Raw genomic sequence first — 72,089 nt, 5'->3', positions numbered from 1 at the left:
AAACTCGAGCCCCTCAATCCGAGCTGGTATTTCGAGTACGACGTTGTGGTAAGCCACCATCTTCGGATCTTTTGCATTGAATTCTCCGTTTATTTGGGATATTGCAATGTTTGAATCCCCGTGCACCTCGAGGCGTTGTATGCCCATGGAGACGGCCAACCGGAGACCAAGCAATAGGGCCTCGTATTCGGCTGCATTGTTAGAGTCTGTGTATAGTATTTAGAGCACATAACGGACTGTGTCTCCTATGGGAGATGTCAAGATGACACCAGCCCCCAGTCCGGCTAGCATTTTAGAGCCATTGAAGTGCATCACCCAGTTGGAATATGTGCCATACTCTTTAGGGAGTTCGGCCTCTGTCCATTCGGCGAAGTCAGCCAACACCTGAGATTTAATGGCTCGGCGTGGCTTGTAAGTTATTTCAAATGGTAAGAGCTCAATGGCCCATTTGACAATCTGCCTGGTGGCGTCCCGGTTGTTTATAATGTTATTAAGTGCTACTTCAGAAGCCACCGTGATCGAGCACTCTTGAATGTAGTGCTGCACCTTGCGGGATGCCATAAAGACCGCAGATGCTATCTTTTGATAATGCGGGTATCGGGATTTGCATAGTGTAAGGACCATCGATACGTAATATACTGGTTTTGGAAGTGGGAATTTATGTCCCTCTTCATCTTGTTCGACGACGAGCACCGCACTCACCACCTGGTGAGTTGCAGATATGTAGAGCAACATCGGTTCACCGATGCTTGGTGCGGCCAGGATTGGGTTACTGGCTAACAGACCTTTTATTTCTTCTAGTCCGGTTGTGGCGGCGTCCGTCCACACGAAGTGGTCGATGCGGCGGAGCAAGCGATATAATGGCAACGCCTTTTCCCCTAGTCTGGAGATAAAACGGCTCAAAGCTGCCACACACCCAGCTAGTTTTTGGACCGGCTTCAGGTCTGTTGGTGTTGCCAACTGTGATAGGGCTCGGATTTTGGCTGGGTTTGCTTTGATTCCTCTATTGGAGACAATGAACCCAAGCAGTTTTCTGGCTGGAACGCCAAAAACGCATTTTTTCGGATTGAGCCGTATGTCATATGCTCGGAGGTTGTTGAATGTAAGGCGTAAGTCATCCACCAATGATTCAACATGCTTGGTTTTGATGACTACATCATCTACATATACCTCCACAGTTTTGCCGATTTGCTTTTCCAGGCATGTTTGAATCATGCGTTGGTAGGTTGCGCCGGCGTTCTTGAGCTCGAAAGGCATAGTGTTAAAGTAGAAGGGCCCATACAGAGTGATGAATGCCATTGTGGCTTGGTCGGATTCCTTCATCTTAATTTTATGGTATCCGGTGTATGCGTCAAGGAAGCATAGGGATCATGTCCTGCAGTCGCCTCAATAATCTGGTTAATGCGGGGTAGTGGGAAGGGGTCCTTAGGGCAAGCCTTATTAAGGTCTTTGAAATCGACACACATGCGCCATGATTTATCCTTCTTCGGTACCATGACCAGGTTTGCTAGCCAGTACAGATGTTTGATCTCTCTGATAAACCCGGCTTCGAGTAGCTTGGCCAGATCCTCCCCCATAGCCTGTTGTTTGGGTTCAGAAAATCGGCCCAGAGTTTGCTTGACTGGTTTGTATCCTTTCAATATATTGAGACTATGCTCGGCCAGTCTTCGTGGGATACCTGGCATATCCGAAGGGTGCCAGACAAAAATGTCCCATTTCTCATGTCGGATCCAGCTGTCCCCAATGGAAGCTATCTTCTTGGGGTCCGTCGGGTGGACTTAAAATTTGACTATTTCGTCTGCTGGCTTGAAGGAAGTGGATTTGGGTCTCTTATCGAGGATTACATCGTCCCTATCCACTACAGAACGTAGGGTGGTTAGTTCTTTGGCCGTGAGGGCCTTGGATAAAGCCTCGAGGGCCAGAGAGGCGGTTTTGTTTTTGACGCGGAGTGCTATGGCCGGATCACTTGTGATAGTGATGACTCCATTGGGCCCGGGCATTTTGAGCTTCATATACCCGTAATGGGGTATGACTTGGAAGCGTGTGAATGCGTCACGCCCCAGCAGGGCGTGATACCCGCTGTTGAAAGGTACCACATGGAAGAGTAACTCTTTAGACCTGTAGTTTTCCGGCGTGCCGAATACCACGTCGAGTTTGATTTTTCCCGAGCATCTTGCTTCCCAACTGGGGATAATACCTCAAAAGGTTGTGTTACTATGCTCAATGTGACTCATGTCCATTTGCATTTTATTGAGCGTGTCTTCGTAGATGAGGTTTAGTCCGCTGTCGCCGTGCATTAGCACTTTAGTGAGTCGAAAGCCGTTTACGATTGGGTTTAGGACCAAAGCGGCTGATGCCCGAACTGAGCGGTATCTTGGTTCGTCATCGGCGTTGAAAGTGATCGCCGTATCATTCCAAGGATTTACTGCTGCCAGTTGGCAAACTTTGACGAGGTCACAGAGCGCCCTTTTGCACCGATTATTTGATGAAAAGGTCTTGAAGACCGTGAATATTCTGAGATCCTTGTCCTCTAAAGAGTAGTTCTCTGGGGTGTTGTTGGTGAGGATATCTTTGCTACTCTTGGCCACTTGCCGGAGTATCCAACATGCTCGGAGGCTATGCGTTGGTTCGGTGCTCGGCACCATATGAATTTGACAGGGCTTGTCGAGCCATTCCTCGAGGACAGTTCTGTGCCCGGTAAAGGGCTTGATTTTCTTGTCCACGGGACGATGATTATGTGCTCTATGAGGGTGCATCCTTTTTGCCCGTCCGGGAGGTGGCCTAAAGGCCTGTGGTTCCCAGCAGGCTATCTAGGTTTTCCAAGCGCTTTCCATTGCGCACTACTTCTGTACAATGTGTGCCAAATCTGCAAAGTGCAGTATGCAACGGCGATTGAGGGCATTAAGAATTCCCTCATCCATACAATTGTTGCAGAATACCGGTATCGCGTCGTCGCTACAACAATCTTTGATCTTGTTTTTAACAAGGAGGAATCTCGCCGAAAAGTGGTGGACTATTTCCTGAGGCTGCTGCCGCACGTACATTAAGTCGCATATGTCCGGGGGACCGGAATTGCTTGGGTAATATTGCTTGTGGTGGGTGGGTGGGTGTAAATCCAAAGCCTGACCCACTGTGAAGTTCGGATTCTAAAATGTTTCCAAAGTTACAAGCCCGGGCTTCGGTGCGTCTGGTGAGTTTTTAGGCTCAACGCCCGATCCTATGTTCGGAGGACAAGAAGTGTCCTCCCGAAGCTGGGTGTCCGGCTCTCTGAGCTCGAAAATCCGAACATACTTTGTTCTCAACGTAGGAGAAGAGTTATTGTCAGCTTGTTCCTCGACAATTGCCACCCGGTGGGTGATCGGCGGAGATCTGATTTCTCTCTGGCCGGGTTTAAGCCCAATCTGATCATAGTCGGTTGCGACCCCCAGGGCGGCGATGTGATCTAGCAGTTCTTTTAAAGCCGATACATTTGCCAGATCCATCTTGTCGGAGTATTCAGGGCCGACGCAAAGATGATTTTTGGTGACAGGTTGGGCTGCCTTTGGCTTAATGGCCGAACGAGCGCCCATGGTGAATCTGCCTGATACGTCTCCAACGTATCTATAAATTTTTATTGTTCCATGCTATTATATTACCTGTTTTGGACGTTTATGGGCTTTACTTTACACCTTTATATCATTTTTGGGACTAACCTACTAACCGGAGGCCCAGCCCGAATTGCTGTTTTTTTGCCTATTTCAGTATATCAAAGGAAAGGAATATCGAACGGAGTTCAAACGGAATGAAACCTTCAGGAGCGATCTTTTTGGAACAAACGCAATCCAGGAGACTTGGAGTGGATGTCAAGAAGCAGCCGAGGCGGCCACGAGGGTGGCCGGCACGCCTAGTAAGGGTGGGCGCGCCCCCTGCCTCGTGGGCCCCTGGTGGCTCCCCTGACCGACTTCCTTTGCCTACATATATCTACGTACCCCGAAAACATCCAGGAGCACCACGAGAAATTATTTCCACCGCCACAACCTTCTGTATCCGCGAGATCCCATCTTGGAGCCTTCGTCGATGCTCCGTCGGAGGGGGAATCGACCATGGAGGGCCTCTCCATCACCACCAAGGCCTCTCTGATGAGTTGTGAGTAGTTTACCACAGACCTTTGGGTCCATAGTTATTAGCTAGATGGCTTCTTCTCTCTCTTTGAATCTCAATACAAAGTTCTCCTTCCTCTTCTTGGAGATCTATTCGATGTAACTCTTTTTGCGGTGTGTTTGTCGAGTTCCGATGAATTGTGGGTTTATGATCAAGTTTATCTATGAGAAATATTTGAATCTCCTCTGAATTCGTTTATGTATGATTGGTTATCTTTGCAAGTCTCTTCGAATTATTAGTTTGGTTTGGCCTACTAGATTGATCTTTCTTGCCATGGGAGAAGTGCTTAGTTTTGGGTTTAATCTTGCGGTGTCCTTTCCCAGTGACAGTAGGGGAAGCAAGGCACGTATTGTATTGTTGCCATCGAGGATAAAAATATGGGGTTTATATCATATTGCATGAGTTTATCCCTTTACATCATGTCATCTTGCTTAATGCATTACTCTGTTCTTATGAACTTAATACTCTTGATGCAAGTAGGAGTCGGTCGTTGTGTGGAGTAATAGTAGTAGACGCAGGCAGGAGTCGGTCTACTTGTTGCGGACGTGATGCCTATATACATGATCATGCCTAGATAATCTCATAACTATGCACTTTTCTATCAATTGCTCGACTGTAATTTGTTCACCCACCGTAATAATTACGCTATCTTGAGAGAAGCCACTAGTAAAACCTATGGCCCCCGGGTCTATCTTCTGTCATATAGGTTTTCCATCTACTTTTATTTGCATCTTTTACTTTCCAATATATATCATAAAAACACCAAAAATATTTATCTTATCATATTATCTCTATCAGATCTCACTTTCGCAAGTTACCGTGAAGGGATTGACAACCCCTTTATCGCGTTGGTTGCGAGGTTCTTGTTTGTTTGTGTAGGTGCGTGGGACTTTTGAGGAGCCTCCTACTGGATTGATACCTTGGTTCTCAAAACTGAGGGAAATACTTATGCTACTTTGCTGCATCACCCTTTCCTCTTCAAGGGAAAAACCAACGCATGCTCAAGAGGTAGCACTGCCAAGCCGGAGGGTTTGCCCTAAAGCTAGGGCTCCTCTGGAAGTGATGCTATCCTTGATGACAAGGTGAGCCATTAGCCCTTCTGTCAACGGTACAGAGGAACTCTCACTCAAAGCACCAATGTCGGTGTCAAAACCGGCAGATCTCGGGTAGGGGGTCCCGAACTATGCGTCTAAGGATCAAAGGTAACAAGGAGGCAGGGGACACGATGTTTACCCAGGTTTGGGCCCTCTTAATGGAGGTATACCCTACTTCCTGCTTGATTGACTTTGATGAGTATAGGGGTTACAAGAGTTGATCTACCTCAAGATCGTAATGGCTAAACCCTAGATGTCTAGCCTGTATGATCGTGATGGCCTCTACAGACTAAACCCTCCGTTTTATATAGACACAAGAGGGGACTAGGGTTGTACAAAGTTGGTTTACAGAGGAAGGAAACTACACATCCAAACGCTAAGATTGTCATCCACGCAAAGGAGAGTCCCATCGGGACACGGGGGGAGGCTCTCTATCTTGTATCTTCACGACCCATCAGCCTGGCCCATGCCACATAGGCCGGCTCCCCGAGGACCCCACTATCTAGTACTCCCTCAATAAATCGCCTAACTTGCCCTGCCCCCGGTGGATGTCCTCGCCTAACTCTCCTAACTTGCCCTGTCACACAGGATTAGAAGATCCTCGCCGGTGGATATCCGCCCTGCCCTTGCGCTCTGGCCGTCTCCCCCTCCCGCCTTGGCTGCGCTGCAGTTCCCTCCGCTCCGGCCTCACCACCCCCTCGCCGCCTACCCAGTTGCCACCACCCCCGCTGGGTCCGCTGCCGCGGGGCGCCATCAGGCTGGGAGTGTCGTGGAGTCAGGTGGCTCGCACGGAGTCATCGGGCATCGCCCCCTCCTTCTTGGTTCCTTTCACGCCGACGAGCTTGCAGGTGGTCTCCCAGGTGGCGGTGGAGGAGGTCGTTGGTTGCTGCTTCATGGAGATGGGCCCTGACATCTGTGCAATGGAGGAGGAGCTCTGCCGCGCTGTGGTGGTTGATACGTCTCCAACGTATCTATAATTTTTGATTGTTCCATGCTATTATATTACCCATTTTTGATGTTTATGGGCTATACTATACACTTTTATATCATTTTTGGGACTAACCTACTAACCAGAGGCCCAACCCGAATTGCTGTTTTTTTTGCCTATTTCAGTGCTCCGCAGAAAAGGAATATCAAACGGAGTCCAAACGAAATGAAACCTTCGGGAGCAATCTTTTTGGAACAAACGCAATCCAGGAGACTTGGAGTGGACGTCAAGAAGCAGCCGAGGCGGCCACGAGGGTGCTAGGCGCACCCCGGGGGCGGGGGGGGGGGGGCACCCCTGTGTCTCGTGGGCCTCTTGTGGCTCCCCTGACCTACCTCCTTCGCCTATATATATATCTACGTACACCGAAAACATCCGGGAGCACTATGAAAAACTATTTCCACCACCGCAACCTTCTGTATCCGCGAGATCCCATCTTGGAGCCTTCACTGGCGCTCTGCCAGAGGGGGAATCAACCACGGAGGGCCTCTACATCATCACCAATGCCTCTCAGGTGAGTTGTGAGTAGTTTACCACAGACCTTCGGGTCCATAGTTATTAGCTAGATGGCTTCTTCTCACTCTTTGAATCTCAATACAAAGTTCTCCTTGATCTTCTTGGAGATCTACTCGATGTAACTCTTTTTGTGGTGTGTTTGTCGAGACCCGATGAATTGTGGGTTTATGATCAAGTTTTATCTATGAGAAATATTTGAATATCCTCTGAATTCTTTTATGTATGATTGGTTATCTTTGCAAGTCTCTTCGAATTATCAGTTTGGTTTGGCCTACTAGATTGATCTTTTTGCCATGCGAGAAGTGCTTAGCTTTGGGTTCAATCTTGCGGTGTCCTTTCCCAGTGACAGCAGGGGCAGCAAGGCACATATTGTATTGTTGCCATCAGGGATAAAAAGACAGGGTTTATATCATATTGCTTGAGTTTATCCCTCTACATCATGTCATCTTGCTTAATGCGTTACTCTGTTCTTATGAACTTAATACTCTAGATGCATGCTAGATAGCGGTTGTTGTGTGGAGTAATAGTAGTAGATGCAGGCGGGAGTCAGTCTACTTGTTGCGGACGTGATGCCTATATACATGATCACGCCTAGATATTCTCATAACTATGCACTTTTCTATCAATTGCTCGACAGTAATTTGTTAACCTACCATAATAATTATGCTATCTTGAGAGAATCCACTAGTGAAACCTATGCCCCCTGGGTCTATTCTCTATCATATAAGTTCCTAATCTACTTTATTTTGCAATCTTTACTTTTCAATCTATATCATAAAAATACCAATAATATTTATCTTATCATATTATCTCTATCAGATCTCACTTTTGCAAGTGGCTGTGAAGGGATTGACAATCCCTTTATCGCGTTGGTTGCGAGGTTCTTGTTTGTTTGTGTAGTTACGAGGGACTTGTGAGGAGCCTCCTACTGGATCGATACCTTGGTTCTGAAAAACTGAGGGAAATACTTACGCTACTTTGCTGCATCACCCTTTCCTCTTTAAGGAAAAAACCAACGCATTCTCAAGAGGTAGTAGTGGTCACCGTGGTGGGGTCTCTCCAGGCTGCGGATCTCGATGCGGTGACTGCGCCAATTGTGGACGAGTTTGAGCTCTCGCCGCTGGACATGTTGGTCCGACCCTTTTTCCCGCATGATTTCCTTGTTCTCTGTCGCTCGGTGGATTTGAGGAACAGGATGCTTCGCCAGGGCCGGGTGGGCTCGCCGCTCTTCGACCTTCTCTTCTCGCCGTGGACTCGCCAAGCTGGTGCCATGGGCATCTCCATGCCATTCCTTGTCACGCTGGCCCTCCATGGGGTGCTGACGAACTCCTGGACTAGGCGGGCGGCCGATGTTCTGCTCCGCGGGCTTGGAATTGTTGTCAAGGTTGCGGATTCCACGGCCTCGCGTCGAGACATGGATGGCTTCAGGATCTGGCTGCGCACCGATGACCCAGCTCGCATTCCATGCCGGTGGATCCTCATTGTTGAAGAGCCTAACAAGCGAAGTGAAAGTTCTCGGCGGTCTGCCTCCGACATCGATGCTCTTTGGTACCGTGTGGAGATCATTCAGGAATCGGCGCCAGTGTTTCTTGGGCCGCAGGTGGATGCGCTGCCACCACCGCCACCGCCACCGTCTGGTGGATCCGGTCGTCACGATTCTGGTGGTCCTGGGCCTGCTGGTCCGCGGGACCTGCCCCCCGACCACCACCGCCCTCGCCTGGGTCGTCGGGTGGCTCATCGGCGGCCTCGGCGCTGTCGCCGCCCCCTACGCATGCTGTTCATGAGGGTGGCCTCACCAGTCAACATGGGCAGTTGGAAAGGCATGGGGCCAGCTCTCTGGGCGTGGCTGGCTCTGCTTCAGATAGCATTTTCTAGCCTCTCATCGCTGGACACATGGAGTATTTTGACGCAGGTCCTGTGGCGGCTTTGGTGGATTCGGTGGAAAGCAGGGAGGGCCCTCTTGCCTCTCCTTATTCTGTGTGCGGATCAAGCCAAGGATGCGGCAGCCCTGTTGTAGCGGATGCATCTATGGGGCCCTCTGACCAACCAGATGCCAGGATTGGCTCGCGCGACCCTTGGACAGACGTGTCGGCAGGCGCGGGGCTCGCTTCCCCAACGGTCAGGGTGGGTGACTGGCAGTTGTCCCTACCCTCCCAGCTGGCTCATGGCGACTGTGAGATTCCCTCTGCCGCTTCGTGGGAGGATGGGTGCTTGGCCAGTTTGCTATTGGGTTGCTCGCCCGAGGTAGATGCGCCGAGGCTGGTGGAGATGGGGCCCGCCAGCCATGCAGATGGGACGGCCCCATGCATACGTGAACCGGGCCGGTTTCTCATCAGCCTATCAGAAAATGTGGATGCTCCTCCCTCCCCTGTGCTACAAGTTCAGGCCCAGCCTTCATTCCAGGACCACATTAACCAGCTTTGCTCGGGTATTCGCTAAGCAATCACCCCTCTGCTCGCCCAACCAAAAAGCAAAAATCCTCCAAAGCACCAAAGGAGACCCAGGCAAAAGAGACCACATGTCACAACACTACGACATAGTGTGAGGCTGGCCAAAAATACTCGTGGCTCGAAGGCTTCGAAGCAGCAGGCGGTCTTCATAGGGAAACTATGATTAGAAAATGAAGGGAATGTGATCTCTGACGAAGCACTCGAAGCATATGTGGAGCTGTTTGACAAGCCACTCCTGGACTGTCACGTTCAGGCCATCTTGGCCTTGTTTGGGTGGGACTCCTCGGCACTTCCGCTAGTCAATGAAGACGAGGTAGTCATGGTTGGCCATTAATGCCTCTCGCCTGTGGTCGCAGTAGGCCTTTCTCATGGCTGAACAACCTCCAAAGATCCTAGTGTGGAATGTGCGTGGGTTAAACTCCTCGGCGCGCCATAGCTCGGTATAGCAAGTAGTGGTGGCCTCAAGTGCAAGTATCGTATGCCTCCAGGAAACTAAAATGGAAGAGATCTCGGCGGAAATTGTAAGACAATGCCTTGGCAATAAATTTGATGGGTTTTATTATGCTCCAGCTATGGGAACTCGTGGTGGAATGCTGCTTGCTTGGGATAGTTTGGTGGTCTCCATGTCTAACAGGCATGTCACAACCAACACGATCACAACCCTATGCAAGCAGGAGGGTGCCCCCTTGTGGTGGCCGACTGGGGTGTATGGCCTGCAAGGTGATGTGGATAAGGTGCAATTCATTCAAGAGATCAGAGATATTCGAGACCTACACGTGGGCCCGTGGGCTATGGTCGGAGACTTTAACCTGCTTGTCAACCCAGGGGACAAAAACAACACCAACATCAATCGTAGGATGATGGCACACTTTAGGTTGCTTCTTAATAGGCTTGAGCTCAAGGAACTATATCTTAACGATCGCAGATACACTTGGTCAAATGAAAGACGAAACCTAACTATGGAAAGAATTGATCACATCTTTGTGACTAACACTTGGGAGGACATCTACCCAAAGAACCTTCTGGTTGCCATGAGTACATCCACCTCTGATCACTGTCCGCTTCTTGTTGACCTGGATTCTGACTTCCATGTGGGACGACGATTCAAGTTCGAAAGCTTCTGGCCCAGGGCCGAGGGCTTCCTGGATGTTGTTAGAGAGGCCTAGCAATCTGTTCCATCTGTTGGAAACCCGTTTATTGCACTGGACAACAAGCTGCATGCCACGACAAAAGCTCTCCAAAGCTGGAGTGATAGGTGGATCGGGAATGTGTGTCTGCAGATTTCCATTGCGATGGAAGTTATTGGGCGTCTTGAGGTTGCGACAGAGTCAAGGTCTCTTTCAGACCAGGAACATGTGTTGCACAAATTACTCAAGAGGAAATTGCTGGGTCTTTGTTCCCTAGAGAGGACCATTGCGAGGCAGCGTTCTCGATTGCTATATCTAGCGGAAGGAGATGCCAACACGGCCTTCTTCCAGAAGTAGGCTCGTGATAGGCAGTGCAAGAATTTGATAACCTCACCGCATCATAATGATGTCTTACATACCGATCAAGAGAGCATTACAAATCTGGTGGACGACTACTACACCAATATACTTGGGACGACACCTACTAGAGAGGAAACGATAAATCTTGAAAGACTCGATCTTCCCTCCTATGATCTGGCACATCTTGAGGCTCCATTCTCCGCGGACGAGGTGGAGAAGATCATCAAGGCTATGCCGTTGGACAAATCCCTGGGCCCCGATGGATTCACCGGTCGTTTCTTCGTCACGTGTTGGCAGATAATCAAGAGCGATTTCATGCAAGCCTTGGAACACTTTTACCGCAGAGACATGCGAGGTATGGCCTCCATCAACAAAGCCATGGTGTCCCTACTTCCTAAGGTGGCCTACGCGGTGGATATCAAAGACTTCCGTCCAATCAACTTAGTGAGTGGACCGATCAAGATCTTCGACAAGATTCTGGCCACAAGACTAGCAATTGAGCTACCAAGGCTCGTGGGGCTGCACCAAAGTGCATTCGTCAAAGGCCGATCGCTTCATGACAACTTTATGTTGGTTCAATGCACAGCGCGGTGACTTCATGCTCTCAAAAACCCCACCGTCATGCTTAAGCTCGACATCACTAGAGCTTTCAACTCTATTCAGTGGTTGTTCTTGATGCAAGTGCTACAAAGGCTGGGCTTTGGAGCAAGGTGGATTTCCTGGATATGTGGACTGCTATCTACCTCATCTACAAGGATCATGGTCAATGGGCTGCCTGGCAGGCCGATCTTGGCATGTCAGGGTTTTAGGCAAGGGGACCCGCTCTCGCCAATCCTCTTCATTCTATGCATGGAACCTCTTCGTGCACTTTTCCATCATGCTACGGCTGCTGGGTTGCTTGCTCCGCTTGCCAGGTCTGGTCTGCAATAACGCATCTCCATGTTTGCTGACGACGTAATGGTGTTCTTCAAGCCTAATAGCATTGAAACAACAACTTGTGGTGCGATCCTACGGCTGTTTGGTCATGCCTCGGGCCTGATCGCCAACATGGCTAAGAGTGCGGTACTACCAATACGATGTTCTCAGGAAGAAATGATGATGGTTTCAACTATGCTGGGATGCCTAGTGGCACCCTTCCCTTGCAAATACCTGGGGCTTCCTTTGACGCTTAGAAAGCAGACTGTAGCTCAGTTACAAGGTTGGTGGATCATGTTGGAGACTGCTTGCCTCTTTGGAAGGCTGCTATGCTACCTAAAAGTTGGAGGCTGTTACTCATCCAGTCAGTTCTTTGCGCGATTCCGGTGCACTCCATGCTGGCTCTGGACCTCCCCGCAAACACACTAGCTTCCCTTGCAAAGATTTGTCATGGTTTCCTGTGGTGTGGCAAGAAGGAGGCGAGGGGTGGCAACTGCTCCGTCGCATGGGACATGGTTTGTTCTCCAAAATGGGCAGGTGGACTTGGTATCCCTAACCTGCATTGGCTAAACAAAGCGTTGAGGGCAAGATGGCCATGGTTGTAGAAGGCGGACAAGAACAGGTCATGGGCGGAGTTCCACATCCCGGTGCCAACGGAATCTCTGGAATTGGTCCGGGCGGCGGCGCGCACTTCGTTGGGTAACAAAAAAGGAACCCTCTTTTGGGAAGACAGGTGGCTCAATGGGTATAGGCTACAGGAGCTTGCCCCGATAGTACGTAGACTAGTGCCTGATGGGCTAAGAAGATCAAAGCTCGTCCGGAGGCGACGATTCATCACAGCAGTTGGGCACGTGACTTGGGACCCAACATAACCATGCAAGCCTTGTAGGAATCACTATAGCTATGGCCTCTCATAACTTCTGTTCAACTCACGGAGGATGCGGAGGACGAGGTCACTTGGAACTGGGAGAAGGACGGTCAGTTTTAAGTGAGGTCAACATATGCGGCCAGGTTCATGGGGCACACAGTTGCCCCGATGACGGCTTTCACTTGGAAATCTAGAGCACCCTTGCAGTGTCGTTTCTTCGCGTGATTGTCTTTCAAGAACCAATGCTGGACGTCTGATCGGCTAGCATGATGAGGGCTACCGCATCAACAAGCCTGCCTGCTCTGTAATCAACATGAGGAAATGATTCAACACCTCCTTGTGGGATGCATTTTTTCGAAGCAAGTCTGGCATTGGATGGGAAGGACGACGGGCAGGAAAGACTTTGAGCCGGAACAAGATGAAGGTCTTGGGAGTGGTGTACTAGGCAAGAGCACACCACCACGCACTGCAAGTCCAATAGGGCCCTATGCTTACTTGCGATGTGGATGATTTGGAAACACCGCAACGACATTGTGTTTAACGGCGCGACACCTTCCCTCTTGGCGATAATTCCCAGGATTAGGGATGAAGGTAGATTATGGGCTAAAGCTGGCCTCTTGAAAGGCAATGTAAGAGGTTTTGAGGTGGATGAGGGTAGGCAATATCGAGAGGACTAGTTGATGAGTTTGGGTGGTGCCGGATAAAATTCGGCATGTAAATGTGTTGTACATAAGACCTGGGAGTCATCCCCCCTTCTTTAATGAACGATACGCACACTCGTGCGTATCCAAGAAAAAGATGTAATGACTTTTTGCGGTGTGTTTGTTGGGATCCGATGACGTGCGAGTTTATGATCAGGTTTATCCATGAATATTATTTGAGTTTTTTTTTGATCTCTTATGTGCATGATTGTTATAGCCTCGTATTTTTTCTCCGAATATTTGGTTTAGTTAGGCCAACTAGATTGATTTTTCTTGCAATGGGAAGAGGTGCTTTGTGATGGGTTTGTTCTTGTAGTGTCCTCACCCAGTGACAGAAGGGGTAGCGAGGCACGGATGTAACGTTGCTATTAAGGATAAAAAGATGGGGTCTATTACTACATGAATAGATTTTGTCTACATCATGTCATCATTATTATTGCATTACTCCTTTTCTCTATGAACTTAATACACTAGATGCATGCTGGATAGCAGTCGATGTGTGGAGTAATAGTAGTAGATGCATAATCATTTCGGTCTACTAATCTTGGACGTGATGCCTATATACACGATCATTGCCTTGGAAATCGTCATAATTATTTGTTCTTCTATCAATTGCCCAACAGTAATTTGTTTACCCACCGTATGCTATTTTCTTGAGAGAAGCCACTAGTGAAATCAATGACCCACGGGTCTAACTTTTATCATATTGTTTTCACATATATTATTCCAAAAACCCAAAAATACATTGCTGCACTTTTTTTTACTTATTTTATTTTGAGTTTTATTCATATCTATTTATCCAATCTCATACCATTTAATCTATCTTTTTACCGTGGAGGGATTGACAACCCCTCTTACGCATTGAGTTGCAAGTATTTGTTCTTCGTGTGCAGGTACCGTTTACACAGTATTGCTTGGTTCTCCTACTGGGTTGATAATCTTGGTTTCATAACCAAGGGAAATACTTGCTGTAGTTGTGTTGCATCATCCCTTCCTCTTTGGAGAAATACCAACATAGATCTAAGCCACGTCACCGCCGCGTTGCCCCTTCGGGCCATGGCTCCACGGCCCATGATCCACTTCGTTGTCGCCGCGCATCGACTCTGGTGGCATGTGCCGCACCGCCTCCCTTGGCACGGGATCGCCATTGTCTGTGCCGGTCTTTGTTACGCTGTCGGGTTCCTCGCCTACTTCGAGCATTGCTGTCATGCTCCTAACCTAGCCACTGTCGCCATCAGGCCACTGCCGCCACTCTTCTTCAGCTGCCGCCACTGCTAACCCCGTAGCCGCTGCCTCCCGTCCACCCCCTTTGTCTTCATCCAGCACCATCTCGTTGCCAGCATCGTCGTCATCTTCCCCAACCACTTCGTCTACTCCGACCATTGTTGGTGACATTGTTGGAAATATGCCCTAGAGGCAATAATAAAAGTATTATTATTATATTTCCTTGTTCATGATAATTGTCTTTTATTCATGCTATAACTGTATTATCCGAAAATCGTAATACACGTGTGAATACATAGACCACAATATGTCCCTAGTGAGCCTCTAGTTGACTAGCTCGTTGTGATCAACAGATAGTCATGGTTTCCTGGCTATGGACATTGGATGTCGTTGATAACGGGATCACATCATTAGGAGAATGATGTGATGGACAAGACCCAATCCTAAGACTAGCACAAAAGATCGTGTAGTTCATTTGCTAGAGCTTTGCCAATGTCAAGTATCTCTTCCTTCGACCATGAGAGCGTGTAACTCCTGGATACCGTAGGAGTGCTTTGGGTGTATCAAACGTCACAACATAACTGGGTGACTATAAAGGTGCACTACATGTATCTCCGAAAGTATCTATTGTTTTATGCGGATCGAGACTGGGATTTGTCACTCCGTGTGAACGGAGAGGTATCTCTGGGCCCACTCGGTAGGACATCATCATATGCGCAATGTGACCAAGGAGTTGATCACGGGATGATGTGTTACGGAACGAGTAAAGTGACTTGCCGGTAACGAGATTGAACAAGGTATTGGATACTGACGATCGAATCTCGGGCAAGTAACATACCGATAGACAAAGGGAATTGAATACGGGATTGATTAAGTCCTTGACATCGTGGTTCATCCGATGAGATCATCGTGGAGCATGTGGGAGCCATCATGGGTATCCAGATCCCGCTGTTGGTTATTGACCAGAGAACGTCTCGGTCATGTCTGCATGTCTCCCGAACCCGTAGGGTCTACACACTTAAGGTTCGATGACGCTAGGGTTATAAAGGAAGCTTGTATGTGGTTACCGAATGTTGTTCGGAGTCCCGGATGAGATCCCAGACGTCACGAGGAGTTCCGGAATGGTCCGGAGGTAAAGATTTATATATGGGAAGTCCTATTTTGGCCACCGGAAAATGTTCGGGATTTTTCGGTATTGTACCGAGAAGGTTCTAGAAGGTTCCGGAGTGGGGCCCACCTGCATGGGGGGACCCACATGAACGTGGGTAGTGGGGGCAAGGCCCCACACCCCTGGTCAAGGCGCACCAAGATCCCCCCTTAGAAGGAATAAGATCATATCCCGAAGGGATAAGATCAAGATCCCTAAAAAGGGGGGATAACAATCGGTGGGGAAGGAAATAATGAGATTTCTTTCCTCCCACCTTGGCCAACGCCCCAATGGACTTGGAGGGCAAGAAACCAGCCCCTCCACCCCTATATATAGTGGGGAGGCGCATGGGAGCTATACACGAAGTTCTGGCACAGCCCTACCTCTCTCCCTACTCCTCCTCTCCCATGGTGCTTGGCGAAGCCCTGCTGGATTGCCACGCTCCTCCACCACCACCACGCCGTTGTGCTGCTGTTGGATGGAGTCTTCCTCAACCTCTCCCTCTCTCCTTGCTGGATCAAGGCGTGGGAGACGTCACTGGGATGTACGTGTGTTGAACGCGGAGGTGCCGTCCGTTCGGCACTAGGATCATCGGTGATTTGAATCACGACGAGTACGACTCCATCAACCCCGTTCACTTGAACGCTTCCGCTTAGCGATCTACAAGGGTATGTAGATGCACTCTCTTTCTACTCGTTGCTGGTCTCTCCATAGATAGATCTTGGTGACACGTAGGAAAATTTTGAATTTCTGCTACGTTCCCCAACAGTGGCATCATGAGCTAGGTCTATTGCGTAGATTCTTTGCACGAGTAGAACACAAAGTAGTTGTGGGCGTTGATGTTGTTCAATATGCTTACCGTTACTAGTCCAATCTTGTTTCAACGGTATTGTGGGATGAAGCGGCCCGGACCGACCTTACACGTACTCTTACGTGAGACAGGTTCCACCGATTGACATGCACTTGGTGCATAAGGTGGCTAGCGGGTGCCAGTCTCTCCCACTTTCGTCGGAACGGATTCGATGAAAAGGGTCCTTATGAAGGGTAAATAGCAATTGGCATATCACGTTGTGGTCTTGCGTAGGTAAGAAACGTTCTTGCTAGAAACCCATAGCAGCCACGTAAAACATGCAACAACAATTAGAGGACGTCTAACTTGTTTTTGCAGGGTATGCTATGTGATGTGATATGGCCAAGAAGAATGTGATGAATGATATGTGATGTATGAGATTGATCATGTTCTTGTAATAGGATTCACGACTTGCATGTCGATGAGTATGACAACCGGCAGGAGCCATATGAGTTGTCTTTATTTATTGTATGACCTGCGTGTCATTGAAGAACGCCATGTAAACTACTTTACTTTATTGCTAAACGCGTTAGTCATATAAGTAGAAGTAGTCGTTGGCGTGACAACTTCATGAAGACACGATGATGGAGATCATGATGATGGAGATCATGGTGTCGTGCCGGTGACGATGATGATCATGGAGCCCCGAAGATGAAGATCAAAAGGAGCAAAATGATATTGGCCATATCATGTCACTATTTGATTGCATGTGATGTTTATCATGTTTATGTATCTTGTTTGCTTAGGACGACGGTAGTAAATAAGATGATCCCTTACAACAATTTCAAGAAGTGTTCTCCCCTAACTGTGCACCGTTGCTACAGTTCGTCGCTTCTAAGCACCACGTGATGATCGGGTGTGATGGATTCTTACGTTCACATACAACGGGTGTAAGACAGTTTTACACAGCGAAAACACTTAGGGTTAACTTGACGAGCCTAGCATGTACAGACATGGCCTCGGAACACGGAGACCGAAAGGTCGAGCATGAGTCGTATAGTAGATACGATCAACATGAAGATGTTCACCGATGATGACTAGTCCGTCTCACGTGATGATCGGACACGGCCTAGTTGACTCGGATCATGTAATCACTTAGATGACCAGAGGGATGTCTATCTGAGTGGGAGTTCATAAGATGAACTTCATTATCCTGAACATAGTCAAAAGACCTTTTGCAAATTATGTCGCAGCTCGCGCTTTAGTTCTACTGTTTTAGATATGTTCCTAGAGAAAATATAGTTGAAAGTTGATAGTAGCGATTATGCGATCAGTAGAAAGCTTATGCCCTTAATGCACCGCTCAGTGTGCTGAACCCCAACGTCGTTTGTCGATGTTGCGAACATCGGACATACACATTTTGATAACTACGTGATAGTTCAATTAAATGGTTTAAGTAGAGGCACCAAAGACGTTTTCGAAACGTCGCGGAACATATGAGATGTTTCGAGGGCTGAAATTGGAATTTCAGGCTCGTGCCCACGTCAAGAGGTATAAGACCTCCGACGATTTTCTTAGCCTGCAAACTAAGGGAGAAAAGCTCAATCGTTGAGCTTGTGCTCAGATTGTCTGAGCACAACAATCACTTGAATCGAGTGGGAGTTGATCCTCCAGATGAGATAGTGATGTTTCCCCAAAGTCATTGCCACCAAGCTGCTAGAGCTTCGTGATTAACTATAACATATCAGGGATAGATATGATGATCCTTGAAATATTCATGATGTTTGACACCGCGAAAGTAGAAATCAAGAAGGAGCATCAATTGTTGATGGTTGGTGAAACCACTAGTTTCAAGAAGGGCAAGGGAACAAAGGGATACTTCATGAAACGGCAATTCAGCTGCTGCTCTAGTGAAGAAACCCAAGGTTGAACCCAAACCCGAGACTAAGTGCTTCTGTAATAAAGGGAACAACCACTGGAGCAGAATTACCCTAGATACTTGGTAGATGAGAAGGCTGGCAAGGTCGATAGAAGTATATTGGATATACATTATGTTAATGTGTACTTTACTAGTACTCCTAGTAGCACCAGGGTATTAGATACCGGTTCGGTTGCTAAGTGTTAGTAACTCGAAATAAAAGCTACGGAATAAACGGAGACTAGCTAAAGGTGAGCTGACGATATATGTTGGAAGTGTTTCCAAGTTTGATGTAATCAAACATCGCACGCTCCCTCTACCATCAAGATTAGTATTAAACCTGAATGGTTTATTGAATCTCGATCGTAGTGATACACATTTTCATGCCAAAAGATAGTAATGATAGTACCACTTACTGGTGGCACTGCCATGTAAGTCATATTGGTTTAAAACGCATGAAGAAGCTCCATGTTGATGGATCTTTGGACTCACTCATTTTTGAAAAGTTTGAGACATGCGAACCATGTCTATTGGTGTATACGCATGAAGAAACTCCATGCAGATGGATCGTTTGGACTCACTTGATTTTGAATCACTTGAGATATGCAAATCATACCACATGGGCAAGATGACTGAAAAGCCTCGTTTTCAGTAAAATGGAACAAGATAGCAACTTGTTGGAAGCAACACATTTTGATGTGTGCAGTCCAATGAGTGCTGAGGCATGCAGTGAATATCGTTATGTTCTTACTTCACAGATGATTCGAGTAGATGTTGAGAATATTTACTTGATGAAACACAAGTCTGAATTATTGAATGGTTCAAGTAATTTCAGAGTGAAGTAGAAGATCATTGTGACAAGAGGATAAAATGTCTATGATATGATCATAGAGATGAATATCTGAGTTACGAGTTTTGGCACACAATTAAGACATTGTGGAAATTATTTCGCAATTAATACCGCCTGGAACACCATAATGTGATGGTGTGTCCGAACATCATAGTTGCACCCTATTGGATATGGTGCGTACCATGATGTCTCTTATCGAATTACCACTATCGTTCATGGGTTAGGCATTAGAGACAACCACATTCACTTTAAATAGGGCACCACGTAATTCCGATGAGATGACACCGTATGAATTATGGTTTAGAGAAACCTAAGTTGTCGTTTCTTAAAAGTTTGGGGCTGCGACGCTTATATGAAAAAGTTTCAGGTTGATAAGCTCGAACCCAAAGCGGATAAAATGCATCTTCATAGGAAACCCAAAACAGTTGGGTATACCTCCTAATTCAGATCCGAAAGCAATATGGATTGTTTCTATAATCGGGTCCTTTCTCGAGGAAAAGTTTCTCTCGAAAGAATTGAGTGGGAGGATGGTGGAGACTTGATGAGGTTATTGAACCGTCTCTTCAACTAGTGTGTGACAGGGCACAGGGAGTTGTTCCTGTGGCACCTACACCAATTGAAGTGGAAGCTTATGATATTGATCATGAAACTTCGGATCAAGTCACTCCCAAACCTCGTAGGATGACAAGGATGCGTACTACTTCAGAGTGGTACGTAATCCTGTCTTGAAGGTCATGTTGCTAGACAACAATGAACCTACGAGCTATGGAGAAGCGATGGTGGGCCCGGATTCCGATAAATGGCTTGAGGCCATAAAATCCGAGAGAGGATCCATGTATGAAAACAAAGTGTAGACTTTGGCAGAACGGCTCGATGGTCGTAAGGCTAATGAGTACAGATGGATTTCAAAAGGAAGACGGACAATGATGGTAAATGTCACACTTAAGAAAGCTCGACTTGTTGTTAAGATGTTTTCCGACAAGTTCAAGGAGTTGACTACGATGAGATTTTCTCACTCGTAGCGATGCTAAGAGTCTGTTGGAATTATATTAGCGATTACTGCATTATTTATGAAATCTTGCAGATAGGATGTCAAAACATTGTTTCCTCGACGATTTTAATGAGGAAAGGTTGTATGTGATACAACCGGAAGGTTTTGTCAATCCCGAAAGATGCTAATAAGTATGCAAAGCTCCAGCAATCCTTCTAAGGACTGGAGTGAGCATCTCGGAGTTGGAATGTATGCTTTGATGATGATCAAAAATTTTGGGTTTGTACAAAGTTTATGAGAAACTTGTATTTCCAAAGAAGTGAGTGGGAGCACTATAGAATTTCTGATGAGTATATGTTGTTGACATATTGTTGATCAGAAATGACGTAGAATTTCTGGAAAGCATATAGGGTTATTTTGAAAGTGTTTTCAATGGAAAGCCTGGATTAAGCTACTTGAACATTGAGCATCAAGATCTATAAGGATAGATCAAAATGCTTAATAATACTTTCAAATGAGCACATACCTTGACATGATCTTGAAGGTGTTCAAGATAGACCAGTCAAAGAAGGAGTTCTTGCCTGAGTTGTAAGGTACGAAGTTAAGACTTAAAGCTCGACCACGGCAGAATAGAGAGAAAGGACGAAGGTCGTCCCCTATGCTTAAGACGTAGGCTCTTCAGTATGCTATGCTGTGTACCGCACCTGAAGTGTGCCTTGCCATGAGTCAGTCAAGGGGTACAAGAGTGATCCAAGAATGGCTCACAGGACAGCGGTCAAAGTTATCCTTAGTAACTAGTGGACTAAGGAATTTTCTCGATTATGGAGGTGGTAAAAGAGTTCGTCGTAAAGGTTACGACGATGCAAGCTTGGCACCTATCCGGATAGCTCTGAGTAGAGAGACCGGATACATATAATGGAGCAATAATTTAGAATAGCTCCAAGTAGAACAGTTGTTTGGAATAGCTCCAAATAGAGCGTGGTAGCTGCATCTAGGAGATGACATAGAGATTTGTAAAGCACACACGGATCTGAAAGGTTCAGACCCGTTGACTAAAACCTCTCTCACAAGCAACATGATCAAACATAAAACTCATTGAGTGTTAATCACATAGTGATGTGAACTAGACTACTGACTCTAGTAAACTCTTGGGTATTAGTCACATGCGATGTGACCTGTGAGTGTTAATCACATGGCGATGTGAACTAGATTATTGACTCTAGTGCAAGTGGGAGACTGTTGGAAATATGCCCTAGAGGCAATAATAAAAGTATTATTATTATATTTCCTTGTTCATGATAATTGTCTTTTATTCATGCTATAACTGTATTATCCGGAAATCGTAATACACGTGTGAATACATAGACCACAATATGTCCCTAGTGAGCCTCTAGTTGACTAGCTCGTTGTGATCAACAGATAGTCATGGTTTCCTGGCTATGGACATTGGATGTCGTTGATAACGGGATCACATCATTAGGAGAATGATGTGATGGACAAGACCCAATCCTAAGACTAGCACAAAAGATCGTGTAGTTCATTTGCTAGAGCTTTGCCAATGTCAAGTATCTCTTCCTTCGACCATGAGAGCGTGTAACTCCTGGATACCGTAGGAGTGCTTTGGGTGTATCAAACGTCAACACGTAACTGGGTGACTATAAAGGTGCACTACATGTATCTCCGAAAGTATCTATTGTTTTATGCGGATCGAGACTGGGATTTGTCACTCCGTGTGAACGGAGAGGTATCTCTGGGCCCACTCGGTAGGACATCATCATATGCGCAATGTGACCAAGGAGTTGATCACGGGATGATGTGTTACGGAACGAGTAAAGTGACTTGCCGGTAACGAGATTGAACAAGGTATTGGATACCGACGATCGAATCTCGGGCAAGTAACATACCGATAGACAAAGGGAATTGAATACGGGATTGATTAAGTCCTTGACATCGTGGTTCATCCGATGAGATCATCGTGGAGCATGTGGGAGCCATCATGGGTATCCAGATCCCGCTGTTGGTTATTGACCAGAGAACGTCTCGGTCATGTCTGCATGTCTCCCGAACCCGTAGGGTCTACACACTTAAGGTTCGATGACGCTAGGGTTATAAAGGAAGCTTGTATGTGGTTACCGAATGTTGTTCGGAGTCCCGGATGAGATCCCAGACGTCACGAGGAGTTCCGGAATGGTCCGGAGGTAAAGATTTATATATGGGAAGTCCTATTTTGGCCACCGGAAAATGTTCGGGATTTTTCGGTATTGTACCGAGAAGGTTCTAGAAGGTTCTAGAGTGGGGCCCACCTGCATGGGGGGACCCACATGAACGTGGGTAGTGGGGGCAAGGCCCCACACCCCTGGTCAAGGCGCACCAAGACCCCCCCTTAGAAGGAATAAGATCATATCCCGAAGGGATAAGATCAAGATCCCTAAAAAGGGGGGATAACAATCGGTGGGGAAGGAAATAATGAGATTTCTTTCCTCCCACCTTGGCCAACGCCCCAATGGACTTGGAGGGCAAGAAACCAGCCCCTCCACCCCTATATATAGTGGGGAGGCGCATGGGAGCTATACACGAAGTTCTGGCACAGCCCTACCTCTCTTCCTACTCCTCCTCTCCCATGGTGCTTGGCGAAGCCCTGCTGGATTGCCACGCTCCTCCACCACCACCACGCCATTGTGCTGCTGTTGGATGGAGTCTTCCTCAACCTCTCCCTCTCTCCTTGCTGGATCAAGGCGTGGGAGACGTCACCGGGCTGTACGTGTGTTGAACGCGGAGGTGCCGTCCGTTCGGCACTAGGATCATCGGTGATTTGAATCACGACGAGTACGACTCCATCAACCCCGTTCACTTGAACGCTTCCGCTTAGCGATCTACAAGGGTATGTAGATACACTCTCTTTCTACTCGTTGCTGGTCTCTCCATAGATAGATCTTGGTGACACGTAGGAAAATTTTGAATTTCTGCTACGTTCCCCAACAGACATCGGCCCCATGCCGATTGGTGCCAGAACTGTCGTCGAGTCTCCTTCTCTGCTGCCCCCTCCGACTCCTCGATAAGCGTAAAACTCGTGCAGGTCCCTCGTCTCTGCATGCCCGATGTTGGCAACACCGATGTGTGCCTTCATCCACGATGTGTCCCCAGGCCTGTCAAGCCTGGTGCGGCATTTCGTCAACTTCGTCTTCGTTCGTCTACGCATGCCCGGTGCTGGCAACACCAATGTGTGCCTTCGTCGACCATGTGCCCCCAAACTTGGCAAACCCGGCGCGACACATCGTCAACAACGTCTTCTTCCCGGCGCACCACTACTCCGACACCACTGCTCCCATGACTATCTTGGCGCCTCCTTGTGCCCGCGGCTCCACGACGACTACCTCGACACCGTCTACCCCGACTCGACATCGACCATGGCATTCTTCGCACGACTACCCCAACCACGGCTACACAACCCACACTCTCAGCTACCTCGACAACGACACAAAGGGCTATCATCCGCTTGAGCAACTCGTCGGCTTACTATACAGTCAATGCATCTGCGACGCGACACCGTCCATGACACTCTCACTATGACTGCGGGGGGATGTCAGCCCGTTGGCTGCTATTCTCTCTAGTCTGAACATCCACGGCGCTCTTGTTGTTCGCAACGCTACCGCTACTACTATGATGGGATGTTAAAGATATATTTGGGTACATGTATTTGGTAGTCTAGGATTTGTAATCCATCTCCTACCTTATCTCCAGGAGAGGCTTCTTTCCCTCCAAGTGTTGTACTCAATATATTCTCGCCCTCGAGGCTCAATAATACATGCATCATATTCTGCCAATCTTCCCTCTCCCTTCTAACACATATGTGTTGGGAATCATTGCATGGAAAAACAAAAAAATTTCTATGCACACGCAATGATCTATCCATGGAGATGCATAGAAACGAGGGGGAGAGTGTGTTTACATACCCTCGTAGACTGTAAGTGGAAGCGTTTCACAACACGGTTGATGTCGTTGAACTTTCTTTGCGATCCACAGATCGAGTACCGAACATATGGCACCTCCGAGTTCTGCACACGTTCAGCTCGGTGACGTCCCTAGCCTTCTTGATCCAGCAAGGCGTCGAGGTAGTAGATGAGTTCCGTCAGCACGACAGTGTGGTGATGGTGATGGTGGAGTGATCTCCGCAGGGTTTCACCTAAGCACTACGAAAATATGACCGAGGGAGTAAATGGTGGAGGGGGGCGCCGCACACAGTTAGGCAATTGTCTGGTGTGTGCTAGGCCCCCCCACATATATAGGTGGGAGGGGGAGGGAAGAGGCCAGGAGGTGCGCTAAGTAGGACGAAACCCTACTAGGGCTCCTCCCATGCCGCGCCCCCTGCCATATATATCGGAGGGGGAAGGAAAGAGGGGGGAGGGGGACGGAAGGGGGAATCCTATTCCCTTTCTTTCCTTTCCGCCTTCCCCTTTCCTTCTCCACCTTGGCTGGCCCATATGGGGGGCGCACCAGCCCCTTGTGGCTGGTGCGTTTCCCCTCTTGGCCCATAAGGCCCATATCTTTTGCCAGGGCTGCCCGGAACCCCTTCCGGTGACCCGATATGTACCCGGTACTCTTTAGAACACTTCTGGTGTCCGAATACCATCGTCCTATATATCAATCTTTACCTCTCGACCACTTAGAGACTCCTCGTCATGTCCGTGATCTCATCCGGGACTCCGAACAACATTCAGTCACCAAATCACATAACTCATATAATACTATATCGTCATCGAACGTTAACCGTGCAGACCCTACGGGTTCGAGAACTATGTAGACATGACCGAGAATCCTCTCTTGTCAATAACCAATAGAGAACTTGGATGCTCATATTGGCTCCTACATATTCTACGAAGATCTTTATCGGTTGAACCGTTATGACAACATACGTAATTCACATTTGTCCATCGGTATGTTACTTGCCCGAGATTCGATCGTTGATATCTTCATACCTAGGTCAATCTCGTTACCGACAAGTCTCTTTACTCGTTCCATAATACATCATCTCCTGACTAACTCCTTAGTCATTTTCTTGCAAGCTTATGATGTGTATTACCGAGAGGGCCCAGAGATACCTCTCTAATACTTGGAGTGACAAATTTTAATCTTGATCTATGCCAACTCAATAGACACCTTCGGAGATACCTATAGAGCATCTTTATAATCACCAAGTTATGTTGTGATGTTTGATAGCACACAAGGCATTCCTCCGGTATCCAGGAGTTGTATAATCTCATAGTCGAAGGAATATGTATTTGACATGAAGAAAGCAATAGCAATAAAACTGAATGATCATTATGCTAAGCTAACGGATGGGTCTTATCCATCACATCATTCTCCTAATGATGTTATCTTATTATCAAATGACAACTCATGTCCATGCTTAAGAAACCTTAACCATCTTTGATCAATGAGCTAGTCTAGTAGGGGCTTACTAGGGACACTATGTTTGTTTATGTATTCACACATGTATTAAGGTTTCCGATCAATACAATTCTAGCATGAATAATAAACCTTTATCATCAATAAGGAAATATAAAATAACAACTTTATTATTGCCTCTAGGGCATATTTCCTTCAATATGTTCTTGCTTAGTGCAAGACATATGAATCCTGCATTTCAGGTTAACTGAATGTTTAGTTCAGAGCTGCAACAGGACTGTGGTAAAAAATTGATTTAAAATTGAATTGCAAGAAAAAAGTGAATAGACGTTAATCTTGTTACATATTTATCTAGAATTCCTTGAAAAATAGTAGTTTAATTTTGTTGTACTTGTTTTGTCACAAGATGAATGTTAAACTTTACTTGTGTTGCTTGTAAATCCAGCTGTAGAAATAAAAATGAATAGAAGAAGAAATAAGCAAGTTAAAAAGTGAACTAACACAAGTTGAAAAGTTGCCAAAAAAGAGAATTCATTTTGGAGAAAGCAAATGTAGAAGTACAACTAACACTTAAAGACGGAAATTGAATGACAAAAAACGACGTTACCAAGATTTGAAAAAAAAGTCTCAATTCCATCGTAAGTTGACATGTACTTGGAGACATAAATACCTTAATCATTTGCATTTCTATGTTGTAGACAAATAAATATTAGATTACCATTGCATGAACAGATCAACTAAACTAAAAAGGTGAAGTGCTATTGACATGAGCAAGAAGAATGAAACATGTTTTCCAACTTTTGTGCTTGCACATGTCTTATTTGAAAATATCGGATGTTGAAAAAAGGACAATGAGGATAGCTTGCCATGAAAAGAATCTTGAAAATGTACACAACAACTAAAATTCTGGACAAATATTTGTTTGTATTATTATCTGGATTTAATGTATCAAAACTCGATGCTCTTCTTGGATTTTCATTGGACCCGATGCACTAGGTATTACACCCAGATCGGATATGAATTCCTTCATCCAGACTCCTTCATTTGCTGCTTCCAAAGTAGCTATGTACTCCGCTTCTCACATAGATCCTGCCATGACGCTCTGCTTGGAATTGCACCAACTTACAGCTCCACCATTCAATATAAATACGTATCCGGTTTGTGACTTAGAGTCATCCAGATTAGTGTTAGAGCTAGCATCGACGTAACCATTTAGGATGAGCTTTTTGTCACCTACATAAACGAGAAACATATCCTTGGTCCTTTTCAGGTACTTTAGGTTGTTCTTGACCGCTGTCCAGTGATCCACTCCTGGATTACTTTGGTACCTCCCTGCCAGACTTATGGCAAGGCACACATCAGGTCTGGTACACAGCATAGTATACATGATAGAACCTATGGGTGAGGCATAGGAAATGACTTTCATTTCCTCTCTATCTTCTGTAGTGGTCGGGCATTGAGTCTGACTCAACTTCACACCTTGTAACATAGGCAAGAACCCTTTCTTTGACTGATCCATTTTGAACTTCTTCAAAACTTTATCAAGGTATGTGCTTTGTGAAACTCGTATTAAGTGTCTTGATCTATCTCTATAGATCTTGATGCCCAATATATAAGCAGCTTCACTGAGGTCTTTCATTGAAAAACTCTTATTCAAGTATCCTTTTATGCTATCCAGAAATTCTATATCATTTCCAATCAACAATATGTCATCTACATATAATATTAGAAATGCTACAGAGCTCCCACTCACTTTCTTGTAAATACAGGCTTCACCGAAAGTCTGTATAAAACCATATGCTTTGATCACCTCATCAAAGCATATATTCCAACTCCGAGATGCTTGCACCAGTCCATAGACGGATCGTTGGAGCTTCCACACTTTGTTAGCACCTTTACGATCGACAAAACCTTATGGTTGCATCTGTAGAATCGAAAGTATGTTTAGAGGGTGTGTGTGTGATTAGACTACTTGACCAAATAAAACTTAACCTTTTCCTAATTTTAATTCTTGGCAGATTTTAGCAACTTAGCACAAGTAAAGCAATCTCAATACAATTCAAGCAAGCATGCAAAGAGTATATGGGCAGCGGAAAGTAAAGCATGCAACTTGCAAGAAAGTAAATGGGAGGAGTTTGGAGGGAGCAAACACAATGTTGACACGGAGATTTTTGGCGTGGTTCCGATAGGTGGTGCTATCGTACATCCATGTTGATGGAGACTTCAACCCATGAAGGGTAACGGTTGCGCATGTCCATAGAGGGCTCCATCCATGAAGGGTCGATGAAGAAGCAACCTTGTCTATCCCACCATGGCCATCGCCCACGAAGGACTTGCCTCACTAGGATAGATCTTCATGAAGTAGGCGATCTCCTTGCCCTTACAAACTCCTTGGTTCAACTCCCCAATCTCGACGGAGGCTTCAAAGTGACACTTAACCAATCTAGGAGGCACCACTCTCCAAAAGGTACTAGATGGTGTGTTGCTGATGAACTCCTTGCTCTTGTGCTTCAAATGATAGTCTCCCAAACACTCAACTCTCTCTCACAGATTTGGCTATGGTGGAAAGATGATTTGAGTGGAAAGCAACTTGGGGAAGGCTAGAGATCAAGATTCTTGTGGTACGATCGGAATATCTTGGTCTCAACACATGAGTAGGTGGTTCTCTCTCAGAAAATGAATGCTGGAAGTGTAGGCACGTTCTGATGGCTCTCCTCACGAATGAAGAATGGGTGGATGGGTATATATAGCATCCACACAAAATCTAGCTGTTACACAAAGATTCCCAAACTCGGTGGGACCGAATCATAAAATTCGGTCAGACCGATTCAGATCAAAATATGAACGTTAGAGTTTTTGGTGGGACCGACTTAGTCATCTCGGTGAGACCGATATGCTAGGGTTAGGGCATAATATAATCTCGGTGTGACCGATCGCATAAACTCGGTGGGACCGATTTTAGCAATAGGCACATAGAGGGTTGGTCAGGCAAACTCGGTGGGACCGATTCGCTCATTTCGGTGGAATCAAAGTGTTACGAAAAGGAAACAGGGAGTTTGCATTGCAGACTCGGTGGGACCGATTTGCTCATTTCAGTGTGACCGAAATGTTACAAAAAGGAAAGAGGGAGTTTGCAATCCCATCTCGGTGAGACCTAGATCCCTATCGGTGAGAACGAAGTAACTAGGGTTTGTGGCAGTTGCTATATCAAATGAAACTCGGTGGTGCCGGATAGATCAAAGCGGTGGGGCCGAATTTGACTTTTAGGTTTAGTACAAATGTGGAAATGAGAAAGTGGTTGAGGGTTTTAGGCATATCACTAAGCATTTTGAGCAAGTAAGCCATTAAGCAACGCCTCATCCCCTTTTAATAGTATTGGCGTTCCTATGGACTCAATGTGATCTTGGATCACTAAAATGAAAATGTAGAGTCTTGAGCTTGTTGCCAATATGTGTTCTTAGCATTTTGAGGGGTCCACATCTCTAGTCCATGCCATGCCAATCATTGAACTTTCTAAAGTGATCATCTTGAAAGAGCATTAGTTCAATGAACTATGTGTTGTTAAGAATTACCAAAACCACCCAAAGATTACTTGCACTTTGAACATCATATACAACTCTTCTTTAAGAAATCCATTAAGGAATGCAGTTTTGACGTCCATTTGCCAGATTTCATAATCATAAAATGCGGCAATTTCTAACATGATTCGGACGGACTTAAGCATCGCTACGGGTGAGAAAGTCTCATCGTAGTCAACCCCTTGTACTTGTCGAAAACCTTTTTCGACAAGTCGAGCTTTGTAGACAGTAACATTACCATCAGCGCCAGTCTTCTGCTTGAAGATCCATTTATTCTCTATGGCTTGCCGATCATCGGGCAAGTCCACCAAAGTCCACACTTGTTCTCATACATGGATCCTATCTCAGATTTCATGGCCTCAAGCCATCTCTCGGAATCTGGGCTCATCATAGCTTCTTCATAGTTCGTAGGTTCGTCATGGTCTAGTAACATGACTTCCATGACAGGATTACCATACCACTCTGGTGCGGAACATGCTCTGTTCGACATACGAGGTCCAATAGTAACTTGATCTAAAGTTTCATGATCATCATCATTAGCTTCCTCACTAGTTGGTGTAGGCATCACAGGAACGGATTTCACTGATGTGCTACTTTCCAATTCAAGAGAAGGTACAATTACCTCATCAAGTTCTACTTTCCTCCCACTCACTTCTTTTGAGAGAAACTCTTTCTATAGAAAGGTTCCATTGTTGGCAACAAAAGATATTTCCTTCGGATTTGTGGTAGAAGGTGTACCCAATTGTTTCCTTAGGGTATCCTATGAAGATGCATTTCTCCGATTTGGGTTTGAGCTTATCAGGCTGAAGCCTTTTCACATAAGTGTCGCAACCCCAAACTTTAAGAAACGTCAGCTTAGGTTTCTTGCCAAACCATAATTCATACGGTGTCGTCTCAACAGATTTAGACGGTGCCCTATTTAATGTGAATGCAGCTGTCTCTAATGCATAACCCCAAAATGATAGTGGTAAATCGGTAAGAGACATCATAGATCACACCATATCTAATAAAGTACAGTTACGATGTTCGGACACACCATTATGCTGTGGTGTTCCAGGTGGCGTGAGTTGTGAAACTATTCCACATTGTTTTAAATGAAGGCCAATCTCGTAACTCAAATATTGGCCTCCGCGATCAGCTTGTAGAAACTTTATTTTCTTGTTACGATGATTCTCCACTTCACTCTGAAATTATTTGAACTTTTCAAATGTTTCAGACTTGTGTTTCATTAAGTAGAGATACCCATATCTGCTCAAATCATCTGTGAAGGTAAGAAAATAATGACACCCGCCGCGTGCCTCAACTCTCATCGGACCGCATACATCGGTATGTATTATTTCCAGTAAGTCATTGGCTCGCTCCATTGTTTCAAAGAACGGAGTCTTAGCCATCTTGCGCATGAGGCATGGTTCGCAAGTATCAAATGATTCATAATCAAGTGATTCCAAAAGTCCATCTGCATGGAGTTTCTTCATGCGCTTTACACCAATATGACCTAAACGATAGTGCCACAAATATGTTGCACTATCATTATCAACTTTGCATCTTTTGACATCAATATTATGAATATGTGTATCACCACAATCAAGATTCAACAGAAATAGACCACTCTTCAGGGGTGCATGACCATAAAAAATATTACTCATATAAATAGAACAACCATTATTCTCCGATTTAAATGAATAGCTGTCTCGCACTAAACAAGATCCATATATAATGTTCATGCTCAAGCTGACACCAAATAACAATTATTCAGGTCTAAAACTAACCCCGAAGGTAGATGTAGAGGTAGCATGCCAACGATGATCACATCGACCTTGGAACCATTCCCAACGCGCATCGTCACCTTGTCCTTAGCCTATCTTCGTTTAATCCATAGATCCTGTTTCAAGTTACAAATATGAGCAACCGAACCAGTATCAAATACCCAGGCGCTGCTACAAGCATTAGTAAGGTACACATCAATAACATGTATATCAAATATACCTTTGTTCACTTTGCCATCCTTCCTATCCGCCAAATACTTGGGGCAGTTCCGCTTCTAGTGACCAGTCCCTTTGCAGTAGAAGCACCCAGTTTCAGGCTTGGGTCCAACTTTGGGCTTCTTCCCGGGATTGGCAACTTGCTTGCCATTCTTCTTGAAGTTCCCTTTCTTTCCCTTGCCCTTTGTCTTGAAACTAGTGGTCTTGTTAACCATCAACACTGGATGCTCCTTCTTGATTTCTACCTCCGCAGCCTTAAGCATTGTGAAGAGCTCGAGAATTGTTTTGTTCATCCCTTGCATATTATAGTTCATCATGAAGCCTTTGTATCTTGGTGGCAGTGATTGAAGAACTCTATCAATAACACAATCAACTGGAAGATCAACTCCCAACCGAGTCAAGTGATTGTAATACCAGACATTTTGAGTATGTGTTCACTGACACAATTGTTCTCCTCCATCTTGCAGCTATAGAACTTGTTGGAGACTTCATATCTCTCAACCCGGTCATTTGCTTGAAATATTAACTTCAACTCCTAGAACATCTCATATGCTCCATGACATTCATAACGTCTTTGAAGTCCTGGTTCTAAGTTGTAAAGCATGGCACACCAAACTATCGAGTAGTCATCAGATCGAGCTTGCCAGACGTTCAAAACATCAGCATCTGCTCCTGCAGCAGGCCTTTCACCTAGCGGTGCATCAAGGACATAGTTCTTCTGTGCAGCATTGAGGATAATCCTCAAGTTATGGACCCAGTCCGTGTAGTTTCTACCATCGTCTTTCGACTTAGCTTTCTCTAGGAACGCATTAAAATTCAGGGGAACGGTAGCACGGGCCATTGATCTACAACATAGATATGCAAATATTATCAGGACTAAGTCAATGATAAAAAGTTAAATTAATCAAATTACTTAAGAACTCCCACTTAAATAGACATCCCTCAAGTCATCTAAGTGATACATGATCCAAATCAACTAACCCATATCCGGTCATCACGTGAGATGGCGTAGTCATCAATGGTGAACATCTCTATGTTGATCATATCTACTATATGATTCACGTTCGACCTTTCAGTCTCCAGTGTTCCGAGGCCAGGTTTGTACATGCTAGGTTCGTCAAGTTTAACCCGAGTATTCCGCATGTGCAAAACTGTCTTGCACCCGTTGTATGTGAACGTAGAGTCTATCACACCCGATCATCACGTGGTGTCTCAACACGACGAACTGTCGCAACAGTGCATACCCAGGGAAAAAACTTATACCTTGAAATTTAGTGAAGGGATCATCTTATAATGCTACTTCCGTACTAAGCAAAATAAGATGCATAAAAGATAAACATCACATGCAATCAAAATATCTAACATGATATGGCCATCATCTTGTGCTTTTGATCTCCATCTCCAAAGCATTGTCATATTCTCCATCATCACTGGTTTGACACCTTGATCTCCATCGTAGCGTCGTGGTCGTCTCGCCAACTATTGCTTCTACAACTATTGCTAACTCATAGCGATAAAGTAAAGTAATTACATGGCGTATGCATTTCATACAACAAAGAGACAACCATACGACGCCTGTCGGTTGCAAGATATCTTACAAAACATGATCATCTCATACAATAATGTATATTTCATCATGTCTTGACCATATCACATCACAACATAGCCTGCAAAAACAAGTTAGATGTCCTCTACTTTGTTGTGCAAGTTTTACGTGGCTGCTACGAGCTTCTAGCAAGAATCATTCTTACCTACGCATAAAACCACAACAGTGTCTTGTCAAGTTTGTTGTTTTAACCTTCTTCAAGGACCTGCCATAGTCAAATTTGATTCAACTAAAGTAGGAGAAATAGACACCCGCTATCCACCTTTATGCAAAACAAGTTGCATGTCTGTCAGTGGAACCGATCTCATGTACGTGGACATGTATGGTTGGTCCGGGCCGCTTCATCCCACAATACCGCCGAATCAAAATAAGACGTTGGGAATCGTTGCATGGAAAAACAAAAAAAATTCTACACACACGCAATGATCTATCCATGGAGATGCATAGCAACGAGGGGGAGAGTGTGCCTACATAACCTCGTAGACCATAAGCGAAGCGTTTCATAACGCGGTTGATGTCGTCAAACTTTCTTCGCGATCCACCAATCGAGTACCTAGCGTACAACACCTCTGAGTTCTGCACACGTTCAACTCGGTGATGTCCCTCGCCTTCTTGATCCAGCAAGACGTCGAGGTAGTAGATGAGTTCCGTCAGCACAACAGTGTGGTGACGGTGATGGTGAAGTGATCTCTGCAGGGCTTCGCCTAAGCACTACGAAAATATGATCGGGGGAGTAAACAGTGGAGGGGGGCGCCGCACATGGCTAGGCAATTTTCTGGTGTGTGCTAGGGGCACCCCCCACATATATATAGGTGGGATGGGAGGGGAGAGGCTACGAGGCGCACCAAGTAGGACCGAATCCTACTTGGGCTCCTCCCAAGCCGCGCGCCCCCCTGCCATATATATCAGAGGGGGAAGAAAAGAGGGTGGAGGGGGAAGGAAGGGGGAATCCTATTCCCTTTATTTCCTTCCCTCCTTCCACTTTCCTTATCCACCTTGGCCGGCCCATATGGGGGGCACACCAGCCCCTTGTGGCTGGCACGTTTCCCCTCTTGGCCCATAAGGCCCATATCTTTTGCCGGGGGTGCCCAGAACCCCTTCCGGTGACCCGATATGTACCCGGTACCCTCCGAAACACTTCCAGTGTCCGAATAACATCGTCCTATGTATCAATATTTACCTCTCGATCATTTCGAGACTCCTCATCATGTCCATGATCTCATCCGGGACTCTGAATAATATTTGGTCACCAAATCACATAACTCATATAATACTATATCATCATCGAACATTAAGCGTGTGGACCCTACGGGTTCGAGAACTATGTAGACATGAACGAGACACCTCTCCGATCAATAACCAATAGCAGAACCTGGACGCTCATATTGGCTCCTACATATTCTACGAAGATCTTTATCAGTCGAATCGTTATGACAACATAAATAATTCCCTTTGTCCATCGGTATGTTACTTGCCCGAGATTCGATTGTCGGTATCTTCATACCTATTTCAATATCGTTACCAACAAGTCTCTTTACTCGTTCCATAAGACATCATCTCTTGACTAACTCCTTAGTCGTTTGCTTGCAAGCTTATGATGTGTATTGCCGAGAGGGCCCAGAGATACCTCTCTAATACTTGGAGTGACAAATTTTAATCTTGATCTATGCCAACTCAACAGACACCTTCGGAGACACCTGTAGAGAATCTTTATAATCACCCAGTTATGTTGTGATGTTTGATAGCACACAAGGCATTCCTTCGGTATCCGGGAGTTGCATAATCTCATAGTCGAAGGAATATGTATTTGATATGAAGAAAACAATAGCAATAAAACTGAATGATCATTATTCTAAGCTAACAGATGGGTCTTTTCCATCACATCATTCTCCTAATGATGTGATCCCATTATCAAATGACAACTCACGTCCATGGTTAGGAAACCTTAACCATCTTTGATCAACGAGCTAGTATAGTAGAGGCTTAGTAGGGACACTATGTTTATTTATGTATTCACATATTATTAAGGTTTCCGATCAATACAATTCTAGCATGAATAATAAACCTTTATCATCAATAAGGAAATATAAAATAACAACTTTATTATTGCCTCTAGGGCATATTTCCTTCAATATGTTATGGCTTAGTGCAACACATGTGAAGCCTGCATTTCAGGTTAACTAGATGTTTAGTTCAGAGCCGCAACATGATTGTTGTAAAAAATGATTTAAAATAGAATTGCAAGAAAAAGTGATTAGAAATTAATACTGTTACATATTTATATAGAAATTCTTTGAAAAATAGTAGTTTAATTCGGTTGTACATGTTTTGTCACAAGATGAAAGACAAACTTTTCTTGTGTTGCTTGTAAATCTAGCTGTAGAAATAAAAATGAATAGAAGAAGAAATAAGAAAGTTGAAAAGTGAACTAACAAGCTACTTATCCAAAAAAGAGAATTTGTTTTGGAGAAAGCAAATGTAGAAGTACAACTAACACTTGAAGACGAAAATTGAATGACAAAAAACGACGGTACCAACATTTAAAAAAAGTCTCAACTCCATCATAAGTTGACATGTACTTGGAGACATAAATACCTTAATCATTTGCATTTCTATGTTGCAGACTAATAAATGTTATATTACCATTGCATGAACGAATCAACTGAACTAAAAGGGTGAAGTACTATTGAGATGAGCAAGAAGAATAAAACATGTTTTCCAACTTTGGTGCACAAGGAAGATCAACAACTTTGGTGCACAAGCACATGTCTTATTTGAAAATATCGAATGTTGAAACACGGACATTGAGGATACCTTGCCATGAAAAGAATCTTGAAAATGTACACAACAACTGAAATTCTGGATAGATATTTAATGCATCAAAACTCATGCCAAAAAAATTCGCCTCATGAACCAAAGAGTATGACTGGTGAAATTTTTTTATTGTACAAGGAAGATCAACCTATTTGTGCAAATAAGTAAGAGAATAGGTGATTCAAAGAGGCAAAAATCAGTTCTATTGTAAAGGATGAGTTTCAGAAGCTCACCAAACTAGCTCTCACTAGTTTGGAACCAACTGTAGCATCTTGAAAAGACCTTTCTACAGGGAATGGTTCAAACTTGATTTGATTACCAGTGAGTCCAATAAATTGTTGTGACCATAAAATTGTTGGGAATGCATAGCCATGAATATGACAAAAGTGTGTTGTTGAAGTTAAAAAAAGAGCTTACTGCCAAGTCAGAATCTATAATGTAAGTGAGAATCATTATGGATCACTTATCCATGAAAAGTTCTGAGAAACAATCCATCACACTTTATGCATCCATCATAGAGAGTGTCAGCGTCCTTTGGTGCTCCCATCTATTTCTTAGTTGAAAAACTCAAGGGTTATAGAATGAAAAGAATTGAATCTTTAGAAGAGTGAAATGGAAAAATTTGGAAACTGTGTAAATGCAGATAATGAGGGAATTAGATTGAAAGTAATGTAAAAAATAAGAGTAACTAAATTCAATTTTTCCCATACAGGAAACCAAAATATTGTACAACTCATTCTGGATTGATGTAAAGAAGAATTTTTTTGTGGAAGTAGAACCCCTTTTGTTGCAAAAAGAGTTGGAGATCTGTAACACCTCAACTCGGGTTCAAACAAGATCGACGTTGGTCATTGTGTCAACTTCCACCTCGTTGTAGGAGGAGCTCACGTAGCTCTCCATCAGAGCAACAACATGAGGACGCCAATGAGCTCATGCACTGGACTCCATGGCACAATGTAGAGGTTCTCGGCAACGAAAGGACGTGGATAGTCGACCCAAGGCAATGTGTGGGCAGTTGGTGGTGGCACCGACGACGAGTGGGAAGGTGGTGATGGCGTTGGCGATGAGTGGTGGCAATGACGTGCGTCAGCGACGCTTGTAGATCTAGTGTTAGCTTGGCCACTACTGCCACAATGACCAGCGACCCTAAGACGATGAATATCACCTCACCGATCGATAGTGAACCCATCACTAGTGGGAGGAAGCAAGAGCAAGGCCAGTATTGAGATTTTGATGGCCCAAGGCGGAACTAAATCCGAGACACCTTTTATATAAACATCGAAATGATAATCAGTATACGTTACCGACAAAAAATTATAGTGTATTCAAATCATATCAAATAACTACTCCCCCCGCATTATATTATGGGACGAAGAGAGTACTAGTTAAGTTAGAGTTAGGGAGGATTCCACGCCTTTCCCCCACCTTATGTTATGGCAGGGGGCTCTGGCCCCCTTCCCCTCACGACACGGTTATATTTTTCAATAATTGTTTATGTTGGAGTACGTGTATGCTATAACCAATGTTTGTACCACATAATCCTTTTTTGCAAATAGAAAACCAATTTATTTGAGGGTTAACACCCAAACGGAGTTTGACAATATCATCTGGTCTTGATCGCAGGCAGACCACCATACAGGGCATGCAACACCCATATCGAGCAAGAGAGTGACTAACAAAGTTCAACTCACATTTGATAACCTCTATTTTGTGCTCATGACCAGAGCTCGGCAGACGCTTGATTTCATTTATGTGCCGCTATCACCTATCGGTTGACACCATCTTCCTTTAGCATGCTTGCCAGCATGGAGCAGTCTGTCTCGATGATGACAGGGGCGTGACTCCACTCTAGTGCGAGAGCAATGCCTTCATAACAGGAATCAACTTTAGCTTCAAGTGCACTTGTGAAAGGATCGAGAAGAGGTGTCTAGAGGGGTGGGGGTGATTAGACCCTCAACAAATAAAGATAGCAGGTTCTAAGTTTTTCAAGTTAAGGTTGGAGATTACCAAAATTTCAAGCATTCACAATACAATTCAAGCAAGTATGCAAAGAGTATATGAGAAGCGGAAAGTAAAGAATGCAACTTGCAAGAAAGTAAATGGATGAGATTGGAGTGTGCAAACGCAATTGGAGATACGGAGATTTTGGTGCGGTTCCGATAGGTGGTGCTATCGTACATCCACGTTGGTGGAGACTTCAACCCACGAAGGGTAACGGTTGCACGAGTCCACGGAGGGCTCCATCCATGAAGGGTCCACGAAGAAGCAACCTTGTCTATCCCACCATGGCCATCACCCATGAAGGACTTGCCTCACTTGGGTAGATCTTCACGAAGTAGGTGATCTCCTTGCCCTTACAAACTCATTGGTTCAACTCCACAATCTTGACGAAGGCTCCCAAGTGACACCTAACCAATCTAGGAGACACCACTCTCCAAAAGGTAATAGATGGTGTGTTGATGATGAACTCCTTGCTCTTGTGCTTCAAATGATAGTCTCCCCAACACTCAACTTTCTCTCATAGATTTGGATATGGAGGGAAAGATGATTTGAGTGGAAAGCAACTTGGGGAAGGCTAGAGATCAAGATTCCTGTGGTTGGATTGGAATGTCTTTGTCTCAACACATGAGTAGGCGGTTCTCTCTCAGAAAATGAGTAGTGGAAGTGTAGGCACGTTTTGATGGCTCTAGCTCAAATGGAGCCGTTACACACAATCTTCCAAACTCGGTGGGACCGGATAGTGAAACTCGGTCAGACCGATATGGTTGAAAATATGAACGTTAGAGTTTTCGGTGGGACCGACAAGGTCAACTCGGTGAGACCGATGTGCTAGGGTTAGGGAAAAACCTCATCTCGGTGAGACCGATTGCGTGAACTCGGTGAGACCGGTTTCAGCAATAAGCAAACACATACTTGGCCAAGCAAACATGGTGGGACTGACTGCACATTTCGGTGAGACCAAAATACTGCAATAGGTAACAGAGAGTTTGCAAGGCCATCTCGGTGAGACCAAGATCCCATCAGTGAGAACAAACTGATTAGGGTTTTTGGCAGTGTCTATGCCAGGTGAACTCGGTGGCGCCAGATGAATCACATCGGTGGGGCTGAGTTTGACTTTCGGTTTAGGACCTATGTGGAAGTGGGAAAGTGGTTGAGGGCTTTGGAGCATATCACTAAGCACTTTGAGCAAGCAAGCCATTAAGCAACACCTCATCCCCTCTTAATAGTATTGACTACTCAATGTAATCTTGGATCACTAAAATGAAAATGTAGAGTCTTGAGCTTTTGCCAATGTTTGTCCTTAGCATCTTGAAGGGGTTCCACATCCTCTTGTCATGCCACTCCAATGTTGAACTTATCTGAAATATACTAGGTAGAAGTATTAGTCCAACAAGAGATATGTTGACATTAATTACCAAAATCACCCAGGGAGCACTTGTGCTTTCAATCTCCCCCTCTTTGGTAATTGATGACAACAAACATCAAAGCTTTAGATAAACATATGAAGTATGACAAGTAAAGCTCTGGAAGAACATGCAACATGCATTAGCTCCCCCTACATGTATGCAATCATGTGAAGATAGATTATAGAAGTATGTGAAAGCATAAACATGTCAGAGGAAGCAATGAGTTACATGTATCTTGGGTATATGCATCTGAGCAAATGATGTGAAATGCAGAGAATATACCTACATGTTCATGAGTTCTTCTTGCAAATAATATGTACATCAGCAAGAGATCCTCATGCACATGAGTGTGATGCATATACTTACCTTGTGGTCTTGAGCTAACTTTGGAAGAGATGAACATGAGAAAACATGGTTAGACAACACAAGAACATCTACTAATCAGAGCAAGAATGAGAGACCATAAGAGTAGAAGACAGGGATGCCATGTAGAGAGTGAGTACTTAGTACTCTATTTGGATGTTGACATGTCCCCAAGGAATAAAGATATGCCATGAATTCCAAAGATTTTCTTCCCTTAGATGTCTTTCTCTCCCTGAATCTGATATTGGATAATGGGAGAAGATAGGGTAATAGAAAATCAGAGCAAATGAAAAGCAAAAGAAAAACAGAGCAAAAGACACAACGAAACATCTTCGATTAACATGTCTTTCCCCTCTAAAAGACATGTGGCTTCTCTCCTCTTTGTTTACCAAGCATCTGGGAAAGCTATGATGTCTCTATCTCTCCCATGGGGTCTCTTTGGCCCATAAGATAAGCTTTGATGTGATCTCTCTCTCCCCATTTGACATCAATTTCCAAGAAGGGATCTTCTGGAGTATAAGTCAAATAGGTTCGGTCCTTGAGTCACATGGCAAAGCAGTATGAAAAATGTGATGCAGGTAGAGGATAAGAATCATCGAGTGGAGCTGGATTCGAAATGCAAGATGCAAATGACAAAAAGTTTCCACAGTAGTGAAATCGGTAACTCCGATCCTTTTCTTTGGTAACACCGAGTTATTTCGGTCTGTCCGAAAGGAAAGGATCGATGAGGCCGAGTTCATGACAAAGAAAGGATTTTGTCATCTCAGCTCAATAGTCAAATAGGATCTCACAAATATTTATAGGGAATTGTTTGAAGGATTTGCAATGAATTAAATGCAGGCAATGCAAAAAATAACTGAGAAAAGAAATGAAATCTAGATGAAGGATTTTTTTTTGAAAGGGGAAACAAACATGCAAGAGACGAAATGCAAGAACACAGAGAAAAACTAGAGAACTTCATCTAGAATTGGTCGGCGACAAAGTCTCCTATGTTAGAGCATATTGAATTAGGAGTCAAGTGAAGACACTTGATCATAGGTCATACTCATCATTTAAGCTCAAAATGGGGTTGCTATTTTTCGTTTAAGCATCTTGATGTATTCACATCTTGTTGAGTTTCTTTGACCCATGTCTTGCGGTAAAGCTTCTCTAAGATGGAATGACATACCTTGGTGATGGTGTTGATCTTGATCATGTAGTTGAACTTGTATAGGATGCTCAAAGTTGATGTACACTACTGCAGGATGCTGCTAACACGACACTACGATCAGAGACTCTTCAACGAAACTATGTGCAATGCAATAATCGCAAATAGTGGTGTGAAAAAACCGTCAAACAAGGTGCAAAATGTTTGTGATGGCGGATACATAAAACACGGTTCAGATTTTAGTTACGTGTGCGATGCTGGCATACGGTTGATCCAGCAGAACTGTTTGCGATGAGGAAGAACAATAGAAACGGGCAGCCATATCAATGTGTACGCGATACACGGCATACAGATCCCTCCGATGAACTGTGTGCTATTAGTGAATGCAATAGAAACGGCATACGGTTCACTTGGACAAAATGTTTTCGATTAGGCAAGAGAATGGAAACAGTTCATCTTAACAAGATGTGTGTGATATGCGACATTTGTGATCAGCCAAAAGAACACAAATGATTCTTGTAAACCAGATGTGTGTGATATGCAGCAAACAACCCACTCGGATGAACTGTTTGCGATGAGAAATTATAACACAGACGGTTACTATAGTAAGTTCGTGTGTGAATCTGTTTGTACAAAAAACTTTAAAAAAATGCAAACTAGTTTCTTTCGGTGTCTAGGAGTATCGCACACGATGCATCTGCGAGTACTCGTGTGCGATGATTAGTAAGTTACACATAATGAACGGCCGCAAGGGTGATATGCTAATCATGGAGTCCGAGAAGACCGTCGTCGGAAGACTGCCGGCTCAGCTTTTCAGCCTATATTTTATTATAATTGTATGCATAAGTAGGCCGTGAGTGTTTTCTGCCTTGCCGCATGTTGCATTTTAAATTATCCTGAATATGTAAGACAATTATTAACCGTTGCCATCGTAAATTTTCCTCAATGATGAGCAGAGCACGCAGGGACGCCACAACGAGCAACCACGTGGTCAACCTTCTGGCACCCTGTCGGAAATGCGACGGTGCATCCATAGGACACGATGGTGATATCATGACCGTCTGTGGTAGTGGGCAGACACGTACACGTACATCCGAGAACAAGGGCCCACGTTTTGGGCTTCCGATGTGTGGCATACAGTTGATCCAAAAGAACTGTTTGCAATGAGGCAGAACAACAGAAACGAGGCTTTGTAGGCCGAGAACCATCAATAAATTTTGACTTTGTTTCTCATCACATTGCATATTACAACGTAATAAGTAATTGCAAATCTGTTCACACCGATGAAACTAATATGTGTTCACACTTAGCACCGAGCTATAAAAACTACCCACTTGAAAATTACTTCATAATTCCTCTCCTCATCACCCACAAAACTGGTCTTTCCTGTCAAGTTATTCCGCCATGACCGGCAGGAGGAGTTTCGGGCGGGCATATAACCAAGCAACAAAGACCAAGGCCGCGGAAGCACTAGAGAGGTCCCGCCACGAAGCGGCATCCGCAGTAGAGATGTCCCAGTGTGCCGCGGAGCCCTCTAACAAGCTCTCACGGGCACACGAGGGCTCTCACAAGCACACTTGCCGCGTCGGCGATCTTGACGAGCTGGCGTTGCTGAAGTCCTTGGCCAGCAACGACGACATTCTCGCTGGCCTCATTAAGCAGTAGGAGCTGGTTGACAACTTGATGAAGCTGCTGGAGATCAGTGATGCCTCGGTTGACAAGGCAACCGGCCTTATCGAGCAACTCATGGGTGACAATGCGAAGCTCCTCAAGGCGCTCGCCGAGAAGGAGGAGGAGGTTGCTGGCTGGAAGATGTTGCATGAGCAGAGCAGTGCCTCGGGGATGACGCTGACAGCGGTCGTCGAGGAACTGATGGGTGACTTGAGGAAGCTCCTGATCGAGCACGAGCAGGAGGTGAAGGAATCTATGGCTGCTTTCAAGCAAAGTCTTGAGGAATTGAGGAAGGAGCCGGAGGATGCCATTGCCCTGTGATCCATCGAAGAGTAGATACAGTGGCGATCAAGATCGTTGTCTGTGATTTCCTTCTTCTCTTGCCCCCATGTCTTCCGGGCTTTGCCGCATGTGGCATTTAAAATTATCCGGAATATGTAAGACAATTATTATCTGCGCCATTGTAAATTTGTCCTCGTACTATCGGTTGCCATTTTATTTGTCGTCGTATTATCCGTTGCCCTATGTGGCAATTTAAATTAGGACAGAATACGAGTTGAAATCACGAACAAAGCAAATGCTGCCATGGGATCACAACCAAACACACTCCGTCCACCCCTAAAAAAACCCTCCATCCAGGCACTTTAATTAATCCATTAATGGAGAAGTTGTGAGCGATGCGGGCGGCGGCTTGTGTATGGAGGTGAAAGAGCTCGCTTCGCGGTGAGCATGGGCGGCCTTGCTGCCCGCACATGTCCCGTCAAGCCTGCGAGGTGGACAGGATGCACGCGTCCCCTCGAGCCTGCGTGGCGGATTGCTCGCACGCGTCCCGTCGAGCCTGCACGGTGGACTTCTCGCGCTCGTCCCGTCTAATCAAACAGCTGCATGCACGCCACTGAGTATGGTTAAATATTGACACTGTTCATATAATACAACTGTTTGTGATATTAACATGTCAGCTTTTTGTTTTAAAAAGGACTTCATTGGCTACTAATGTGTGCGCCTCTTCTAAAATTGGACGATTTTTTTACCACGACATATATGTGCCATGTCATGAAACCATGCCAAGTTTCATGTTTTTGGGTGTGTTTTTGATTTACTAGGATTTAAAAACCAAGATTCTCAGTGTTCCAGGACGACGACAAGTTTGTAATTCATTCCCATTCCTTAAATGACACCTAAACATGCATCCAATGACACATGTATGATTTCCCACCCATTTTGCCTCACTGGAGCATGTGCTTGTAGTTCAAATTTGAATTATGGACTATATTAAATGCGTAGAAACTTAATTAGTAATATATACAATGGCCAAACAAACCCTAAATAGTTTCAAATTTCGGCACGACACTCCTGTTATTCTATGTTGCCTGTAGAAAACAAAGTCCAAGGCTTGAAGAGGCAATAATTATCGTTTCTCCCACCGAAACCATGATGGTTGCGAGAAGCTTTAGTTTGTAAGAGGCTTGTATTATAGCTTCGCCCAAATTGGACAATTATATGTAACACGTGGTGACACCCTGCCAAGTTTCATGATTTCCTGGTGAGTTTTTGATTTACAAATATTTATAAACCGAGATTCGCAACGTTTGTGGCCAAGGCAGGACAGCGAGACGGTTGAATTCATTCTCATTCGTTCCATGGGACCTAAACATGCACCCCAACGACACACATGTACATTTTTTCTAGCCATTTTGGTGTAGTGGAGCATGTATTTGTAGTTCGGATTTGAATTATGTCGGGGAAACTGATCCACGAACACCTATGGGACCGGCGGACCGAGCCCCTTTCGGTTCGGTGGGGGGCGGAGATCGCACGAAGAGAGGATCGAGGCGAAGCACACGAGCAGTTTACCCAGCTTCAGAGCTCTCCGGAGAGATAACACTCCTACTGCTGCATGTTTTAGTGTATTATGTTCTTGCTCGGGAGCGCTGAGTGCTACAGTACACTCTAGCAGCTAACGAGACCGAGCGTGAGTGTTTTTCTGCCTTCGAACTAAGTCGAACCCCCTCTACATTGCGCATGGGCCTCCTTTTATATGCTCAAGGGGTCACCGACAGGTGGCAACGTAGACAAGGGTAAAAATGGAAGAGGAGTTGCGGTTGGTACAACTACCCGTACAATGTATCCTACCTAACCCTGACGGCAGGGGACAAAGGCATTAAATGCCTGTCTGTGTCGCCCAAACAGTGCAGAAAAGGACCGTCAGGGATGCCACCGTTCGCCACGATGGTAATCTTGTCAGCGTCGCTTGCCACCTCGCACCGCTGGCTGCACAGCCTCTTGCCACGCGTGCCTGGAAAGGCCCCAGGGCGACACGTTGGTGGATGTGCTGGAGCGCGGGTACAGGGTGGTAGCTTGTCGTGGCAAGCGCCTAGCCGCGGTCGTTGTCTTGTCGCTCACCGGGCCTTGCCGGGATGAGTGGCGCGTCGCGGCAAGTTCCTTGAGATGCCTTGGTTGGCCTTCCCGGCAAGCTCCTCTTGCCGGGGCCTTGTCTCCTTGGCTTGAATACTTTGTTCTTGAATGGCTCCAAAGGAACCACGGAGGGCCTTGGCGGTCACCCAGCAAGCCTTGCCGCGGGGTGTTGCAACTGCCCATGCATAAGTTCGGGATACTAGGGTACCCCTACTCTAGTACACCGACAGGAGCCCCCAGGCCTGGGCCACACACGGTGCCGAGCGCTGTTGGGCTAGGCCCAAAACAGGGCACGGGCACGCGCGGCCTGGGTTACGCCGTATCTCACTCCGTATCCACCGTGCCCTCCCCCAACGGCACGCGTCGAATGCGGCGTCGTGGGAGAGATCGTGGGTGGTTTCTTTATTCAGAAAAGCGGAATGTCCGCCCCCTCCCTCTTTATAAGCAGGGGAAACAGGGGCGGTTCGCCCATCTCGCCGGTTGCTACTCCATTCTCGGAAATCTCCGCCGCTCCCCCTTCTTCCCAAAGTCGAAAGAGAGCAGCGCTCCGCCCCCCATTGCCACCGGCACCACCAATGCCGTCGATCTCCCCCGCCACCTCCGCCATGGCTCTGAAAGCCGACAAGGGGAAGGGCGTGAAGTCAGCCGAGGCGCAGCGGCTCACGGCGCTGCGAAAGGAGCGGGCAATCTTTCCCCCTCAGCTTGACGCGAAGGAGCTGAGGGAGTACTACTACCTATTCTGGTTGACGGAGACGCGAGCGCATCCGCGCACGAAGGTACTCTCAGCTGCCGCTTCAAGACTGGCTCCGAACGGGTACCGCTTCTTTGCACTGTTCTTCTACTGTGGGCTCTGCCCGCCCTTCTCTGAATTTTTCTGTGACATCATGAACACCTACGGGTTCCGCCTCCTTGACTTCACCCCCAACGTCGTTCTGACCGTGGCAGTTTTCGCACATCTCTGCGAAAACTTTGTCGGAGTCCATCCAAACGTAGCTCTTTTTCGCCACTTCTTTATGCCCCGAGTCGAGAGAGGGGAGCCCCTTGCCGGCGGAATCGCTTGGATCTCGAGAACTGGCAAGAAGGATGCTTATTTGGAGGGAGAGCTCCGCAGCAAATGGGAAGAATGGAGAGCAGAGTGGTGCTGGATCGTCGAGGAGAAACCGCAGCCATTTACCGCCCTGCACCAAGCCCCAGTAGTGCGCGGCAATGATTTGAGCAACGTGGCCCCGGAAGACGATAGGCTGAAGATTGCCGTCACCCGGATCTTACGCCTGAGGCTTGTCGGGCTCACCGTAGGCGCCGTTGGCGCAGATTTTCTTCGCCGCCGCATCGCCCCCCTTCAGGAGAGGAGGAGACCCGCTTGGGAGTTCCAGAACTCGGCGGATATCATGAGGCTGCGCCCGGGCCTCAACTTCAACTTCACTGTCTTGGAATTGGACGCGATGCTCCTGGAGCTGTTCAAGCGCGATCCTCAACATCCATTCATGTTGCCGAGGGGAGTCATTCCGCTGTGCAACAACTCTTCGCTCGACCGCATCCGTGCAATGATGCCGCTGTGCGATTCTTACGGAATTGTTCCAACTTGGCAAGGGCCTGCAGACGACGTCGTGCAGGAATTCTTTGACAGCTTAGTAGAAGTGCCGGTCCGCCCCGATGAACAGAAGAGCCTCACTCGCGACACCACCGATGCGGAGATGCAGTGCATCGCCACTAGGCTGGAAGAGGCGGCGGCAGCAGCTGCCGCGGGCGAGTTTGGATTCACCGTGGAGGAGGCAGAGGCAGCAGAGGCGGCAAGCCTTGCCAAGCGAGAGGAGCTTGTCGGCGAGGAAGAACTTGTCGGGCCTGAATCTGAGTCGAGCGAGCCCGCCGAGGGCGCGAGCGACCCGTTGAGGATCGACTCCTCCTCCTCCCCACCTTCAGCCAGCTCGCCGCAAGCGGAGCCCCCAGCTCCAGCAAGAAGGCATCTCCGCAAGGCCGGGGACGTGGCGGGGCGGCAGATGGGTCAACAGCCGCCGCACCGCGCGACACGCTCGACCGCGGCAAGCACTGTTGCCGCGGGAGCACCCCACGCCGCTGCGGCAACTGGAGCGGGGTCTTCCCGGTCCACCGCCACCGCCCCTGCCAAGCGGACAAGGGAACCTACTCCTCCGCCTCGTCGCACCGGAGGCGAGCCGGACTTCGACCTCTCCGTGCTCAGCTCCGACGAGGAAGAAGAAGAGTAAGATTCTTTGCTGTACTTGTAGTTCTTCAATTTTTGCTGTTTTGTCTTGTCTCTGATTTGCTTTACTCCAAACCCATTCCTTTTCAGGACTCTGGCCCAGAGAGCGGCGAAGAGAGCCAAGGTCCCGGTGATTGTCATCGAGGACGAACCCACCGCGACAGCAGAGGGCCTGTCCGAGACCACCTTGCCGGACCCGGCAACTTTTCCCCAAAGCAGCCCCCAGCGCAGCCCCCAGCGTAAGTATATAGTTTACTTCTTGCTGTCAGGCGCGTATTGGTGCTCTTGCTTTGCTGATACCTGACTGTTGGTTTGTGTAGGAGCAGAGCAGCCTCACCAGGAGTGCCCGGAAGCCGCTCCCGAAATGCCATCTGCTTCGACTACACCACCAAGGGAGGATTCCCCAGCAAGGGAGCGTTCTCCGGCAAGGGAGAATTCTCCGGCAAGTGACAGTTCTCCGGCAAGGGATAGCACCAGCGACCCCCCGGTGGCAGAGACCGCGGCTGCAGATCTAGGTAATCCTCTCGCTTGAGAACTTCCCTTGGGTTTTTCTTCTTCTGATTTTCTTTTTTGAATATTTGCTTGACTTTTCTCCCCTCTTCGGTTGTCAGATCCACCTGCCATGGAGCCGATGGAAACCGAGGTCGCCGGCGAGGAGAACGCGCGCGGCAACAGCAACGACGCCGCTGCCATCGAAGAAGAGGCCGGCGCTGATGATCCTGCCGGCGAAGAGGCCACCAAAGCTGCCGCCGCAGAAGCTGGCGAGGGATCCGGCGATCGCACTGACGGCCCTGAGGCCGCAGGAGCGTCAGGCGCTACGCCGATCGCCGATCCCTCCGCCGCTGCTGCAGCGCCAGGCTCCGAAGAGCCCCAGCCCGGCGCCTATTTGAAGGCCGGTGACGGTATCTTCATCAAGCTCCCCTTGTCGTCAAGCTCCAGGGCGCTGGTCGAAGGAGAGATCTTGGATGGAGAGGTGCTCGCCTCCGCTGGGCTGACGCTGGTTGACGCGCCAAGCAGCAGCAGCGACAAGCCTGAGGAGGAGCGGCTGCTGCGGAAGCTGTTGTCGCTCTACCGCGCCCGACAAGCCAAGCTGGCATCCCGAGAAGCGCTTGTCGTGAAGGCGGGAGTGGACATCGAAAAGCACGCGGAGGAGCTCCGGGGTCTCAGGCAGGAAGCTCTCCGATCCCTAGCAGAGGAGCGGGAGCAACTCTCCGAGGAGCGGAAAGCCTTCCTCCTCGGCAAGGCTGAGGTTGAAGAGCAGCAGCGGCTTGCTGCCGAGAAGCTATCTGCGCAGGAAGGCGAATTGGCGCAGCGCAAGGTCAACCTTGACAGCCATGAGGAGGAGCTTGCCGCGCGCGAGCAAGCAATTGGCGGGGCTCTCAAGGAAGCAAAGGACGCTGCCGCAGCTGCCGAGGCCGCCAAGAAGGAGCTGGAGACGAAGATGGCGTAGCTGGAGGCCGATCTTAAGGCAAGCGGCGAGGAGCTTGCTGCGCTCAAGCGTGAGCGCGAGAAGGACGCCCACGCCCATGGCGAGCTGCAGGGTCGTCTCGCCGAGAGGAGCAAGGAGCTTAGCACCGCCAAGGACTCCAATGCAGATCTTGAGTTGAAGCTGACCACCTTGACTCAAACGCTGGACGGCGCCAGGGAGCAGGAGGTGGCCTTGAAGGAGAAGATCAAGGCCGACAAGGTGCTGCTGGCGAATGCTGCTGCCGCCCAGAATAGTTTCAGGGAGACTATGGAGCACTGGACCGAGGGTCTCGTGGATGCTGCCGCAGCCATCGACAGGGAGTTGGCGCAGCTGGGGATGGAGGATTTTGGATATTCCTCCGATGAGCACCTCCAACCCAGCGCCAAGCTCAGCTTGTTCTTCAAGGGCATGGCGACGGCCCTCCAGCGGCTCCAGGAGAAGATCCCAAAGCAGCTGGCCGACGAGTCACGCAGGATCTGCACGGGGGCTCTTCAGAAGGTGCTAGTGAAGGTGGCCTTCCGCAACCCATGCCTCAACCTCACCAACGTCCTCAGGTCCTTGCCGCCGGATGCTGATCTGGAAGCGCTCAAGGCCCTTGTCACACCCATTGTGGACAAGGTGAGCGAGATCAAGAGAGTTGAGGGCGATCGCGTATATTAGGCCGCCCGTCTTTTATTTTTCTTGTCGCTGCTGGTCATGTCATGAGAACAATCTATTAGAGCCGCGACAAGCTATCTTGTAATATGACTCTATTTTGGGTAGTGATTGCTGTGTTATTTCCTTTACTTGATCCCTTCCTTTGTATGTTTTTGCCCTACGCTTTTAGGGAACTTGTCGGCGCAGGCACCTTGAGCCGCGAGCGCTGAGTGCGGGATGTCAACAGCCTGCTGGCGGTGCCGCTACCGACAAGAAACCTTGTCGCAACTAGTCGCGGCTCTCTTAAATTGTTGAGAGGACTCGAAACAAAGTAAGGGCGCAACTAGCTACGAGTTGGTTCCTCCGCGCATAGGTTTTTCATACAAAGCACGGTCGTTCGAGGAATATAACTTTAAAATTTTTAAAACTGATTGCTCAAACTTTAGCAACTTAGCTTTTCTGTCGTTTGCTTCCCGGTAAGGCGAAACTTCCTTGAACGATGCTGGGTCCATACCATTATCTTCTCCTTTCCCCCCGGCAAACTTGTGGGCGAGGGAACCTTCCTTTCTTTGGGAAAGAGAAAGAAGAGAAAAATAAAGATATGGAGCCTTACGGCTCGTTATTGCTTACCGGGGGTAGGTGCTGCACAAAGTGTCAGATAACGCATGCAAAAAATAGTAGAAAGCATGAAATCGACAAGATGTGGGGGGGCACATGAGATTTACTTATGCACGGGGTCTGCGCCCGGCTTTGTACAAAGGATTACATGCAACATCGGCAAGACTTGTACAAAAGGTGGTTGCCGGAACAGGTTCCGGCAACCGCGCCCTATGGGTAAAACTTACGAAGATGCTCAATGTTCCAGGAGTTGCTCACCGGAATGCCATCTTCGGTCTCAAGGCGGACAACGCCAGGCCTAGTGACTCGTTTCACCCGGTAAGGGCCTTCCCACTTCGGCGTCAACTTGTTGGAATTCTTGGCGGACTGAACACGCTGAAGAACAAGGTCGCCTTCCTCGAAATTTCTGGCATTAACTTTGCGGCTATGGTAGCGGCGCAAAGCTTGCTGGTATCGAGCAGCTCGTACAGCAGCCTGAAGATGGTCTTCCTCAAGGAGCAGCGCGTCATCTTGTCGGAGCTGCTCTTGCTCAAGCTCATCATAAGCGAGCACTCGAGGTGACCCGTATACGAGTTCCATGGGGAGAACTGCCTCTGCTCCATAGACTAGAGCGAAAGGTGTCTGGCCAGTGGCTCGATTTGGCGTCGTTCTGATCGACCAAAGAACCACCGGCAGCTCCTCAATCCAGTTCTTTCCGCACTTGCGCAGCCTGTCGAAAGTCCTGGTCTTGAGCCCACGCAGCACTTCAGCATTCGCCCTCTCTGCTTGACCGTTGCTTCTCGGATGAGCAACAGAAGCGAAGCAGACCTTGGCGCCAAGATCTTGGACGTACTGCATGAAGGTGCGGCTCGTGAATTGCGTGCCATTGTCGATGATGATCCTGTTAGGGATTCCAAAGCGGCAAACAATCGACCTGAAGAACTTGACTGCTGACTGTGCTTTCACCTTCCTCACTGCTTCCACTTCCGGCCACTTTGTGAACTTGTCGATTGCAACGTACAAGTACTCAAAGCCCCCGACAGCTCGGGGAAAGGGGCCGAGGATGTCGAGCCCCTAGACCGAAAATGGCCAGGATAAAGGGATCGTCTGGAGATCTTGAGCTGGCTGGTGTATCTGCTTGGAATGGAACTGGCACGCTTCACACTTGGTTACTTGTGCAGTTGCATCCTGGAGGGCTATCGGCCAAAAGAAACCTTGCCGGAATGCTTTGCCGGCAAGTGCTCTTGCGCCAATGTGGTGACCACATATGCCTCCGTGTATCTCTGCCAACAGCTTTTGTTCGTCTTCCCGGTGAATACACTTCAATTTCACACCGTTGAGTCTTCTTCTGTACAGTGTGTTGTCGACAAACTGGTACATACTTGACTGTCGGGCTACTCTTTCCGCTTCTTCTTGCTCTTCGGGAAGTTCTCCTGTCTGAAGGAAATGGACAATCTATTGCGCCCATGCTGGAGCTTGTGGCTCGACAACAAGGACTAAAGGCATATCTGCTGCTGCGGGAACATCCGCTTCTACGGCGAGAACCTGTGGTTCAGCCGGAGCTTGACGTTCCCCGGCAAGCTTGCCGGAGCAAAACTTGTCGGGAGCGTCTGCTTCAACGGAACAAACCCTAGGGCTTGTCGGAGCAGACTGCTCCTCAGCATCCTTGGTGTTGATCTTGAGGACCTTCTTGGCGGCGGCTTCGGGGAGCTCTGCCGGAAAATAGTCACCAGAAATCAACTTCCTCTTCTTGCTCTGTCTAGTTGATGGCGTTACGGACGGTTGAGTCAGCTTGAGCACAAAGATCCCTGGTTCCACAGGTAACTTAAGTGCGGCGCACTTCGACAGGCCATCGGCAATGTCGTTCTGAGCTCTTGGAATATGTTCCATCTGTAGGCCGTCAAAGTGCTCTTCTAGCTTTCTCACTTCATCAACGTAAGCTTCCATCAATGGACTCTGATAATTCTTGTTCACTTGGCGGACGACAAGCTGTGAGTCACCCCTGACAATGAGCTTCTTGATCCCAAGGTCTGCTGCGATCCTGAGACCGGCAAGCAAACATTCATACTCTGCAGTATTGTTTGTTGCTTGCTCCTTGGGAAAGTGCATCTGGACTACGTACTTGAGGTGCTCTCCGGTGGGTGCAACAAGTAGCACGCCGGCACCGGCGCCTTGCAGCGAGAAGGCACCATCAAAGTACATCAGCCACTCTTTGCTTGCTTCCTTGACGGGGATGCTCGTTTCTGGAATTTCTTCATCTGGTGTTGGCGTCCACTCCGCTATGAACTCTGCTAATGCCCTGCTTTGGATAGTTGTAGTGCTCTCAAACTTGAGGCCAAAACTTGACAGTTCCAGTGCCCACTCGACAATCCTGCCTGTTGCTTCTGGATTTTGCAGTATCCTCTTCAGCGGAAAACGAGTGACGACTGTGATCTCATGTGCTTGGAAGTAATGGCGCAGCTTTCTCGAGGCCATGAGAAGGCCGAAAAGCAATTCCTGCACACCAGAGTACCTTGACCTAGCCCCCTGCAGAAGGGAACTGACAAAGTAAACTGGGCGCTGCACCATTCTTTTCTGCATCTTTTCATGTGTCTGCGCAGATCCATCTTTGTCGGGACCAGAGCTTGCCGATGAAGTCCCTTGCTTGTCGCTGGATGCACTTGCCGTGGTTGCTGGCTCATCATCTGGCTCCCTCTCCGCTACTAACGCAGCACTAACCACTTGATTGGTTGCTGCTATATACAGCAACAACTTCTCTTGTGGCTTAGGTGCGACAAGTGTTGGAGTGGAGGACAGGTATCTCTTTAAGTCCTGCAGTGCAGCCTCCGCTTCCAGAGTCCATTTCATTGGACCTGCCTTTTTCAATATTTTGAAAAATGGCAGGGCGAGCTCAGCAGACCTAGAGATAAACCTGCTGAGAGCAGCTACGCAACCGGCAAGTCTTCGTACATCCTTGACGCGCTTTGGTGCTTCAATCTGCTCAATGGCCTTGATCTTGTCGGGATTGGCTTCAATTCCGCGCTGAGACATGAAGAACCCAAGAAGCTTGCCGGAGGGGACTCCAAACACACACTTCTCGGGGTTAAGCTTGAGGTTGATCTTGCGCAGATTTGTAAAGGTTTCGTCTAAATCTTGGATCAGAGTTGCCTTGTCCTTGCTTTTGACCACTATGTCATCCATGTAGGCTTCCACATTTCTGTGCATTTGTGGCTCAAAAGCATCATGGACTACTCTTGCAAATGTTGAACCAGCATTTTTTAAACCGAAAGGCATTCGTACGAAACAGTATGTGCCACATGGGGTGATGAATGCGGTTTTCTCCTCATCCTCTTCTACCATGAAGATCTGATGGTATCCTGAGTATGCATCAAGAAATGAAAGCAAGTCACATCCGGCCGTGGAGTCAACAATCTGGTCGATGCGCGGCAAGGGAAATGGGTCTTTGGGACAAGCTTTATTGACATCGGTAAAGTCGATACAAAGCCTCCATTTCCCGTTTGCCTTGCGCACGACTACATGATTGGCCAACCACGTAGGATGGAGCACTCCTCTGACAAGGCCTGCTGCTTCCAACTTCTTGATTTCTTCCGCGATGAATTCTTGGCGCTCCACTGCCTGTTTTCTGACTTTCTGCTTGACGGGCCACGCATGAGGACAGATGGCAAGATGGTGCTCGATTACTTTCCTGGGAACACCGGGGATGTCAGACGGTTGCCATGCAAACACGTCGACATTCGCCCGCAGGAAAGCAACGAGCGCGCTTTCCTATTTAGGGTCGAGGGTGGCACTGATGGTGAAGGTACCACCAGCGCCGTCCTCCTTGGCGGACACCTTCTTGGTCTCTGGTGGAGCTACCATTGTCTTCTTACACTTGCCGGTGGAGCTCGATGGTGCCTCCTCGACGGTAGCGCAGCACTCCGAAGAGGTGCGCTTGCCGGAGTGGGCATCAGAACTCTTGCCGGACTTGGTCTTCTTCTTCCCCCCGGAAGCTTCAACGGCAAGTGATCTGCGATCTGTTGTGGCTGCTGCTTCCCGGTAGATCTTGTCGGCGCAGATAAGAGCATCCTTCTTGTCGCCAGGGACAGAGATGACACTTATTGGGCCTGGCATCTTCATCACGTTGTATGCATAGTGAGAGGCTGCCATGAATTTGGCGAGTGCTGGACGGCCAAGTATCCCATTGTAAGGCAATGGAAAGTCGGCAACGTCAAAAGTGACCCTCTCAGTCCTGAAGTTCAACTCGCTGCCAAATGTCACCGGCAACGTGATCTTTCCCTTCGGGTTGCTTCTTCCCGGATTAATTCCTTGGAATGTGCCGGTCTTTTCGAGCTCGCCATCATGGATCTGGAGTTTCTGGAGTACCGCGGAGGAGATCAGGTTCAAGCCGGCCCCACCGTCAACTAGCATCTTAGTGACCTTGAGGTTGCGGATAGTTGGTGAAACCAACATCGGCAAGCACCCGACCGCAGTTATGCGATCAGGGTGGTCCTCAATATCAAAGATGATAGGCGTGTTGGACCATTTCAGAGGCTTGCGTGACTCGACGGGTGGCTCTGCTGCATTGACTTCCCGCACCCACTGCTTGAGCTGGCGGTGGGAAGTATGCAGAGAAGCACCGCCATCAACGCATAGGACCTCCGTGGCTTTCTGAAACTCCTGCTCATCGGTCTCATCATCATCCATATCTTCATCGTCGTCGTCATCTTCATCCTTGTCGCGGCCGCGGGGAGCTCTGTCTCCTTGCCGCTGCTTGGCCTTGCCACGGTGTCCTCCTCGGCTAGGGCATTTCTTGCCGGCTCCTCCAGCACCTTCCTGGGCCTTCTCCTTGTCGCGTCGCTCGTATTCAGCCTTTTGCTGCTCGACAAGCTGCTCGACCTTCTTGCAGCTCTGGAGGTCATGGCCCTTGGTGCGGTGGATCTTGTAGTACTGCTTGTTGGTGCCGTCCTGCTTGTCGGCGCCCGCCACAGCCTGGTGGTTGGTGCCTGCGGCAATCTCCTTGCCGGAGCTACCAGCTTTGGCCTTCTTGCCTGACTGCTCAACGACTAGCACATCTTTGCCTTTCTTTTTCCTGTTGTTCCGCCGCCGGTTTTTCTTTGCCGGGGCAGCATCCTCACTATCAGATCCTCCTGCTTCTATATTCTCTCTGGGGAGTTTCCTCCCTTCCTCAGCACGTGCACACTTGTCAGCCAGGGCATATAGCTCACTGACGTCTCTGATCTTGCACATCGCCATCTCCTCCCGCATCCTGCGGTTTCGCACGTTCTGATGGAACGCGCTGATTACCGCGGCAGGGTGGACATCTGGGATGTTGTGCTGCACGCGGCTGAATCTCTGAATGTACTTGCGTAGGGGCTCTCCTTCCTTCTGGGCGAGCAGATGAAGATCGCTCTCTTGGCCGTGAGGCTTGTGGCCGCTTGTAAAGGCACCGACAAACTAATGGCACAGGTCAGCCCAGGAGGATATGGAGTTGTCCGGCAAGTGCATGAGCCAGGATCTGACATTGGGCTTGAGCACCAGTGGGAAGTAGTTGGCAAGGATCTTGTCATCCCGTCCCCCGGCAGCTTGCACCGCGATGGTGTAGATGCTGAGGAACTCTGACGGATGCGTCTTGCCGTCGTACTTCTCCGGTACGTCTGGCTTGAAATTCTTCGTGCTGGGCCACTTGACTTGCCGCAGCTCACAAGTGAACGCAGGGCAACCTACCGCGTACGGCAAGTTGCCTGGTTCCCCTGGCGCATGCATGTCGACAGAGGGCCCAGCGCGTTGGTCCGATTGACGCCGTGCTTCTCTTCAGCGCTCGATGCAAGTACGAGCGTCTTCTTGCTGTCGTTCATGAAGAACTTGGCGCTGATCGCGACGAGCTTGTGGATCCGACGATGCAGTGGAGTCGCTGTCGAGGTGGATCCGGCGAGTCGGCGATCTTGGCCTTCGGGTGGAGAGTGCATGGTGGTTGCACCCCCACCGGTTTCGTCGCTACCGGCTCATGCCTGGCGGTCCTGCCGCGACAGCGATGTATTCGGCTGCCGCGGAGTGTCACCGTTGGCAAAGCCGATGAGACTCTGAATGGTGGCCCTCCATTGATCGATCTTGTCTTCCGTTGGAGGGTAATCCAGGAGCAGTTGAGCTCGCGCCAAAGCTTCTGCTGGAGTAGTGCGCGGCAGTGGCGAACGGCGCGAGGAACGGGATATGCTCGGACTTCTAACTAAGTTAGAAGGAGCAGTATCTCGTGCGGGCAACCGTGTCTCGCTCGTGTCAGCACGTTGGCGTGCATGCTGGTCTTGAGCACCCCGAGATCCACCAGCTCGATCTTGGTCCAACAAACGTATGGTACTGCGAATACCATGATGCTGTCGGTCCTGCGCCTCCTGAGATGGGCGCGGTGCATGTACGGACGCCAAGGTCTGCGCAGCCTTGTCCTTGGACCTGGCAGCACCGTGAGCTTCCTCGTCGATGCCCGTTCTTCCGCCGGCGTCTACCCCACCACCCGATTGCTCCGGTGGTGGTGGGATCGACGTGGACGGAACAGTTGCCCCCGAAGCCTTCTTCTTCGGTGGCATGTCGATGAAGAGGTTGAAGATCTAGCTCGTGTGAATGCCGGATCAGATTCACACAACCTCGACGCCCCCTACCTGGCGCGCCAAAGATGTCGGGGAAACTGATCCACGAACACCTATGGGACCGACGGACCGAGCCCCTTTCGGTTCGGTGGGGGGCGGAGATCGCACGAAGAGCGAATCGAGGCGAAGCACACGAGCAGTTTACCCAGCTTCAGAGCTCTCCGGAGAGATAACACTCCTACTGCTGCATGTTTTAGTGTATTATGTTCTTGCTCGGGAGCGCTGAGTGCTATAGTACACTCTAGCAGCTAACGAGACCGAGCGTGAGTGTTTTTCTGCCTTCGAACTGAGCCGAACCCCCTCTACGTTGCGCATGGGCCTCCTTTTATATGCTCAAGGGGTCACCGACAGGTGGCAACGTAGACAAGGGTAAAAATGGAAGAGGAGTTGCGGTTGGTACAACTACCCGTACAGTGTATCCTACCTAACCCTGACGACAGGGGATAAAAGGCATTAAATGCCCGTCTGTGTCGCCCAAACAGTGCAGAAAAGGACCGTCAGGGACGCCACCGTTCGCCATGATGGTAATCTTGTCAGCGTCGCTTGCCACCTCGCACCGCTGGCTGCACAGCCTCTTGCCACGCACGCCTGGAAAGGCCCCAGGGCGACACGTTGGTGGATGTGCTAGAGCGCGGGTACAGGGTGGTAGCTTGTCGCGGCAAGCGCCTTGCCACGGTCGTTGTCTTGTCGCTCACCGGGCCTTGCCGGGATGCGTGGCGTGTCGCGGCAAGTTCCTTGAGATGCCTTGGTTGGCCTTCCCGGCAAGCTCCTCTTGCCGGGGCCTTGTCTCCTTGGCTTGAATACTTTGTTCTTGAATGGCTCCAAAGGAACCACAGAGGGCCTTGGCGGTCACCCAGCAAGCCTTGCCGCGGGGTGCTGCAACTGCCTGTGCACAAGTTCGGGATACTAGGGTACCCCTACTCTAGTACACCGACAAATTATGTACATGAAATGCCTAGAAAACTCAATTAATGAATAAAAAGGGTCAAACGAACCCTAAATAATTTCAAAGTTCAGCGCAAATCTCCTGTTGTTCCGTGTTGCGTGTAGAAGAAAATATGAGGCTAGAAGAGGGAGCAATTATCATTTGGCCCACAAGGGGACACGTTTCCCTATTGAAACCACGAGGGTTCTTGCGACAAGCTTCGGTTTGTAAGAGGTTTGTAATAAAGCTTGGCCCAAATTGGCAATGTTTTTACCACGACATATATATGCCATGACGTGACACCTACCACCTTTGATGACTTTCTTGTGAGTTTTGGATTTATGGGGATTTAAAAACCGAGATTCCAAATATTTGAGGACGAGCCAGGACAACGGTAAGGGTGTAATTCGTTCCCATTCCTGGCATGGAACCTAAACATGCACCCAAGGACACATGTATAATTTTTCTAGCCATTTTGGTGAACTAGAGCATGTATTTGTAGTTCAGATTTGAATTATTGACATTAAATGCCTAGAAAACTCAATTAGTGTATAAAAAGGCCAAACGAGCCCTGAATAAGTATAAATTTTAGCATGGATATCATGTCGTTCCATGTTTCCCGTAGAAGAAAATACAAGGCGAAAAGAGGCATTGATTATGTTTTGACAACAAGGGGAACACATTTCCCTATCGGAACCACGAGGCTTCTTTGAGAGAAGCTCCGGTTTGGAAGAGGTTTGTAATAAAGCTTGGCCCAAATTGGACAATGTTTTTACCACAACATATATGTGCCATGACGTGACACGATGCCTACTTTCATGACTTCCTGGTGAGTTTTGGATTTACAGGGATTTAAAAACCGAGATTCCAAATGTTTGAGGACGATCCAGGATGCCAGTACGGTTGTAATTTGTTCCCATTCCTGGCATGGGACCTAATCATGCACCCAAGGACACATGTATAATTTTTCTAGACATTTTGGTGATCTGGAGCATGTATTTGAGGTTCAGATTTGAATTATGGACATTAAATGCCTAGGAAACTCAATTAGTGTATAAAAAGGCCAAAGAGTCTCTGAATAAGTTTAAATTTCAGCATGGATATCCTGTCGTTCCATGTTGCCCGTAGAAGAAAATGCAAGGCAAAAAGAGGCAGTGATTATGTTTCGCCACAATGGGAACACCTTTCTCCATCAGAACCATGAGGCTTCTTTGAGAGAAGCTCCGGTTTGTAAGAGGTTTGTAATAAAGCTTGGCCCAAATTGGACAATGTTTTTACCACGACATATATGCGCCATGACGTGACACCATACCAACTTTCATGACTTTCTTTGTGAGTTTAGGATTTACGGGGATTTAAAAACCGAGATTCTAAATGTTTGAGGACGAGCCAGGACGCCGGTATCGTTGTAATTCGTTCCCATTCCTGGCATGGGACCTAAACATGCAGCCAAGGACACATGTACAATTTTTCTAGCCATTTTGGTGAACTGGAGCATGTATTTGAACTTTAGATTTGAATTATGGACATTAAATGCCTAGGAAACTCAATTAGTGTATAAAAAGGCCAAACGAACCCTGAATAAGTTTAAATTTCAGCACGGATATCATGTCGTTCAATTTTGCCCGTAGAAGAAAATACAAGGCGAATAGAGGCAGTGATTATGTTTCGATGACAAGGGGAACACGTTTCCCTATCGGAACCACGAGGCTTCTTTGAGAGAAGTTCTGGTTTGTAAGAGGTTTGTAATAAAGCTTGGCCCAAATTGGACAATGTTTTTACCACGACATATATGTGCGATGACATGACAACATGCCTACTTTCATGACTTTTTGGTGAATGTAGGATTTACGGGGATTTAAAAACCAAGATTCCAAATGTTTGAGGACGAGCCAGGACACCGGTACGGTTGTAATTTGTTCCCATTCCTGGCATGAGACCTAAACATGCACCCAAGGACACATGTTAAATTTTTCTAGCCATTTTGGTGAACTGGAGCATGTATTTGAGGTTCAGATTTGAATTATGGACAATAAATACCTGGGAAACTCAATTAGTGTATAAAAAGGCCAAAGGAACCCTAAATAAGTTTAAATTTTAGCACGGATATCTTGTCGTTCCATGTTGCCAGTAGAAGAAAATACAAGGCGAAAAGAGGCAGTGATTATCGTTTCCCCCACAAGGGTGACACGTTTCCCTATCGGAACCACGAGGCTTTCTTTGAGAGAAGCTCCGGTTTGTAAGAGGCTTGTAATAAAACGTGCACCAAAATGGGCAGAAAAAATTCCTCGACATATATGTGCCATGTCATGACACCATGCCAAGTTTCACCATTTTCGGGTGAGTTTTGGATTTACTGGGATTTAAAAACCAAGACTCTTCTCACGAAATGTTTTCAAATAACACACGGTTCACTCACTAAAGTCGTGTGCCTACCAAACTGTGGCTGATGCCCCCTCCCCCTGCTACATGTGCGATCTGAGTCATGCATTTTGATTGGCCAGAACCCAAACCCCACAGATCGTACGTCCGCACCGTTGGATGCTTCCAGATCGAATGGCAACCCTCAGCCCTTTTGACAGCACATGCAGTACAAGGGTAAGCATTGTGCGCATGCGTCGTGCTAGCTCACGCTTCCTTCTCTTCTACATTTTCTAAACAGACTACCATTTCCCGCCATTCCTCTCATCGGTTTCCCGCCTCTTCTCCCATCGGTTTCCCACTACCAGTGTCAGTGCTCATTGAAGGCTAGGTGGTGACACACCAGCCATGTAAATATCACACACAATTTCTAAAAGCAAAATGTGCATGATATGAGGGAGTAGGTCCCATAGGGTGGCTAGCATGCAATGCCTTAAAGGCAAGGAGGCAATTCCTGTCAGCAAGGTGCCGCTTCCCATCCGCTAGCCTAGTCGAATAGAACGCAGAAGTTAAGTATGCTCGGCTGGAGTAGTCCAAGGATGGGTGACCCGGTGGGAAGTTGCATATCTCAAGATTCATTTAATTGATAGGTTATTTTTTTGCTGTAAAATCACCACGACTGCGCAATCATGAGCAAATGGTGCAGGTACTGGCTTAACCATGTGCGATGCAAGTGCGCTGTAAAATCACCACGACTGCGCAAGCGCGAGCAAATTGTGCAGGTTCTAGCTTAACCGTGTGCGATGCAAGTGCGCTGTAAAATCACCACGACTGCGCAAGCGCGAGCAAATGGTTCAAGTACTGGCTTAACCTTGTGCGGTGCAAGTGCGCTATAAAATCACCACGATTGTGCAAGCTAAAGGCGGGTAAATTTATTTAGAAATTAGGACGAACATGTGCGATAGACCAGCTAGCTAGAAATATAAAAACAAACTACCCACCTTGAGCGTTTCAAAAATCGGTTGTTCCGCCACTTTTCCTTATTATCACCATAACTGAGCAAGCTAAAGGCGGTTAGTTTATTTAGAAATTAGGACGAAGTGTGCGATAGACCAGCTAGCTAGAAATATAAAAATAAACTACCCACCTTGAGCATTTCAAAAATCGGCGGTTCCGCCACTTTTCCTTATTATCATACACACATATTCTTATTGGACCGTGCGTGATCTTGGGCACTCCCTCCCCGCATCAATTCCTTTACCCAAATTTTAGTACCGTTGTACTTCAACCGTCACCCACACTCCTCCAGCACCGACCTTATAGTAAAGTTGCAGTAGCCGAGGCATTTGAACCGTCGCCCTTCCTCGTCCACCACCATATCCACCCACCATTACTAAAATTTTCAGTAGCTGTGGCGTATCCTCAAACACCACTATCCCCCCTCCACAGTCCCCACACCCACCCCCTCCCCCTCGAACCCTAGCTTGCGGCCGCCGCCGGCGCTGCCGCCAACCCATGCCGGTCTGCCCCTTCCTCCTAGCTTAGATATAAAGTTCAGGTTACCCAGTGATTCCCATACCATCACCCCACTCCCCTGAGTTTTTAGATGAGGCCTGCTGTGTCCCTCCCTGCCAGATCCACATCCCCTGCTCCAGAATGTGGCAGCCTAAGCTCGACCACGTATCCCAGGGAGCCCGACGAGCGTTCGGCCAAGAAGAGGTTTATCATGGCCTCTCCGGTGGACGTTGGTGAGGTGGCCGCCATTCGCCCTGACCTGTCGATCCCGGAGCAACATGTCGCCATGGAAGCCGGTGAAGACGTTGACTACATTTCCATGTTAAAGGCTTCATGTTAACGGGTTTGCGTATTACTATATCTCAGGAAAGCTGGCTATGACATTAAGCTCGTCAACAACGATGGCTTCACGCGGGCCATGTCACAGGTTACGTGGTCCATCCCCAACCCGTCTAGTTCAACCACTATCGATCTCTTCGACGGCCCTGCCGCTGATCTCCTCTGCCAAGCAGTCAAGGATTTGCGATCCTTATATGGCATCGAGCCCATTTTTTCATTTCTGAAGGACACGTTCTACGGCGGTGGCTTGGGATCCTCAATTGCCAAGTCAGATCTCATCGACCACGACCACAACCACGCAGAGGCACCCAGAAAGGTTCTTCCAAGGTGAAACAGCCCATCTGTGACATCAGAGAGGGCACCATGGGACTGTGCTCTTCCAACTGGAAGGATCCCGTCCATGAAATGTGAGGCAGCATCCTATCAGCAAATCTTACATTTTCTAGCTTGCCAACCCGTACCCTTTGTTGTAGTAGCATTTGTTGTGCGGTGCTAAAACTGTGTCGTGTTCAATTATTTCAGTTATGCAAAAATGTATTGTTCAATAGGGCTATGTGATGTTTAAGTATGAATTGTCCACTTCAGTTTCACGAATGGCTATATTTGGTTGTTTACAGTGAGTAGATGCCTTGTTTATCTGTGTTTGGTGGTTAGGTTGGTTGCAGTGAGCATTTTTTTAGTTATCGGGCCGATGCCTTGTTTATATGTATTTGGTTCTTAGTTTGGTTGTAGTGAGCATTTGTCAAGTTATCAAGCAGATGCCTTGTTTATCTGTATTTGGTTGTTAGGTTGCTTTTTTAGCATTTGTCTAGTTTTTAAGCAGATGCCTTGTTTATTTGTATTTGCTTGTTAGGTTGGTTATAGTGAGCATTTGTCTAGTTTTCAAGCATATGCCCTGTTTATCTGTATTTTCTTGTTAGGTTGGTTGGTTGTAGTGAGACTCTGTCCAGTTTTCAATGGCTATATTTGGTTGTTATACTGATCATTTATTCCTTGTTTATTTCAGTCATTCACAATGTGTTGTTCATTATGTGCAAGTCGGAACTGTGCCGCTCGATTGCATCAATACCAGTTTGAACGTCTATATTTGGTTCCATTTATGCCTAGTGTAGTTAACACATGCCCTTTATTTCAGTTTTACACATTTATTCAGTGATGTTTACGCATTACCTACATTCTATTCATTTTCAACAATACCAGTTTGAATTGCAATATTTGATGGCTGTTAAGCCTGCTGTCGGTAACATTGCCATCCATTTTATATATGCTTTAACAACATGTTGAGACCAACACATTCAAGCTATCATTTGGAGATGATATTGTTTACCTTTGCTATATTTGTTTGATGTTAAGGTTGCTGTACTTATCATGCCTTTCCACTAAGTATGCAGGACAACAACGAGAGTGGCCACCATTTTCCGCCGAGGTTAGCTTAACCCCTCGGCTTGTACTCCCTCGTCGTTCCATAATGTAGTGCATATAGATCCAGGCCTGGACACTTGTTAGCTTCTAATATTGACTTGTTGCTTGTAGGTACATATGCCCTTGGCAAGGATCCACACACCGACCCTTTTTGCGTATGAGGCAATGAGACATTCATGAACAAGCATCAAGTGAGGAAACTGATAAGGATTATTAGCAAAAAGATACGAATGGTGGCAAGCAAATTATTTGTTTATGCTCTATCCAACACAATAGTGAGTTGTAGGATGGTAACTACAAACTCTGCAGCCTTCTCTTTTTACTACCCATAATGAGTTGTTAGACAACAATGTCTGAATCTTTTTCGTTTGCAGTGGTTCCCGAAGCAGTTCACTCAAGATTACCTCGCAAAGTACATGATTGGTGGACACACAATGAAGGTTAAACTATTTCATCCAGACTACAATGAGCATCGAGAAGTCGTAATGAAGACAATGAAGGATGGACGGGCAACCATCACAAGGGGTTGTCCTAGAGTCGTGCACACATTACACATGGAGGAGGGCACAATATGGGCATTCCGCTTCAGCTTCTCCAGCAACCAGAATGTCTTTCGCCTCTCTCTTTACAGTCTTTAGTACAACTGCGGTTCATCATTCTTTACTGGGTGCTTCTGTAGTTCTTCAGTATATGTACATGTGCATCAATTTATGCATTCGTGGTTGAACCTATATTTGTAATAAACATGGTTGGATATGAAGTAAGTGACTGCCTCTATCAAATTCAAAGCATATGCTTTTTAAATTAGGGATTAATAAGGGATTACACTACACACGGTTGGCAAAAGCGAAACTTCTTGGATTAACTGTGTGGGATGTACATACTAACGGAAACGTATTCCTTGGATGGACTGTGTGGAATGTACATATGAATGGAAACATTTAGCAGGGACTGACTGTGTGGGATGTACTTACGACCGGAAACGATTTGCCTGTATAATTGTATTTTTTTAGCACTACTGTACGTATAACCGTATTCGAGCGCTCGCTGGTCGCACACGACCTCATTGTGCCGAGCGTCTGTGCCAGGAGGGCATATCCCCGACGGTTTCCGGGTCGTGTGAGAAGGACCCCCTATCGCCCACACTCACTTGACGACAGTTCCAAATGCCATCGCAAAAAGGGGTTAAAAACAGTTTGTATAGCACCGACGCGTACCAGTGGTAGTTCATCAAGAGTTGGGAGCATCGCTTGTAGTTGGAGTTCATCTTCCTACATGGGTTAGTTTTGCAAGGAAGAGCATTTGCGTATCCAAAATGACAATCATGACATATGATACCAAATGAAATTTGATATATATAGAAATTGTCAAAGGATATTGTAGTGACTTGGAGATGTAGAGATTGCTTAGAATGTGATTGAGTTGCAATCTCATTAAATTGGGCTTATCCAAGTACCTACAAGGGTTAGATAGCATGCAAAAGTACAAGTGTATCCAAGACATATGACCATCATCATAAGAGAAATATCAAAGATTAGTCAAAGAAAGGCTCATGCCTTGCATGCATCCAAATGGAGTTCCTACTCCAATTTTGAGGCATCAATGATGTTCAATTCACCTCTCAAACGGAAAAATACTTTCTCATCAAGCGGTTTGGTGAATATATCCGCCAATTACTTATCGGTACGAACATGCTTAAGATTGATATCTCCCTTAGCAACATGATCTCGAATGAAATGATGACAAACTTCAATATGCTTAGTTCGAGAATGTTGCACGGGATTGTGAGCAATCTTAATAGCACTTTCATTGTCACAAAGCAATGGAACATGTTTCACATATATCCCATAATCTTTAAGACTTTGGGTTATCCAAAGTAGTTGAGCACAACATGAACCGGTGGCAATGTATTCCACTTCGGCGGTGGATAAGGATACCGAGTTTTGTTTCTTGGAGGACCAAGACACAAGAGATCTACCAAGAAATTGACAAGTACCCGAAGTTGACTTTCTATCAACCTTGTCACCGACATAGTACAGATTGGAGTAGGCAACAAGGTCAAAAGAAGACCTCTTAGGATACCAAATGCCAAAGTTTGGTGTGTGAATTAAGTATCTCACTATCCTTTTCACACCCTTAAGATGACATTCTTTGGGGCTCGCTTGATATCATGCACACATGCATACACTTAGCATAATATCGGGACGGGAGGCACATAGATATAACAATTAACCAATCATAGAGCCATAAACCTTTTGGTCAACCGGTTCACCATCCTTTGTCAAGTCAAGATCTCCACTAGTAGCATGGGGATACTCATACCTTTGCATTCTTGCATGTTGAACTTCTTGAATAAGTCCTTGGTGTACTTTGTTTTAGAAACAAAGGTAACCTCCTTAGTTTGCTTGATTTGCAAACCAAGAAAGAACTTGAGTTCACTCATCATATACATCTCAAACTTCTCCGACATTAGCCTTCGAAACTTTTCACTTCGACCTGAGTGTAGCCTTGAGCAATGAGGCGAGCCTTGTTGCGTACAACTTTTCCATCTTCATCTTGCTTGTTCCGAAACACCCATTTGGTTCCAATGATATTGTGCTTCTCATCAGGCTTTTCAACCAGCGTCCATACTTGGTTCCTCTCGAAATTGTGTAGCTCTTCATGCATGGCATTCACCCAATCCGGATCAACAAGAGCATCTTCAACCTTCATAGGTACAATACTAGAAATGAATGAGTAATGTTCACAATAGTTAGCCAAACGAGTTTTAGAGCGAGTAATTCTCCCGGTTTGAATATCACCATAGATTTGTTTGACGGGATGATCTCTTGAGACTCTTGCTCGAACTCGTGAGAGCTTTTGTTTGGGTCGGGGTGGAACATCCTCTTCATTGTCTTGTTCTTCCTCTTGTCTTTCTTCGTTGTTGTTGGCATTGTTGTTCTCTTGTGGAGGTGGAGAAGGAGGTCGTTGAGGTTCATCTTGTTGTACATCCTCGTTTGCATCATGTTGATGTGTCCCACTTGTGGATGCCTCCATGTCAACTTGTGGTTCACCTTGGTGTGAGGTTGAGGCTTCCACTTGGACAGAGGAGGTACTCTCCTTCACCTCCGTTGGGCGAATCATGCCAATAGACAAGTCTTATATAGCTTCCGAAGGATCTTTGTCACCTACATCAATTGGCAATTGCTCTACTTGCGAGCTGTTAGATTCATCAAACTTCACATCTACCGTCTCTTCAACCTTTTGGGTAAAATTGTTGTAGACACGGTATGTGTGAGAGTTTGAGCCATAACCGAGTAGGAAACCTTCATGAGATTTAGGAGCAAATTTCGAACGACGATGCTTATCAAGAATGTAGCACTTTCAGCCAAATACCCGAAAAGTATCCAACTTGGGGTTTGTTATCGGTGAGAAGCTCGTATGCCATCTTGCCTAGTAACTTGTGAAGATATAGATGATTCGTTGCATGGCAAGCTGTCTGAACCGCTTCCGCCCAAAAGTGTTTTGGCGTCTTGTACTCATCAAGCATCATTCTCACCATTTGGATGAGCGTCCAGTTCTTCCTCTCAACAACTACATTTTGTTAAGGCATGTACGTAGCCGAGAACTCATGTGAAATCCCTTCTTCGTCAAGAAAGGTGTCCACATTGGCGTTCTTGAACTCCGTTCTGTTGTCGCTGCGAACCTTCTTGATATTTACTGCAAATTGATTTTGGGCCTTCCTAGCGAAGCTCTTGAAGATCTTTTGGACCTGCGATTTATCATCAAGAAAGAACACCCACAAAAATCTTGAAAAGTCATCAGTAATGACCAACCCGAATGAGTTACCACCGAGACTCTTGTAGGCGTTGGGGCCGAAAAGATCCATATGAAGTAGCTCGAGTGGTCTTCTCATGGTCATGATGTTCTTCATGGGATGACTTCCTCCAACTTGTTTTCCTGCTTGGCAAGCACTACAAAGTCTATCCTTGTCAAATATAACATATTTAACACCAAGGATATGATCACCTTTAATAAGCTTGTCAAGAGTTCGCATGCCCACATGACCTAACTGTCTATGCCATAACCAGCCTTTAGAGGATTTAGCAACTAAGCAAGTTCTGGTTGAGCCTTTTTTTTAGTGAAATCAAGAATGTATAGATCACCTCTACGTATGCCGGTAAAGACCATATTATCATAATCTCTTCGAAACACTTGTCGATCTACTTCAGTTAATAGGACATTAAAACCGAATTCGGCTAGTCTAGATAAAGTAAGTTATAGCCAAGAGATTCAACGAGCATAACATTTTGTATGGAGCTATCATGTGAGATGGCCACCTTACCTAGGCCAACCACCTTACCCTTTGAGTTATCACCAAAAGTGACATACTTTCAAGGGCCGTCATTTTCAGCAAGCTCACGAAACATATCCTTGTCTCCGGTCATGTGATCGGTACATACACTATCAAGAACCCATTCCTTTCCTCCAGCCATGTAGCCGCGAAGGTTTGCCATAAGACCAAAGTGTAGACTCATTGAGATCATAGTCACTATCATCATCCTCATCATAGTATTCATGTTCAACATCATCTTGTGATTGATCATTTCTAAGAGAGGGTGATTCATTAGTTTTGTGATCATGACAATGTGCATCTTTATGAATTCTAATGACTTCGGAAATGATATTGCTAATGATTCCAACATCTCCTTTGGCACGCATAAGGTCACGAAGCTCAAATAGACAATCACCAAACTTAGGATCATTGGAATTCATCTTATTCAAAGCAATAGACTTGTGAAGAATCTCATCTAAGTTTTTCAAGGAATAGTTTGGACATCGTTCCTCAAGAAATATCCATATAGTGTAAGCACATTCAAGAGTTGTCAAGCGAGCAATCAAATTTCTAGGTAATCCTCTAGTGATAAGATTGACAGTTCTAAGATTGCGAATCATATCAAGAGACTCATCGGGGGTAGGATGCAAGGGGTCAACAAGGAGCGCACAAGGAGTAGTAATGTACTTGTTCAAGTGATATTCATTGAAAATCTCAAGCATCTCATTTTTCCAAGCAATAAAGAACTCTCCATCAAGCATAGGCACTCTATGTCTAATTAATATCCCCAATCGTAGACTCATCCATCTTCCTCCAATGGTGTTTAAACCAAAGAAATGGAGACCAAAGCTCTGATACCAATTGAAAGAATAAAAAAGAGGTGTCTAGAGGGGGGAGGGGGTGATTAGACCCTCAACAAGTAAAGATAGTAGGTTTTAAGTTTTTCAAGTTAAGGTTGGAGATTACCACAATTTCAAGCATTCGCAATACAATTCAAGCAAGCATGCAAAGAGTATATGAGTAGCGGAAATTAAAGCATGCAACTTGCAAGAAAATAAAGGGATGAGATTGGAGTGTGCAAATGCAATTGGAGACACGGAGATTTTTGGTGTGGTTCTGATAGGTGGTGCTATTGTACATCCACGTTGGTGGAGACTTCAACCCACAAAGGGTAACGGTTGCGCGAGTCCACGGAGGGCTCCACCAACGAAGGGTCCACGAAGAAGCAACCTTGTCTATCCCACCATGGCCATCGCCCACGAAGGACTTGCCTCACTTGGGTAGATCTTCATGAAGTAGGCGATCTCCTTGCCCTTACAAACTCATTGGTTCAACTCCACAATCTTGACGGAGGCTCCCAGGTGACACCTAACCAATCTAGGAGACATCACTCTCCAAAAGGTAATAGATGGTGTGTTGATGATGAACTCGTTGCTCTTGTGCGTCAAATGATAGTCTCCCCAATACTCAACTCTCTCTCACAGATTTAGATATGGTGGAAAGATGATTTGAGTGGAAAGCAACTTGGGGAAGGCTAGAGATCAAGATTCTTGTGGTTGGATTGGAATGTCTTGGTCTCAACACATGAGTAGGTGGTTCTCTCTCAGAAAATGAGTACTGGAAGTGTAGGCACGTTCTGGTGGCTCTCTCTCAAATGGAGAAGGGGGTGGAGGGGTATATATAGCCTCCACACAAAACCTAGCCGTTACACACAATCTTCCAAAGTCGGAGGGACCGAATAGTGAAACTCGGTCAGACCGATATGGTTCAAAATGTGAACGTTAGAGTTTTCGATGGGACCGACAAGGTCAACTCGGTGAGACCGATGTGGTAGGGTTAGGGCAAAACCTTATCTCGGTGAGACCGATTGCGTGAACTCGATGAGACCGGTTTCAGCAATAAGCAAACACATACTTGGTCAAGCAAACTCGGTGGGACCGACTGCACATTTCGGTGGGACCGAAATACTGCAATAGGTAACAGAGAGTTTGCAAGGCCATCTCGGTGAGATCGAGATCCCATCGGTGAGACCGAACTGATTAGGGTTTCTGGCAGTGGCTATGTCAGATGAACTCTGTGACGCCGGATGAATCAAATCAACGGGGCCGAGTTTGACTTTAGGTTTAGGACATATGTGAAAGTGGGAAAGTGGTTGAGGGCTTTGGTGCATATCACTAAGCACTTTGAGCAAGCAAGCCATTAAGCAACACCTCATCTCCTCTTAATAGTATTGACTTTCCTACGGACTCAATGTGATCTTAGACCACTAAAATGAAAATGTAGAGTCTTGAGCTTTTGCCAATGTTTATCCTTAGCATCTTGAAGGGGTTCCACATCCTCTTATCCTGCCACTCCAATGTTGAACTTATCTGAAATATACTAGATAGAAATATTAGTCCAATAAAAGATATGTTGACATTAATTACCAAAATCACCCAGGGAGCTCCTGTGCTTTCAACTTGCGGATGTGAACATGAATATGCAAGAGGAGAAGATGATGCCGCCGTTATGGACACAGAGGATCATCCCGGTGCCACTATTACTGTCAGCCTAAAAAAAGAGTCGTCAACGTTAAGCTTAACACAGCCCGGGGGTGGAGGAGCCCGGGTAGCAGGTGCAGTATCCTGTTTGTTCACATGGTGTCACATAATCATAGGTACATGTTGTATCAACATATTATTTGATCATAAAAAATACTTTTGTTATGTTTTTGCCTCTATGAAGACTTTTATGGTTTGCAAGATATATCAGTGAAAGTAATTTTTTACATGGTACATCACCAAAACAAGAAGGACGCTCCAAATTTTCTCTAGAAAAGCACTACTCTGGTACATCCAACCCTTGAAGCATAATATTGGCGGTTGATTGCAATTGAACGGCGGCATGGGACGCCCAATACACATATTATCAAAAAATGGTTCTTACCGATTTTGCATAATTTATAGTAGACAAATTAATAGTATGCTCATGATCACTCACATTGTTGTCACTCATGTTGATGTTTTTTTTTGTGTGGGCGCATTCATGTGGCTGTCCACTATTTTGAACTCTTTTTTTTGCGGGGGAACTATTGTGAAATCATCTGAATTAGAAGTGCTCATAGTATTCTTAGTTTTCTTTACCAATGGATCACCCCCATGATTATATCAACTCATCCGGATTAAAGGTGCTCATAATACTCTTAATTTTCTTTCCCGACGGATCATCCCCAAGATTTTTTTTTTTTTTTTGCAGATTGTGGCAGGCTCTGTTCTTCCTTGCCTACTTCCTTCTCCTTCCCCACTCTCTCTTTCTCTCTCGAATTCTGTATCCCAAACACTACTGCTACTGGTTAATCGAGATAGTCGTGAGAGATAAACACCGGAGCTGGTGCGGCCTCCGTCGCTCCGGCACCGGTGAGCACGAGACTGCCCTTCGCCTCCAGGTTCTCCTGGGCGAACGCGTGCTTGGCCGGCACCCCATTGGCCACCGTCGACCCTACCTGCCAGATGTGGTTCACGGCTTCCATGCCCTTGGGCAGCTGCAGCGTGCCGTAGAGCCGCACCTTCCCATGGGCGCCCTCGTCGGCGGCGAGCTCGGTAGCCTCGAACGTGATCGGCGTGGACGCCGCGCTGAGCGGGCGGTACCCGGTGAGGTTGTACGTGTTGACGACGTATGCGCCGCTGCTCTTGAAGGCGAGGAGCGTCTGCGCGCCCTTCATGCCATCGCCGGTGGGGTTGACCCCCCAGGCCACCCAGCCGGCGCCGATCGCGCCGGGCGGCTTGGCCGCGAACGCCAGGGACAACGACGAGGCCGCCGCGTCGTACGTCCAGTGCAGCGAGGCACCGAGGGTCGGGAGGTCCGCGCACGTCGCGTAGCTCCTGCCGGCCGGGAACTCCTCGCTCTCGCAGGCTCCGCCGGTCGCCAGCATTGCCGCCGGTGACGCCGCCAGTAGCAGGAGTGCCAGCTGGAGAATGGAGCGGCGCCGGTGGTGCAAAGTCGTCGCGGCTGCCATGTCTTCGTGCGGCGCGACGCCAGCTATCTAGAGGTTTTGAGTTGATATTTGGAGAGAAGCACACACTCGTGGTTTATATAGGTAGGGAGCTCGAGAACGGGCCGGCCGGGGTGGTGGCCATGGTGGGGGGTGCAATGTACATCTTGGAGTAGTTGACCTGCGATTGCACGTTCTCAACGATTTCATAACCATCAGCCTACATCGAAAGTACATGAACCCTTGTAATGTCATGATGTCAATAATGGTACGGAAAGTAGTAATATTGTTTGGTGTAGTGCATTCAGTTTAAGTATTGTTGTGAGTGTAAGGCACGATCGATGGAGGGAACGGAGATGGTAACCTAAGCATATGCGTCATCACATCCCTATGGAGTCAATGCTTAATTAAAGGAAGCATAATCGTTCTTTGCTCCTCACCCTCCTGGCTGCTGTGACCTAGCCGCCGCTGGTCGATCTTCCCCGGCTTCTCGGCGAGGAACGAGACCCTGTCCCTCCGTCTATCACTCTAGCGACGGGAGGGGCCAAGACCCATGGCGGCAGGGTAAGGGATAAATTTAGCATTGTCTTCGATCTACGGTGGCGAGACGACAAGCGTTTTTCGACATGGAATAAGGTATCCGCGCCTCGTCTTTGTTCAAGTGATGCTTCTACGTATCGTCAGGAAGCATGTAGAGGAGACTGATCTATCTTTTTCTTCTTCAGGTTTTTCTTGACGGCGTTGTCATGCAGAACATACAATGTGGGTGGACATCTTGGTTCTTCTGCTCCAGTTCTGACCGTCAAACGTTGGCCAACCTTGGCCTAGTCAGGAGCGTATGAGATTTGTGTTCTGTGACAATGTGCCGATGTTTCTACTCCGCGGCAGTGATTTGCTACAAAGATCACATCCTCCCATATTTTCTACCTTTTCTTTGTGAATTGGACTTTTAGTTAACCATGGGTTTAAAATCTAGATTACATAAAGTAATAATCTCGTCGTGTGCATGCACAATCAATGTTGTCTGTCGTTTTCTAGTCTACACCGACGACTTCTTGACCGATGTTCTATACCAGCTGTTAGGTTTTAACAACTTTGCTCCACTAGGAATGAAGTCTAGAAACACGAACAAGCTGTGCTCACGGCGCCACCGGTGGAAGGAGGAAGAGGACTTCAACACCCCCAACAATTTACATGTAATTTGCATTTTATATACTGTTTTTATAAGGGTTGGCGGTACT

General features: G+C 46.9%; 1 pseudogene; it reads right to left on the bottom strand.

The window, feature by feature from the left end:
- Positions 1-37,227: 37,227 nt before the first annotated feature.
- On the bottom strand, positions 37,228-70,875 carry LOC119305814 (annotated as a pseudogene).
- Between the last annotated feature and the right edge of the window lie 1,214 nt (positions 70,876-72,089).

Source organism: Triticum dicoccoides, chromosome 5B (genome assembly GCF_002162155.2).
Source record: "Triticum dicoccoides isolate Atlit2015 ecotype Zavitan chromosome 5B, WEW_v2.0, whole genome shotgun sequence".
NCBI lineage: Eukaryota > Viridiplantae > Streptophyta > Magnoliopsida > Poales > Poaceae > Triticum > Triticum dicoccoides.
The sequence above is the reverse complement of the archived record's forward strand: the minus strand, read 5'-3'. Positions and strand labels throughout refer to the sequence as shown.